Here is a 72,089-nt window from a genome sequence, read left to right as displayed (position 1 = left end):
TAATCAAAGTCTTTAAGGCCCTAAGAAAGTAGACTCAGAACAATTGGTAGATGCTAAAATGAGATGGATTTCAGCTTAATAAGTAAAGGAAGTTCTACAAGTCAGAAATGTAGAGATACTGTCTTACAGTTCTAACTTTGAACTCGCTACTTGCTCTTCCTAAACAGCTCCTACCTGTTTAGCTACTACTTAGTCTTTAAGATTTTTATTGATGGTCTTTTCCTCCAGAAAGCTGTTACTTATCCCCTCCTTTTCCAGTTAGGTACTATTTTTTGTTCTTCCATAACATAGCAATTTTACTTCTATTAAGGCACTTTTCACATTTTATTATATTGTCTATTTTACTTTAATTCAACCCCTTGTGATTGATTGTAATAAGTATACAATTGGGCTCTTAAAAAACTATTAGACAGTCTATCTGGACAAAATAATCTGTTTTCCAAAGGTAGGGATAAAGAAGGGGAGACATAGATACAAGCTAGGGAACAGTATAAACTAGAGTGAACCCGAATGTGTTCTATTGGGAAAGGGATCTGAATTTACACTGGCCATACATAAACATTTAAAAAGAACATTGGATTACTAGCAATAGTGATTGCTAGCAATTCCAGTGATTACTAGCAATAGTGTTCCTTCAAAATTCAACATTAGTGCCTAAAAATTCTGTTCAGTGTATCAACAGAGACATTTATTCAATTGAGAATTAATTGTGTAATGTATTTTAATTTATATGTGCCTTTAAATGCTTGTGAAAGCATCGTAAAATCAATTCTTCATCTGACTTATTGCAGAGATTGTATAAGAAAATTTGATGAACAGTAACAAAGAAATTAAATATTCTTTAAAACAGTAGAAAAAGAGAAAGGAAATTTTACCTTAAATTATATTATCTCAGTCTTTGCTCTTCCTCTAAGAAAAGGCAGAAAACCTTTAGACAAGACAAGAACAATGAAAAGATCATGCAGCTCTAGAAAGAAATATGTACATTGGCAAGATGATATTTTTAGGTTTTAAAAGGTTAAGCGATTTAGTGTAATGTCATGGTCACATGTGCAAAGTAAGTGTTCCATAGAGTGACTGATAGGCTCACTTAAGCTGTTGTAACGATTGATGTAGATTGCCTCAAGATTGATTCAGTCCCAACAACAGGTATCAATAATGAAGATAGCCAAAAGAACTGATGTTTTTGCTGCAGTTTAGTTCACATGTAGATGTAACTTGAGTTCTTAATTCCGAAAATGACAGAAGTTAGATAGTGCTTCTGGCAGCATGTGTTTTTTAACTTTATTTTGTGAAAGACAATGATTTTGTTGGTACAAGTGCTGTAGAGTTAAATAAAACATGTGAGAGAAAACAAGAGATATCGTGTACTAATGTTTCTAGACCAAGCAAAACCCAAAACAGAAGGTAAGATGATTGGTCAGAGTAAATTCCACACATGCCACTTAATTCCAATTCTAGCGTATTCATCAAATATATTAGGGCTCTTAAATAAAACAAAACCTAGTGCTTCTAAGTGTGACTTGTGACTTGCTTTTGTCTATGCATGTTTTTCCTTATACATGTATGATTTCTATGGAATTAAATTTGTACTAATTAAGTATGCTAATACTTAGAATTCTACTAGTATACGAATTAAGCATACTGTCTTATTAATACACTTGTGTATTAATGTTTTTTCAACTGAACTTTATAAGTAATTTCTAATGTCATTCAATATTTTACAAATACTAAGAGCAACATAATATTTTATCATATAACATACATCACCTCATTTATTTTTAAATGTTAAGCATTTTTTCTATTTTCTACATTAGAACTGATGTTGTAATAAACATTTGTAGATAACATTTACAAAGAATTACCCTAGAATGTGAAATATCTGTAGCTTCATCCAAGATGCCTTACACAATGGAGCCACTGATTAGCTTTCCCCCAGCTCTCCTGGGCTCATGATGCCCCAGCCAATGTTTCTTAGTATCTTTGCTTCCAGGGAGTAAGCTCCATGTTCCCTAATGACATGTTAACAGTATTGGTCATTACTGTTCCACACAAAACAAAATGACCTCAACAACAAAATCCTTTGCTTGGCTATTGCTATAGTCTGGATGTTTGTGCCCCATCCCGCCCCCCCCCCCCAACTGATAGGTTGAAACCTAAGGCCCAGTGTGATGGTATTAGGATGTGGAGACTTGTTGGTGATGAGGTTATGAGAACAGAGCACTCATAACGGGATTAGTGCCCTAGACGGCTAGAGCACTAGACAGCTCTCTTGCTAGCTTGCTCTCTTGCCCCTGCCAGCTGTGAGGTTACAATAAGAAGATAGCAGTCCATAAAGAAGCCAGATCTCACCAGACACTAAATCTCTTAGAACCTTGATCTTTGAAATCCCAGACTCCAGTACTGTGAGAAATCAATTTATGATGTTTGTCATTAGGGAAAGCCTTTCTTTATCTCCATTTTTAAGTTTTTTTTTTTCCCCTAAGATTTATTTATTAGTGTGAGAGTGGAGAGTAGGGAGAGGGAGAGACAGAATCCCAAGTAGACTCTTGGCTGAGTGTGGAGCCTGACACGGGGTTTGACCTCATGACCCCGAGATCACGACCTGAGCTGAAACCGAGTCGGACCCTTAACCGACTGAGCCACCCAGGCACCCCTCCATTTTTAAGTTTTTATAACGACTTGTGCTTTTCACTTATAGAACTTAGTGGTGTCTCTCTAGTGCTTGTATAATTATATATTTCACATATTTATTTCATTAGAGTGTGCTTTATGGGAACAATGATTGTGTGTGTATGTCTCACTAACTGTTGCATCCCCATTATTTAGCAAATGGTTTGTTACATAGCAGACCACTCACCATTTTCAAAGAAATAACATTTTTGTATTTATAGAATATTTCCTTAAACGTATTACCATCATCATTTTTATAAATACAGATTATCTAAAAGAGTATCACCAAAAAAACAAAACAATAACAATAACTACAATTAAAGGTATAACATCCCTGTAAGTTCCATGAAAGATGTATAGTATGCGACGTAGTTTTATGGTAGGGAAAGGGAGACCCTATGGGAAATAAATTAACCAAAATGAAATTTTTTAGCAGGAAGAAATTGAAAATGATAAAGGACAATGAACATGGAGAAATGGATTTGGGACCACTGAGGATCTTCTTGGTAGAGCTGACACTGCAGTTTGGAAGGGTATGGAGAATGAAATATTGAAAGATCATGTTAGAGAAGGGTATAAAAATGCTAGATATTGTTCATTTATTTATCCAGTATGCACTTCTTAAGCATCTCTCATGTCAGGTATTATGAGAAAATCTAGGGTTACTATAAAATTTAAAGCACTTAAATTGTCATTAAAAATCTCATAGTTTACTATTTGGATTATGTTTCATAAATGAACATAGCTTGTTATCTCCCCAAAGGCCTAGATGGATAAAGAAGATGTGAATATTCTTTCATGTGAAAGAATATTCACATCTTCTTTATTTATTTATTTTTTAAAGATTTTATTTATTTATTTGACAGACAGAGACACAGTGACAGAGGGAACACCAGCAGGGGGAGTGGGAGAGAGAGAAGCAGGCTTCTCGCTGAGCAGGGAGCCCAATGCGGGGCTCGATCCCAGGACCCTGGGATCATGACCTGAGCCGAAGGCAGACGCTTAACGACTGAGCCACCCAGGTGCCCCTCTTCACATCTTCTTTAAATAAGAATATGGATAAAGAATATGTGAGTAAAGAAGAAAATATTCCACACACATAATGGAATATTACTCAGCCATCAGAAAGGATGAATACTTACCATTTACATCGACGTGGGTGGAACTGGAGGGTATTATGCTGAGTGAAATAAGTCAATCAGAAAGACAATTATCATGGTTTCACTCGTAAGTGGGATATAAGAAACAGCACAGAGGATCATAGGGGAAGGGAGGGAAACCTGAATGGGGAGTAATTAGAGAAGGAGACAAACCATGAGAGACTCTCAACTATAGGAAACAATCTGGGGGTTGCTGGAGGGGGTGTTGGTTGGGGAGATGGGTTAATTGGGTGATGGGCATTAAGGAGGGCACGGGATGTGATGAGCAAGCACTGGGTGTTGTATGCAACTGATGAATTATTGAACTCTACATCTGAAACAAATGATGCACTATATGTTGGCTAATTGAATTTAAATTAAAACAAACAAAAAAAGAAGAGCTGAGGGAGGCTTATACATACTTTGTAACAACACCACAGTCCTCCTGGCTCCTTCCTAACCAATACCTGTAGCACTTCATACAGGGAAACCTGACTTCCCAAACCATTTTCTCAACAGAACTAAAACAACTACAAACTGAATAAACGAAGGAGATGGATTGGCAGTGCTGAGACAGAGGACAATTATTTTGAAATTCAAACAAAGCTACCAGGGAAACCATCCATCACATTATCACTTATGCATAGGAGAGGGGATCTGAAAAGGCATTCAACAGTGAAAATTGTATCATAAAAAACCATGCCTGTGAAATGATACAAATATCCCATAGAGGTCAAAGAAATTCACCCGTCAACACATTAAAACTAGTCTAAGAAAGCTCTTGTAGCAAAGACCTTAGCGTGCCCCAATCACATGCCTTCACCTCTGATTGTAGCTACACCTGTAGGAGATTGTTCCCTAAAAGGTTAGATTCACCTTACAGCCAACATGTTTTCATGTGTGTGAAACACCTGAGTGTGTCATTCTACCCCAGGGCCTTCTCCAAGTCCACAGAAACTTGCTTTGCCCAATCCCTCCCCAGTTTCCAGATCTCAGTCAGTTCTTAAGCCTGGAACTCACTGATTAAAAGGGAGACTGTTTCCTTAGGGAAAGTCTATAAAATCACTGCAAGTACATGCTCCTCCATGCCTGCTCCTAGAAGGCTACAGAACTGTGGTCAGCTCATGTGCAGTTTACTCCCCAGTTGTGATCCCGGGCAGTCCCTTTCCTGCACATTCTTTGGTCCAGACCCCCATTCCCCTGTATTTGGGGCTTGGCACTGAAGCACCGTGACCCTGAGGGGGAGAGGGAGGGGCGAGGCGTTCATCAGCCTTGCGCTTTGAGTGACAGGTGGTATGAGCCAGACTCCTTAAGAGCGAGTCTGAGAGGAGGGACCTGTGATGCCTGAGGCATCCAGGTGTTTCTCATCCTAGGAAGTCCATGCTCAAGCCCATAAATTTCCAGAGATCCCGAGAAATCCAGCTTTCTCTGATAAAAAGAGAGTTTGGAGGACTCCGTTACAGGTTGGTGCGTTCCTCTGCTCCGGAGTTTGGTAAGTCCACACCCAACCACTTCCCTTATAGGTTCTCAAACTTCAGGGTCACTATCCATCTACCCTAATTTTTTTTTTAGATTTTATTTATTTTTTGACAGAGAAAACGAGAGAGGGATCACAAGCAGGGGGGAGTGGGAGAGGGAGAAGCAGGCTTCTTGTGGAGCAGGGAGCCCGATGTGGGGCTCGATCCCAGGACGCTGAGATGATGACCTGAGCAGAAGGGAGATGCTAAATGACTGAGCCAACCAGGCGCCCCTTCATCTACCCTAATTATTCTGGGGACAAGTAGGAGATGACTAGGGACAGGTCCATATGCCTCTGAGCCTGTATAATTATCCAAATTAGCCAAAACCTAGTTATCCCTACTCATTTGCTGTACATAAGCTGTCCCCTATATTTCCAGGTTGCTGTTACTCCCTCCAAGGGTGCAACCCGCCACGTGGCCCTGCCTGGTTTTCTTCTCTCCTTTACAGCTGTAAGTAACAAAACTCTATTTTTCATTTATCCAGAGTACTGTGTGAGTTCCATGATTAAAATAATCTTTCAATCTTATAAAACAATTGTCTCAGTGAGCAGGATGCCATAGCCATGATTGTTGTCTCTTGAGTAGCTTCTTGGAGTTCTGCTCTTGGCTTCCTAATTGGTTCCAGACCACTGTGGCTTATTGGGGACTTACGGTTTAGAATTTTTCTGTGCCTGTCTGATTGCCACATGTCTCCTTACCTGTATTTCCTCAATTGTGAAATCTTCAAGACGAACAGTGCTAATTAGATAAATACTAGCCCAGGTGGGAGCCCATTTACAGCACTCAGAGTGATAGGCTATTTAAGCCACACTTTCCAAGGTAGGTGTGTTTCCAGTCTAGCATGTGTTGGATAGAGGCATATTCCGGAAGCTGTCCTGTTGTTTTATTATCGTTTGGAGCAGAACCCTGGTTTTTCCATTTGTTTCTGACAACGAAGGAGGAAGATGTTTGGATTCTGCACAGCAGAGAAATGGCACCCTGGTCTCATTGTCCAAGTTGCTCAGGTTGGGGGAGCTGCCTAACCATACTGTATTACAGCAGTGAGTTATAAGAAGGCTAGAGGAAGATGTATGTGGCAGATATGGGGACTGGGCTTGTTAACTCCTAATGAGCCATTTTCGGAATGTGGGAGAGAATGGAGAGCCACATTTGCTATGTAAAAGAGTAGGTGGTTCTGATAACCACAATTTCACCTATATTTTATATGTTATAAAAATATATGTATTTTAAAAGATTTTATTTATCAGAGGACAAGCATAGGTGGGGGAATGGGGAGGGGCAGAGGAAGAGGGACAAGCAGACTCCCCACTGAGTAGGGAGCCCATCTCTGGGCTTGATCCCAGGACTCTGAGATTATGACCTTAGCAGAAGGCAGACGCTTACCAATTAACCGACTAAGCCACCCAGGTGCCCCTATTTAAAAATATCTTAATGATGAAACCATCGCACTGTATCATTCTTTCAGGGCCTACTGATATATTCTTTTATAAAAACTTTTGTGCTCTTCTTCAGAGCAATCATGTCAGAATTCTATTTAAGAGTAAATAAAACAACAGTGAATTCATATATTGAGAAAAAGACAATATAGATCTGTGGCATCTGTGGAATTGCCTTAAAATATTTCATAGAATGAAAAATACAGGAAAAATAAATGGAATCCCTATCTCATAAGTCACTTAAAGCTAACTCACAGACTCTATTTTCCAATATACTTGGGGAATAGGTCCGCGGTGAATTTGTCAATTTCATTTTGTGTGTATGTTGACTAATACATTCACAAAATCTGTTTGGGGTTGCTTTGCACCCAGACAATTTCTCTTGGAGCTCTTCATTCATATCATGTGGGAGTGAAATTTAACCTGCCAAAATATTATTGCAGCCCTGTGAATTACATTTGCACTTCTCAATTACTTTGTCTACTGAATTTTTTTGTGTGTGTGAATTAGGTCACTGTAAAAACAGCGAAAAAGTAATTTTAAACTAAACTAAAATATCCCTGTATAATTGTGTAAAAACAAAACAAACAAACAAACAAACAAACTGTAATCCCATTCAGACAACTAACTTTTAGCAGTCCCAGAAATTGGCCAGATGATTGGATCCTTTCTTTGTGATCTACCAACTATTCCATTTTCCCACTAGGATTTAGTCCTGCCATTTTCAGAGTAATTTCCACAACTGTTAAAAGCCCCATGCTTATTTTCATATGTGATTTCTTTTAGACATCTTTAATGTGTTCTGGGTTTTACTGGTTATTTTTTTGTTGCTTTCTTTAGTATATTTTCTGCTGACTTACTTTACTAGGGACATTTAAAAGTACTGCATATTCCTTGAAATTCCTTGTATTTTGCTGGGTATCAGAGCAATTATAATCTTAGCTTAATTGGAAATACTATGCAAAATTTCAGGACCTAATCACCATCATAATGGAAACTGAGGAAATCATACTTATTCAAAATTTGGTGGGTTCTATTCATTCTTAGCAAAATATCACAAGATGCAAATTACATATAATGACCTACCATAAAATTAAATTATTTTATGATATCATTTACTTTAAATAATATAAACTAATAGTGGGAAGAATAAAGTTGGACATTTAGATGGGATCTATATATCCTAATGCTGTGAATATTTGAATGTCTTCATCTCCTACTAACTGGAATTCAATTCCTATTGATATGTTTCCTTCTATATGATGTGGCTTCTTTACGTAAAATAAAATTTTCAAAGCAGATCGAGATCTTCCTAAAAATTTTTTCGTTAATATTTTGAGTGATTTTCCTTCATTAGGAAATGAATGATCCCTGCTTTATTTGGTACACTATTCTCAACATTTAACAAAATATGTCCATATCAGAACCACTTTAAATGTTCATTTAGTGAAATAATAATGAATGACAGAGCTTTATTTTTTTAGAGTCAGCTGGTCAGGTTATGATCATAGTCTTAGCCTAATTTCAATACATTTTGAGATGGTTTCAGAGACACATTCAAGTGGAAGATCTATGTATGTCATTTAAAAAATTACTTGAAAGAACTGTCTCTTCTAAGATGTCATCTTTGAAATGTCAGTAAACTCCTCTAAAAATATATATTTAAATTGTTTTCCTCAAAGCACAAGTCAAAAGTGTTTCAAGTCTTTATTAAAAAGTAATCATAATGCACAAAGCTGTACATTTCACTTCAGAGGTTCCAAACAACATAAATTATACACAGCAAATGTAGCACTGCAACTTGTTTCAGCTCAAACTCAGAACTTATATACAGTAGGATAGTTGAATTGAGTATCTCAAATGACAGTAAATCAAAATCCATTAAACTTTCTTGGGGGAAAAAATGCAGCAATCTGCTAATTATAATAGAAAGAACTGCAATAAACTTTTTACTTACATACCTGTTGCAGTGATAAATATACTGACATAGAACATTTAATAAGAATTATGAAACACTATGATAAAAGATGAAAATGTAATTTTATAAGCAGAGGGAAGCAAAAATATTGTAATAACATAGAAACTAGTGTTTTCCCCTCATTTATTAATGCTTAACTGAATATGGGTTTACTAATAACATTCTATTCCTTTAGTCACTATTTTTTAATATGGGATTACTTGCACACAAATCAATGCATATTGTATCGCTGTTTTTTTTCTTGATTTTTTTTTTCCTATATAAATCTAATGCATATGCTAAAACATAATTCTGAGTCCATACCTCTCAATCCCTGATCCAGGGTTAATGTTTTGAGATTTAGACCTCTTGAATTTTCCCTTTCTTCACTCTCTAGACCAGTTAGTATCATATGTACTGGAAAACATGGTGGTGAATAACTTAGAAGTTAGTTTGTAAGTATTATTAAATTCAATATAAATTTTGACTGCTTTTTCTAAAACATAAGTACAAAAGTACTAGTTTTATAAAGCCTACTTTGAGCCACAAGTGCTTTAGGATGATTTGGTTGATTAGAAGGGACATTTTCAAAGGGGTGGTATGGTCTTGAGAGAAAAAATTAAAATTTACACATCCTTATTGAGTAGATAATAGGTTGTTCTGCCTTTAAATCTGGTAAATTGGTGGAACCTTGAATGACCCAACCACAAGTTCTCTTCCCCACTCTGCTCCCATGGATAATGTCCCCTGGTTCTCCTTATCACATGGACAGGGTGCAGTTCCTACTATTCCTGAGAGCAGGCTTCAGTTTTCTGCCAGCCTACAGAATTATTCAAACAAGCCAATCACATTCTCTCTTGGAAATAAAGAGGCACTTCCACCTCTTGATACTACGAAGCCTGACTCACATAGTCCCTGGTTGTGTTCCCTCTGTTCCCGAGGGCAACCCAGTGTGATTGCGTGATCTGCAATGTCCTCTGCCCCTGAGCTGTGAGCACCTCTGACTGATAAACTTCTGTTGCCTTCATCTGTCCAGTATTGGATACTGTGTGTTCAGAAGTCCACATAACCCTCTGACGGGAATCTCTCCCTCACCAGTGAGGTCAAGAGGAGGTGATTAAAACCTATACCAGAGAAAGCACTTAAGTTTTCATTATAGAGCAGCTATAAATAAGGGGAAGAGGATAAAAAGGAATTTTAGACTCATGGTGAGCTCCAGAGGAGTATGGAGATTTTTGTTAGAATACTTAATAAGAAAATGTAGAGAAAAGAAAACATGACACATTCTAGAAACTAAAATAAGTTTATATTGGGGCGCCTGGGTGGCTCAGTTGTTAAGCATCTACCTTCGGCTCAGGTCATGATCCTAGGGTCCTGGGATTGAGCTCCGCTTCCGGCTTCCTGCTCCGCAGGAAGTCTGCTTCTCCCTCTCCGACTCCCCCTGCTTGTGTTCCCTCTCTTGCTGTCTCTCTCTCTGTCAAATAAATAAAATCTTTAAAAAAATAAGTTTATGTTGATTGTAAGATAAAGAAATATAGAAAATTGATCTGAAGCAGTCCAGAAGTATTCTAGGTTCTGAAATAAGCTATATTAAGGAATTGAACATAATTCTAAATGCACCAAAACCACTAACGGAATGTGATATTGTCAAATTATAACCATGTTCAAGGACATTTGATGAATTGAAGGAAGGAAGAGAATTGAAGGATATTCATATGACCCTCATTGGTGACAATCACTTTGACCATATGGTCTAGAAGGATATTTACATTGAGGCAATCCATTAATGTTATTTACATCTTTTCACTTTACTTATTCTTATGTGCTTTTGCACACGTGTGTGTGTTTGTGTGTATTAACTTCCATACACCTCTATTAATCTGGTAGATTTCTGTAACTACCACGACAATCAAGATACGGCACAGTTCAGCAACACAAAGATTCCTCATGTTATGCTTATAAAACCACACCTGTATGTCTCCCACCCCCTTGTCACCTTTTCACTTATACAACTTTTTAAAATGGTATATTGCAGAGTTAAAAAATAACCTAAAATTTTTTCAAAGATATATACTCTAAATTCATAAATTTTATATATACTATTTCCTTTAAGCTTCCCATATTCCTCCAAGTGTCAGCAGACCTGTAACATTCTTTATATATGTGGGAATGCACACCCCCTTCCACTCATATATCAACATGAAAAGAATCTGATTCAGCAGATAGTTCGTCATTCCTTGGTTAAGCAAGGAAAAAAAATAGCCTCATAGATAAAACCAAACAGAACAAGAAAGAGTAGAGAAAAAAGAGTGAAAGACCTAAAAAAAATCAAGTAACATTGTGTGTTGAAAAGATAAAACAACGGCTTTGAAATCCGGGAATCAATACTCCAACTTCAGAGAATACTAATTTTAGCTAGGAAAGCTATCACAGCAATCAGAATGAGGGGGGGTGGTGGGACCCAAAAATCAAAAACTTCTCTTTGGACATGAAGTACATGTGTATGTACTGAATGATCCAGAATCAAATATTAGCCCCCAAACCTTACATTTAATTCAACATATTTTATTACTCTGTTATAATCAGTTGATGATACTCGAACACTTTAAAACTACAGGAAAATAATTTTCAAGTGTTGAACTGATAATTTTGTAGCATGAAAAAGTTGCAAGGTTTTCATCTTGATTACATAGGCACACCTAATCTTTTCTGAAGTCTCTAGTTTCTTTTTAACTAATAGAGAACAGTTATGTTTTCAAACGTTTATTTTATACAAGTAAAGGCAAAAGATGAATGCCTATTTAAAGAACATGCAGGGGCGCCTGGGTGGCTCAGTTGGTTAAGCGACTGCCTTCGGCTCAGGTCACGATCCTGGAGTCCTGGGATCGAGTCCTGCATTGGGCTCCCTGCTCGGCAGGGAGTCTGCTTCTCCCTCTGACCCTCCTCCCTCTCATGCTCTCTGTCTCTCATTCCCTCTGTCTCAAATAAATAAATAAAAATTAAAAAAAAAATAAAGAACATGCAGGTTGAGATGCAATGTCATTATAAAAACGGGCTTCAATATACAAGCCTTTTTAGGACTACATGCCAGTTTGTTCACTAGAGTAGTTGGAACGGTTCCCAACATCATTTATAATGGAAGTAAAGTAGCACACATTTTACCTTAGGAGGCTTTGTTGAATCTTACAATTTCTGTTCCATTTTAATATCATTTATAATAAATTATATAAAATATAGATTGTTGATATAAATTTGGGGAAATTATCCTTACTGTTAATATTTTACATTTAATTACTCTAAAAGTTACACCAATATTTGCATATAAATTATTGAATTCTTGAAAGGAAAACTTTCAAAAAAAAAGTTTTGTTTTTTTTTTTTTTAAATGGGATAAGTACCATAGGCACTAGGTTGTGAACCATGACTAACCAAATTTCATGAGCATCACCTCATTGTTCATTATAGGCAACCAAGAAGCCTTCCACATTAGAGATACTTATAAACGTATTCATTAAAGTGGGTACAATATCAGACTTATAAATTCTTGTTGAATAAATTATAAAATAATTAACATCACCTCACATAATTACTTTTTTGTGTGCATATGGTGAGAATATTTAAGTTCTCTGTTAGCAACTTGCAAGTATGTAGTGCAGTGTTTATTTCCAGTCCTTGTCATTTATTTGTTTCTGTTTTATAGTATTAGAAATATAGATTGTTTACATTCTAAGTTCTAAGACTTGATATCCTGGGCCATAATGTTCCTTGATCTGTAATCTCTTCCTCTCTTATCTTTACTAAGTTGTCCCTTTGCCTGCAGCTCATACATTGCAGTCCCCAATGTCTTTGGTGTCTAATGTCTAAAGTATGTGTTCTGTCATATGTGAATATAGGTATCTGACACTTCCCTTTATCATTCCAAGCATAATGTTAATTAAGAGATTAGGCTCTGGAGTTTTGAACTTTTCACCTGGAGTTCAAAGCCTCATTCTAATGTGTTCTTTCTGTGTGAGTTGGACAAGTTATTTAATCTGTCTGTCTTAGTTTCTATCTATAAAATGATAATAATGAGTGCCCATCTTCTAAGTTTCTTTTGAAGCAAAATTGAGTATTCGTAACACATTTAGATTATCACTTTCAAAACACACAATAAGGTTTTAATCATTTTACTTAAATACACAGTAATTGTCAACTTACTTTTCACAAATATTTGACACAAGACTGAACTTTTCAAAGGTGAGATCTTTTATTTAGGTATCCACAATGCCAAAAAGAGCAAGGTACAGAAACAAATTTTTGAATGATTATCAGATTTTCTTAAAGTAATCTAAATTGGAGCACTTTACAAAGCATCTCCTAAGGGGTATTTTTTTTTATAAATTGAAAACTTCTATGCATGATATGAAATTATGGGACTTTGGAGGGAAGGATTTCAGGATTTAGCATTTCTTTAATACTTAAATATTTCAATATATATTGATCATTTTATGCAGAAAAATTATGCTGTCATCTTTTATATACCTAAAAAATAAGTATTCACGAAGTATTTGATAGATTAAGGAGTGTTTTTTTTTTTTTTAAAGATTTTATTTATTTGACAGAGAGAGAGACAGCTAGAGGGGGAACACAAGCAGGGGGAGTGGGAAAGGGAGAAGCAGGCTTCCCGCCGAGCAGGGAGCCCGATGTGGGCCTCGATCCCAGGACCCTGGGATCATGACCTGAGCCGAAGGCAGACGCTTAACAACTGAGCCACCCAGGCACCCCTAAGGAGTGTATTTTTTAATGGTTCTCATTTCATAGTACTTCATCGTACATGTTTTTTGTTCCTTGTTTAACCCAGACTTCTAGCTGCTTTGGGTGATAATCACTTTTGACCGGTAGCAAAAAGATCATAGTTTACAATGGCTTCATAAATATGGAATAATTTTGGCACCGGAACCCTTCCTCAAATGAATTATGTAGAATATATAAATATGTTTGTCATTTATGCATATATATTATGTTTTGTTCATATTTTAAGACACTTTAGTTTTAAACTTGAACTGAATTTTACAAAGTTATAAACATCAATACATTAATTCCCTTCTGACGTATGTATTAGTGTTCTTTCAAGATAAATAGACTGTGGAGGCAAGAATCTAAGTCCTTTCCAAGGTCCTAGGTAGTGAAGGAAAAAATAACCTATGAAAAGAAGGTTATCGGAGTCCTAGGCCCAAACTCTTACAGACTGAATCATACTGCATGAGATACTGAAAAACTTATGTGAACAAAATTTGGGCTCATGGTTATAATTAGGATATCTTCTTTAAATGAAGTCTCCACTTCTAAAATGGAATATATATTTTTTCTTTCCCCCTACTTCCATGTAGAAAGAAGAAAAATTGCATGACTATATATACCAGAATTTCAGACAGATTTAATAAAGACTAAAGATAAATTTTGGAAAAACTAGAGATAGAAATGTTTGTTCTATACAAGGATCATATTTCTAATTGTTAGAAATATTTCACTATTAGGAAAATTATTTTGTGATAGTTCCCTTGGCTAGAGCTGATAAGTCACCAAGTGAATATATGCCAGGAATTTTATGAATGGGCCATCTATACCAGAATGGGTTGTATTGTATGAATTCTAAGTTCCCTCTCATGCTAGGACTGTACAAACTTGGTTGCAAGATACATAGATGTTTTAACAAATTAGTGCCAGATATACCAGGTGGTCCTGGAAGCCGGTGGAGCAGGGGTTTATGGTACAATGGCCCAAAATTCTTCCATGTTAGAGTAAGCATACTAACTTCATGTTTGTTTAACACCAGCTCTTATCAGGTCTAATGGCTACATATCCACTGTAGAAGTTAAACTTAAATCAAATATTTTCTTTTCAAGGATAACTATTCAGTTTGAGAGGATAGAGGAAACTGGCCAGTAGAAAAGATACTATGCTAAACTCTTTAATTATCTTAACTGCAAATGGTACCAACTAGAAAGAGAAGAAAGATGTTAAGTACCACACTAGAGCAGTTGCCTAGATTTAGGATCATAAAATAATACTGTCAAGACCGTGATTACCATCTATGATGGTTTCTCTCCACCTGTCTCCTTTCTGATGTTCCACAACACTAACAGAACAAGAGTCAAACTGAAGTTAACTGCTAGGTAAGTCAAATGGTGAGTTAATGCTAATGGACCTCATCATTAGCATAATGAACCTGGATAATCAAAATACTAATGAAGAAGACCTCTTTTGCCTGGGTTTTGTTCACTTTCTGACTACTCAGTCCCTGAGCATTGGTTATGAAATCCCCAACACCACCAGCAAGTAGGAGTTACTTTCCGTGTGACACTGCCAGTGTGTCTGTCGACATTGGAGAGAAAAATGGGAGTGTTCACTCGTATAGTAATGTTGTCGACCACATTCAGTGCATACTGAATTACAAAATGAATGTTAAGTGTTGATCATTTCACAGAAGGGGAAAAGAAAATAGTCTCATAATTCCCGTTCTTGTTATTCCAAATCGTTATTGACGATGTTGGTAACATTTTTGAAAAGTAAATATATTGCACCCAACTGATACCTGAATGGGGTTACAACAATGTTGCTTAGCTGTAATTCCTTTAAAAATATTATGAACCACATGCTGCTGTCTCACCACAGAGATTTCCAGATTTTTGCTTTATTTATGCATTCTAGAGTTCCCGCACAGATTTCTCACTTAATGAAAAATTCTTGGACACCTTACCCAATGAAACATATAGATAGGCATGAAAATTAGAGTTCTCTCCAATGAAATGTAAATATAATCTGTATATCTTGTCATACATTTTAGCCTGTGTGTATTTCCAAAGGAAGAGGAAACTCCTAATCTAGTAACTAGAAAGTTTTTATAAACACAAAGGATTTAGAATCTGAAAATAGTGTGTAAGTACCTCCTCAGCACTTGCTAAATACACAGATTTGGGCAAGACTCTGCCTTAATGGAAAAAAATAATTCTTACAACACAGTTGTTAAAATTAAGTGGAAAAAAATGTATGTGAAAGGCCGAATGCCTGACACCAGGTAGGTCACCAAATTGATATATGTTTAAAACAAAAACAAAAAATTGACATTTTAATATTAGCTAGTATTTAGTGGCAAAGGTATGGGAAAATCCCATCTGAAAAATCCTATTTTATGACAGGAATAGGAACACTTCAGACTACTCCATTATCTCTCCATTTTCCCATACATCTATTTTTCAATCTGTTTGGTCTATTATCTTACACTATCTTTAACTTGTGATCTATATCACAGAAAATAAATCTTCACGTATTTTCCTTTCTCTTTGGCTTGCAAATGAATTCACAAATTTTTATTTTGATACTCATTTAATTTAGGTGGCCACTTCCTATCACAGGAATTGATGTAACAGTATGTTAACTGGCATCCATATCCTTAGTCCGATCTCTCCAAATTCCACTTATCTAAAACCCAACCTTTCAACTGTGACCAGGGTGGTATTTCACAATATAAACCTAATCCTATCATTCTTTTAAAAAAACTTTAATAGTTGTCCATTGCCATATAGATACAATCCATCCTATTTGCATAATATATAAAGACTTTTATGAATTGTACCTGACCCTTTCTTCATCTATCACCATCTTCCCTCGTGTTGGTAATATTCAACTAAATATGCACAGTTGCCAGAATATGTTACACTTTTTTGCTTCCTCATCCCAGTGTCTATTCATCCCTTTCACTCCTTTTCATCCACCTATCCTCTACTTCTTCTGGTCTCCATTTCTAAAACTGGATTCCCTCTCCTCCTTTTGTGTTCCCAAAGCCTCCTGCTGCTAGAGAATGTACAATGAATGGCTTAATTCATTTTCCCTGTCCTCTAATAAACAATAGACTCGGAAGGGAAAACATAGTTTTGATACACATTTGGAGCTCAATAAATATTTGCTGAATTTGTAATGAGTTTGGGTTATAGTTAACACTTTCTGACAGAAATTTGGTTTTGTTTTCCTGTGCTTTTAGTCCTTACGAAAAATCTAGTACAGAATCCTATTCTAAGTTTATAAGGTTTCTGTTCGCTTCTACACAAAAAGGAAAGCATGTATGACTTAATACTTAAAATTTTCAAGATCTGTTTCTTGTAGAAATATCAAATGCTTTACTGTTCATGTGACAACAACTCAATTTAGCACTCTCTGAATCACTGCTGAACGGAGTCAAATTTTAAAGCCAATTGAAGTATAAAAATGTTGACCTATCAACTCCTTATGAATTCATACCTGGGAGGAAAATGGACTGCTTGAAAAAATTACAAATGCCTGTGAGAGTCTAGTGGGTTCAGTTTTAATGAGTTAATGTCTATAAGCACACTACAAAAAAACCAGTTTTTGTAACTGCTTCACAGAATTGGGGGTGTGTTATAAAATCTCTAACTGGCAGTGGCAAAGCCACTGGCACGAGATTCTTGACCTCTTTTAAAATACAAATGATTTTGTTTTGTAATCTGATCAAAGTGTCTAAAATTTGTCTTTGACCTTTGTTTTTAGGTTTGTGAATAAAATTTCTGCATACTTCATTTTATGTATATGCAGGTATATGTATATAAACTGTATATGCACTATTGTATGTTATAAATATTTAAAAATTGATTTTAGTAGATCTGATAATTTAACAGTAAAAGAAGTATGCTGCAAAAGAAGCTGGCAAAGGAATAAAATGTAAATTGTCAAGAACAAATATTAAGCCATTCATCAAATTGAAAGATAATCAAAAAAGTACACAATTTAACACTGGTATCAATTGGGACACAATTTAGCAGTATGGGATAGAAAATATAACCAATAGTAACTTAAAAATATAGTTGCAATATCTCCCCTCCCACAAGAAATTCAAAAGAGGCTGAATGTTTAAATTAGTTCTATGTCAACTGAGTCCGAATCAGATTTCCTTTGCCTTTCCTTTGTAAATAACATGATCACTTCAAGCTGCAGGCAGCACATTCATCTTAAGGATCAGAATAAAGTGATAAGAATAGAGCCCTGGCATCTGGTTCTTTAACTGAAAAAGCGAAATCTTCCAGAGCGTCCTCAGATGTTCTGAAGAATCTCATTGACCATAATTGTTTCTCAGGCCACAGTTGGCTGCCAAGGAGATAGGAAAGAAAGTATTTGCATATCCAAGCCTATATAGAACAGGCAGGCAAGAGAGAGAGGGGAAGAAATGGATGATGTTTTATCCATTATTGGATGATTCATTGATTGCAAATCATGTGTCCTGTTTAACACCTCACTTCCAGAAAAGGCAAGTTATCTGGTTTGTATAAGCAGGGATGGGGACAAGAACATCATTTAATTATTTGATATTGTCTATTATGTACTTTTTTTTTAAATAGGAACATGTTTCATGTCCTTTTTCTAAAATCATATACATAAGTCCTTTGTAAGAATTGTAGGTTTCTACTAAAGTCATGTTTGATCATATCTGTGTGAAGGTGGTTTTCTTCCACTTAGCAAACATTCATTCTTTTTCAATAGTCTGTCTCTCACCCTTTAGCACAATTGCACTATTTCAGCTCTTTTGTATTATCACCTAGATTTTGCACGTTAGAACGTATGAAAATATCTTGGTAAATTAAAAAGGGACTGATGGAGACTATTGATCCTATGAGGAACATGGAGAGGCAGCATATATATAAGACTTGCTAGGAGACCACTCATTGGGGAAATAGAATGAGTAGCAGGTATATAATCCCCTCCCCCCACCATGGGCTATTGCACTCTGGGATGGTTCACAGAAATTTGGAAGGACTTGATATCAGACTCTAGGAACTGAGGAGGAGTTTTGTTTTGTTTTTTGTGAATGGCAAAGCTATTTTTATTTAATTTTTTTATTATGTTAATCACCATACATTACAACATTAGTTTTTGATGTAGTGTTCCATGATTCATTGTTTGCGTATAACACCCAGTGCCCCATGCAGAACGTGCCCTCCTTAATACCCATCACCGGGCTAACCCATCCCCCCACCCCCCTCCCCTCTAGAACCCTCAGTTTGTTTCTCAGAGTTCATCGTCTCTCATGGTTGGTCTACCTCTCCGATTTACCCCCGCTCATTTTTCCCTTCCTGCTATCCTCTTTTTTTTTTTTTTTTAAACATATAATGTATTATTTGTTTCAGAAGTACAGGTCTGTGATTGAACAGTCGTTGTGAATTGTGTAAGACTGTTTTGTTTTTTGAAGTATAATTACATACAGTGTTTCAGGTATACAACATAATGACTCAACAATTCCAAATATCCATTTTCACTACAAGTGTAGTCACCAGCTGTCACTGAACAACATTATTACAATATTTACTGTATTTTTAATGCTGTACTTTTCATCCCATCACTGACTAATTTTATAACGAAGTTTGAACCTCTTCATCTTTATTTCACCCATTCCACCTCCCCTCCTCCCACAACCACCAGTTTGGTCTCTGTATTAAGGGGGGTATTTTTTGTTTTCATTTGTTTTGTTTTTAAGATTCCATGTGTAAGAGAAATCATATGGTATTTGTCTTTTTGTGACTTCTTTCACTTAGCGTAATATTCTTTAGGTCCATTCACCTTGTCGCAAATGGCAAGATTTCATTTTTTTTTTACTACTGAATAATATATACCACATATTCTTTACCCATTCATCCATCAGTGGATACTTGGGTTGCTTCCAGATCTTGGCTATTGGAAATAATGCTGCAATAAACACGGGGGTGCATATATCTTTTCAAATTAGTGCTTTCATATTTTTGGAGTAGATAGTAGTGGAATTACTGAATCATATGGTGTTTCTATTTTTAATTTTTTGATGAACCTCCATTCTGTTTTTCACAATGACCGTGCCAGTTTATTTTCCCATTCATAATGCACAAGAGTTCCTTTTTCTTCACATCCTCACCAACATTTGGTATTTCTTTTCTTTTTGATCATACCCATTCTATGTGATGTGGTTTTATGAGGTGATATCTCATTGTGGTTTTGATTTGTGTTTCCTTGATGATTAGTGATGTTGAGCATCTTTTCATGTATATGTTGGCCGTCTGGATGTCGTCTTTTAAAAAATGAGCAGAGAAGGTCCTCTGCTCATTTTTTAAATTTTTTTTGTTGGTGTTTGAGTTTTATAATTTCTTTATATTTTTCAGATATTAACCCCTTATTGGGTATATCATTTGCAAATATCTTTTACAATTCACTAGGTTGCCTTTTGGTTTTCTGATGGTTTCCTTTGCTGTGCAAAAGCTTTTAATTTTAGTTGAGTCCCAAAAGTTTATTTTTGCTTTTCCCTTGACTTAGGAGTCATATCTAGAAAAATGTCGCTAAAGCCAATGTCCAAGAAATTATTGCCTGTGTTTTCTTCTAGAAGTTTTATAGTCTCAGGTCTTAAATTTAGATCTTTAATCATTCTGAGTTCATTTTTGTGTATGGAAGAATGTGATCCAATTTCATTGTTTTGCATGTAGCTGTCAACTTTTCCCAGCACCATTTACTGAAAAGACTGTTTGTCCCCCATTGTATATTCTTGCCTCCTTTGTCCTAGATTAATTGACCACATAAGCATGGGTTTATTTATGACATCTCCATTCTCTCTAGTCCTTTTTTGTGCTAGTATCATACTGTTTTGATTCCTAGAGCTTTTTAGTATATTTTGAAATCTGGAATTGTGAAACCTCCAGCTTTGTTCTGCTTTCACAAGATCGCTTTGGATATCTGGGGTCTTTTGTGGTTCCACACAAAGTTTAGGATTATTTGTTCCAGTTTTGTGAAAACTACTATTGGTATTTTGATAGGGATTGCATTGATCCTGTAGACTGCTTTGGTTTCAACAATATTCATGAACACGGAATATTTTTCCATTTGTGTCATCTTCAACTTCTTTCATCAGTGTTCTATGGTATTCAGAGTACAGATCTTTCACCTCCCTGGTTAAGTTTATTCTTAGGTAATTTCTTTGTGGTGCAATTACAAGTGGGATTGTCTTCTTAACTTCTTTTTTTGCTACTTCATTATTAGTGTAGGTAAATGCAACAGATTTCTGTATTTAAATTTTAAGTCCTTTGACATCACTGAATTCATTTATCAGTTCTAGTAGACTTTTGGTGGAATTTCTAGAGTTTTCTATATTATAGTATGATCTGCAGATAATGTAGTTTTATTTCTTATCCATTTGGATGACTTTGTTTTTTCCTTTTTTTTTTTTTTTGGTCTGATGCTGCAGTTAGGGCTTCCACTATTATGTTGATTAATAGTGGTGACAGTGGACATCCTTGCCTTATTCCTGAACATAGAGGAAAAGCTCTGTTTTCACTTTTGAGTGTGATATTAACTGTGGGTTTTTCATATATGGCCTTTATTATGTTGAAGAATGTTCACTTTAAACCTACTTTGTTGAGAGTTTTGATCATGAATGGATGTTGTACTTTGTCAAATGCTTTCTCTGCATCTATTGAGATGCTCATATGTTTATCCTTTCCCCTGTTAATGTGATATATCACATTTATTGATTTGAAAATATTGAACCATACTTGCATACCTGAAATAAATCCTACTTGATTGTGGTGAATGATTTTTTTAAGATTTTATTTATTTATTTGACAGAGAGAGATAGCAAGAGCAGGAACACAAGCAGGGGGATTGGGAGAGGGAGAAGCAGGCTTCCCGCCGAACAGGGAGCCCAATGTGGGACTCAATCCCAGGAGCCTGGGATCATGACCTGAGCCGAAGGCAGACGCTTAACGACTGAGCCACCCAGGCACCCGTGGTGAATGATTTTTTTTTTTTAAAGATTTTTTTTATTTATTTGACAGAGAGAGATACAGCGAGAGACGGAACACAAGCAGGGGGAGTGGGAGAGGGAGAAGCAGGCTTCCTGCGGAGAGGGGAGCCGGATGCGGGGCTGGATCCCAGGACCCTGGGACCATGACCTGAGCCGAAGGCAGACGCTTAACGACTGAGCCACCCAGGCGCCCCGGTGAATGATTTTTTTAATGTATTATTGAATTCAGTTTATAAATACTTTGAAGTTTTTTGCATCTGTATTCATCAGAATTATTGGCCTGGGTTTTTTTTGTTTTTGGTTTTTTAAATTTCTTTGCTTTTGTGGTGTCTTTGTCTGTTTTAGGTATCAGGGTGATGATGGCCTTGCAGAATTAATTTGGAAGTTTTCCTTCCTCTTCAATTTTTTTGGAATAGTTTAAGAAGAATAAATATATGCTCTTATTTAAATGTTTGGTAGAATTCACCTATGAAGCATTCTGGTCTTGGACTTATGTTTGTTAGGAGTTTATTATTAATTCAATTTCATTACTAGCAATCAGTCTGTTCAAATTTTCTGTTTGTTCCTGATTCAGTATTGAAGGTTGTATGTTTCTAGGAATTTATCCATTTCTTCTAGGTTGTCCAGTTCATTGGCATATAATGTTTTATAACATTCTGTTATAACTTTATCTTTCTGTGGTGTCAGTTATTTCTTCATTTCTGATTTTATTCATCTGAGTCCTCCCTCTTATTTTTTTTAAAGGTATATTATTTTAGAGAGAGTGAGCAGAGGGGGAGGGAGAGAGAGAATTTCAAGCTGACTCCCCACTGAGTGTGGAGCCCAATGGGACAATGGGATCATGACCTAAGCTGAAATCAAGAGTTGGATGCTTAATGGACTGACCCAACCCAAATGCCCCTCCCCTCTTCTTTGCTTGATGAGTCTGGCTATAGGTTGATCAATTTTGTTGATCTTTTCAGACAACCAGTTATCACTTTCATTGATTTTTTTTTCTATTGTTTTTTGGTCTCTATTTCATTAGTTTTCTCTAATCTTTATTACTTCCTTCTGCTATCTTTGGGCTTTGTTTGTTTTTCTTTAGCTCCTTTAGGTATAAGGTTAGATTGTTTATTTGAGATTTTCCTTGTTTCTTGAGGTAGGCCTGTATTGCTATAAACTTCCCTCTTAGGACAGCTTTTGCTGCATCCCAAAGATTTTGGACCATGGTATTTTCATTTTCATTTGTCTCTATGTATTTTTTTATTTCCTCTGATTTCTTGGTTGACCCATTCATTGTTCAGTAGCATGTTGTTTAGCTTCATGTATTTGTGTTCTCTCCATATTATTTCTTATAACTAATTTCTAGTTTCATAATGTTCTGGTCAGAAAAGTTGCTTGATATGATTTTAGTCTTTAATTTATTGAGACTTGTCTTGTGGCCTAACATGTGATATGTCCTAGAGAATATTCCATGTGCACTTGAAAAGAATGTATTCTGCTCTTTTTGAATGAAATGTTCTGTATATATCAGGTTCATCTGGTCTAAAGTGTCATTCAAAGCCACTGTTTCCTGGTTGATTTTCTGTCTGGATGATCTATCCATTGACATGTATGGTAAGGTCCCCTACTGTTACTGTATTACTGTCAATTTCCCCCTTTATATATGTTAATATTTGCTTTATTTAGGTGCTCCTGTGTTGGGTACATAGATATTTACAATTGCTATATCTTCTTTTTTTTTTTTTTTATTTGAGAGAGAGAGAATGAGAGACAGAGAGCATGAGAGGGAGGAGGGTCAGAGGGAGAAGCAGACTCCCTGCCGAGCAGGGAGCCCGATGCGGGACTCGATCCTGGGACTCCAGGATCATGACCTGAGCCGAAGGCAGCCGCTTAACCAACTGAGCCACCCAGGCGCCCCTACAATTGCTATATCTTCTTGATGGATTGTCCCCTTTAGGATTATGTAGTGTCCTTCATTTCTTGTTATAGTCTTTGTTTTAAGGTCTATTTTGTCTGATAAAAATATTGGTACCCTGGCTTTTCTTTTCACTTCCATCTCTATGGTATATATTTTCCATGCCTTCATTTTCAGTGCGTATGTTTTTTTTACACCGGAAGTTTTTTGTAGACAGCATATAGATGGGTTTCATTTTTTTTTTAATCCACTCACACTTTGTCTTTTAACACTTTTTATATACCATGGTTTTATTCTAAATGTTTTTACACGTATCAACTCCTCTAATTCTTATAAGAACACAATGACTACATACTATTGTGTGTGTTCCAATAAACCTTTACTCATCCAACAGGCAGAGGGCTAGATTTGTCCCTTGGGCCATAATTTGACAGCTGCTAGTTACTATGAGCCATTTTCAGTAGTTGAAGATGAAGTATTTTTTTCATATTTGCTCAAGCTATAAATGCTAAGTCCCCTCTAAAAAATGTGTTATTGAAAAATTTCTTGAATAATAATCTGTTTATAGAAAGGATATATTGTTAAATGTGGTACTTTATCTCAGAGATCAGACATTTGGATATGCAGAAACAGCTATAGGTCATATTTAAGTCTGAGGGTATGGTGGATTAATAATAAATTCAATTCTGATTTTCAGTTTTTCAAAGATTGTTGAGGTCTCATGCAGCTACTGACAAAAATACATTCTGATTGAAGTACTATTTATAAAATAGAAAATCAGTTTTAAAACCACTGTTTTGTTTTTACTATATTTCGTATGCTCTGCATTTTATTCCCATGAGTTATTCATTATGTAACTGGAGGCCTGTATCTCTCCCCATCACCCATTTTGCCCAAAACCCCCTTCCTTTGGCAACCATCAGTTTTCTGTATTTATAGTTCTGAATCTGCTTTTTGTTTATTAATTTATTTTACATTCCATTTATAAGTGTAATCATATGGTATTTGTCTTTCTTAGTCTGACTTATTTCACTAAGCATGATAACCACTAGATTCATCCATGTTGTCTCAAATGGCATTAACTCACCTTTTTATGACAGTGTAATATTCCATTATATATATCACATCTTCATTTTTCTATGAATGGACACTTATGTTGCTTCCATGTCTTTGCTATCATAAATAATGCTGTAATAAATATGGGGTGCATATATTTTCTTGAGTTAGTGTTTTCATTTTTCTTGGGTAACCCAATATGGAATTATTGGATCATATGGTATTTCTATTTTTAGCTTTTTGAAGAACCACATACTGTTTTCCACAGTGGCTTTACCAATTCACATTTCTACCAAGAGTGCGCGAGGGTTCCTTTTTCTCCATATCCTTGTCAACACATTGTTTCTCATCCTTTTGATTACAACCATTCTGACAGGTTTGAGATCTATCTCATTGTGGTTTTGATTAGAATTTCCCTAATTCGTGATGTTGAGCATTTTTTTCATGTGTCTTGACCATCTGTATGTCTTCTTTGGAAAAAATGTCTATTCAGGTCCTCTTCCCATTTCTGCACATTTTTTAATCAAATTTTTTTGTTGGTGGTGGTAAGTTTTATAAGTTTTTGTGTATAGAGTAAGAATATAGTTCAGTTTCATTGTTTTGCATGCAGCAGTCCAGTTTTCCCAGAACCATTTATTGAAAAGACTCTTTTCCCCATTATTTTTTGTCTCCTTTGTCACAGATTAATTAACCATATAAATGTGGGTTTATTTCTGGGGTCTCTATCCTGTTCCATTGATCTATGTGTCTATATTTGTACGAGTACCTTACAGTTTTGCTTCTTATTGCTTTTTAGTGTATCTTGAAATCTGAAATTTTGATACCTCCAGCTTTGTTCTTCTTTCTCAGGATTTCTTTGGCTATTTAGGGTCTTTTGTGGTTCCTTACAAATTTTAGTATTAAAGTTTTGTAAATAACACTTTTGGCATTTTGACAGGGATTGCATTGAATCTGTAGATTGCTTTGTATAGAATGGACATTTTAATGATATTAATTCTTCCAATCCATGAGGATGGAATATCTTTCCATTTGTTTCATTTTCAATTTCTTTTATCAGTGTTTAAGTTTATTCCTAGGTATTCTTTTTTTTTTTTTTTTTTTTTAAGATTTTTATTTATTTGAGGGACGCCTGGGTGGCTCAGTTGGTTAAGTGTCTGCCTTCGGCTCAGGTCATGATCCGAGGGTCCTGGGATCGAGTCCCGCATCGGGCTCCCTGCTCCACGGGGAGCCTGCTTCTCCCTCTGCCTCTGTCTCTCTCTCTGTCTCTCATGAATAAATAAATAAAATTTTTTATTTGAGAGAAAGAGGGCATGAGAATGGGGAGAGGCAGAGGGAGAAGCAGACTCCCCACTGAGCAGGGAGCCTGACATGGGACTCAATCCCAGGACCCTGAGATCATGACCTGAGCTGAAGGCAGACATTTAACCGACGGAGCCACCCAGGTGCTCCTATTCCTAAATACTCTTTTTGGTGCAATTGTAAATGGTATGGTATTTCTAATTTCTCTTTCTGCAACTCAATTTCTGAGTATCCATTTTGTATCCTGAATTTGTTTATTATTTCTAAAAGTTTTTTGGTGGAATCTTTAGGAGTTTATATATGCTATCGTGTTGTCTGGAAACAGTGACAGTTTGACTTCTTTCCCAATATGGATGCCTCATTTCTTGTCTGATTGCTGTGGCTAGGACTTCCAGTACTATGTTGAATAAAAGTGGTGAGAGTGGACATCCTTGTTCTGTTCCTGACCTCAGAAGGAAAGCTCTCAGTTGTTCACCACTGAGTATGATGTTAGTAGTGGGTTTTTCATATGTGGCCTTCGTTTTGTTGAGGTATGTTCCCTCTAACACCATTTTGTTGAGAGTTTTTACCATGAATGGATGTTGAATCTTCTCAAGCACTTTTGTGAATCTATTGAGATAATATTTTTATCCTTTGTTTTGTTGATGTGGTATATGACCTTGATTGAATGCCAGTATTGAACCATCCTTGCCTCCCAGGAATAAATCCAACCTGAATGTGGTGAATGATCTTTTTAATGTACTGTTGTATGTGGTTTGCTAATATTTTATGGAGGATTTTTGTATCTATGTTCATCAGGGATATTGGCCTTTAGTTTGTGTGTGTAAGGGGTGTTCTTTGTCTGGTTTTGGTATCAGGATAATGCTTGTTGTAGATGTATTTAGAAGCTTTCCTTTCTCCTAGTTTTTGGAATAGTTTGAGGAGATTAGGTATTAACTCTTCTTTAAATATGGTAGAATTCACCTCTGAATCTACCTGGTCCTTTATCTGGGCTTTGTTTTTGGTAGGTTTTTTTGTTGTTGTTGTTTATTTGTTAAATTCAATTTCATTACTTGTAATTGATCTATTCAGATTTTCTATTTCTTCCTGATTCAGTTTTGGAAGATTGTATATTTCTAGGAATTTATCCATTTCTTCTGGGTTGTACAATTTGTTGGCATATAATTTTTCATAGTATTCTTTTACAATCCTTTGTATTTATGAGGTTTCAGTTGTTCTCCTTATTTCTGGCTCTATTTGGGTCCTTTCTCTTTATTTCTTGATGAGTCTGGCTAGGAGTTTGTCGATTTTTGTTTATCTTCTCAAAGAACCAGCTCTTGGTTTCATTGATTTTTGGTGGTGGTGGTGGTTTTTAGTTTCTGTCATTTATTTCTGCTCTGATCTTTATTTCCTTTCTTCTACTCACCTTGGGCTTTGTTCTTTTGCTAGTTCCTTCAGGTATAAGGTTAGATTGTTTATTTGATTTGTTTGATTTGTTTCTTGAGGTAGGACTGTATTGTTATATATTTCCCTCTTAGGACTGTAGTGAAAGCAGTTCTATCTTACAACTGCTTTCAATTCAGTAGGACTATAGTGAACTCAGTTCTAAGAGGGAAATATATAACAATACAGTCCTACTTCAAGAAACAAATCACAAAGATTCTGGATCATTTGTTTTCGATTTCATTTGTCTCCATGTATTTTTTAATTTCTTCTTTGATTGCCTTATTAACCCATTTTTTGTTGTGTTTAGTGTTCATGTGTTTGTTTTTTCCAGTTTTCTTGTGACTTAGTTCCAGTTTCATACCACTGTATTTGGAAAAGATGCAGGGTCTGATTTCAGTCTTCTTAGATTATTAAAGCTTGTTTTATGGCCTAATATGTGCTGTATTCTGGGGAATGGTCCATGTGCACTTGAAAAGAATGTGTATTCTATTTTTGGGGGATGGAATGTTCTGTATATGTCTATTATGTCCATCTGGTCCAATGTGTCAAAGACCTTTTTACCCTATTTTATGTCTGGATGATGTATCAATTGATATAAGTGCAGTGTTAAAAATCCCCTACTGTTACTGCATTAACATCAATTTCTCTATAACTGTTAATATTTGCTTTATGTATTTAGGTGCTCCATTGTTTGGTAGATAATTACAATATTGTTATATCTCTTGTTGGATGGGTTCCTTTATCATTATATAATGCTTTTCCTTTTTTTTTTTTTTTTTTAAGATTTTTTATTTATTTATTTGACAGAGAAACACAGTGAGAGAGGGAACACAAGCAGGGGGAGTGGGAGAGGGTGAAGCAGGCTTCCCACAGAGCAGGGAGCCCAATGAGGGGCTCAATCCCAGGACCCTGGGATAATGACCTGAGCCAAAGGCAGACACTTAACGACTGAGCCACCCAGGCACCCCATAATGCTTTTCTATATCTCTTGGTACAGTCTTTGCTTTGAAGTCTATTTTGTCTTAAGTATAGCTACCCCAGCTTTTTACCCCCCCTTTTTTTGTTTCTTTTTGCATGGTGAGTGTTTTTCCATTCCTTCACTTCCATTTTATGTGTCTTTAGATCTGAGGTTAGTTTCTTGTAGGCAGCATATAGACAGGTCTTTTTTTATACATTTCATCATCCCGTGTCTTTTGATTGGAGCTAGTTTACATTTAGCCCATTTACATTCAAAGTAATTATTGATAGGTAAGTACTTATGGTCACTTCTAAAATTTGTTTTCTGGTTGTTGTAGTTTTGTTCCTTTTTCTCTTGCTCTCTTTATGATCAATGAATATCTATAGTGTTTGGCTTTCTTTTTATTGTTTATCTATCATAGGTTTTGTTTTTGGTTACATGAAGTTCATATATAACATCCTAAGTAAATAACAGTCCATATTAATTGGATGACCATTTAAGTTAAAATATTCTTAAAAAAAAATCTTTCCTCTTCTCTTCCTTTTTTACTCCATTTTCTACATTTTATGTATTTGTTGTCATACTTTACATCTTTTTATTCATAATTTTCTTATGTCTAATTATGATCATTTCTCTTCCACTTAAAGTCCCTTTAACATTTCTTTTAAGGCTAGTTTAGTGGTGATAAACTCTATGTTCTGTTTGGGAAACTCTTTAGGTCTGATTCAAATCTGAGTGAAAACCTTGAAGGTAGAGTTTTCTTGGTTTAGGTCTTTTCCTTTTAGTACGTGGAATATATCATGCCACTTCCAGCCTGCAGAGTTTCTGAATTCTGAAAAATTAGCTGAGAACCTTATAGGTTTTCCCTTGTATGTAACTTTTTGTTTCTCTTGCTGCCTTAATATCCTCTCTTTATCTTTAACTTTTGACATTTAATTATTATGTGCTATGATGTGGACCTCCTTGGTTTCAACTTCTTTGGAACTCTCTGTGCTTCTTGGACTTGGATGTCTATTTCCCTCACCAGGTTAAGGAAGTTTTCATTTATTCTTAAAGTAAATTTTCTACACCTTTTTCTCTCTTCTTCTGGGGCCCCTGTAATGTGAAAGTTTCTTTGCTTGTTATTGTCCAAGTGATATCTTTATCTACTTTTTAAAAAATTCTTTTTTCTTTTTGTTGTTCAGCTTGTGTGTTTTCCATAACCCTGTCTTCCAGATCTGTAATACAGTCTTCTTTACCTCTAATCTCCTGTTGATTCTCTCTAGTGTGATTTTATTTCAATTATTATATTCTCAATTCTGATTGATCTATTTTTTAATAAATACAAATAAATATTTTTAAATATTTTTTAATAATTTCAAAAAAATAAAAACATGCACAAAACCATGGTTTGTTTTTTGTGCCCCAGTGCCACAGGGCAGCTGGTGTGGGCTTGTGGACACTAGGCTCACTGAGGTCCCAAGTTTACTGTAAGCCTATAAGCCAGACCCTGCTCAGTCTGTGCTTTTAAGGTAGAGGAGGAAAGAGTTTTCCCATAGCTCCTGAGCACTTTTAAGCCCTGGCTTCTTCTTTTGTGCCCCAGTGTGACTAGGGCTTGTGTACCTTCAGCTCACTTAAATTGCAAGTCCACCGAGATGACTGGACTTGCCCATTAGGGTGTCCAGATCGTGCTCTGGTGTTCTCCATTCCCTCTGACCTGGAGAGCTTTCCTGCAGCTCCTCAGCCACTTGGCAGAGTCCTAGTGCTGTCTGTTTTATATGCTAGTTGCTCTTTTAAACTATGGCCTTTTTTCTGTGCCCAAGGACAGAGGGATCTTTCCTGATCTCTCAGTACTATCCCTCCTCACTGTCTTTCATAATAACTGGGGTTGGGGTTCCCTTTGTTACCATTTCTCTATGTCTTGCTGTTCTTTTGTCATTCTTTGTTTGTTCAGTAGCTGTTCAGTCATCCCTCCATTCTTCTTCAGGAGGAATTGTTCTATTAATAGGTATAATTTGGTGTGCTCTGTGGAGGAGGTAAGTTCATAGTCTTCCTGTCTTGACATCTTGAGCTGGAACTCCTTGTCTTTTGATTGGAGCACTTAGTCCATTTTCATTTAAAATAATTGTTGACAGGTATGTTCTTATTTCCACTTAGTTACTTGTGTTCTGGTTCTTTCTGTAGTACTTATTCGTTTCATCTCTTGGTCTCTTTCCTTGTGGTTTGATGGCTTTCCATAATGTTGTTCTTGAATCCCTTTCTCTCTATTTTTTGTGCATCTGTTATAGATTTTTTATTTATGGTTACTGTCAGGTTCATATATAACATCTTACATGTAGAGCAGTCTATATTAGGTCAATGGTTGCTTAAGTTTGAACACCTTCTAAAGCACTAAATTTTAATCCCTCCTTTATATTTTATGTATGTCATATTTTATACCCTTTTATTTTCCGTATCCCTTAATTGATTTATGTAGATATATTTAATTTTAGTACTTTTGTATTTTAACCCTCATAGTGGTTTTATAAGTGATTAAACTATTATATGTTTGCATTTACCTGTGAAATTTTTCCCACTCATAATTTTTTTTTACCTCTAGATATGGCCTTTTCTTTCTACTTGAAGAATTCCTTCAGGGGCACCTGGGTGGCTCAGTCAGTTAAGCATCCAACTCTTGATTTCAGCTCAGGTCATGATCTCAGGGTCATGAGATCAAGCACCACATCAGGCTCCACGCTCAGTGGGGAGTCCCTTGAGATTCTCTCCCTCTCCTTAAATAAATCTCACCCCCCACCCCCCCCAAGTAAATCTTTTTTAAAAAATAAAATAATTTCTTCAGTGTTTCATGTGAGGCTGGTTTAGTGGTGATGAACTCCTTTCACTTTGGTTTGGGAAACTCTCTTCTGTTCTCAATGATAACCTTGCCAGGTAGAGTGTTCTTGGTTATAGGTTTTTGTTTGTTTGTTTGTTTTTAGCATTTTAAATATATCATACCACACCACTCCCATCTAGCCTGCAAAATTTCTGTTGAAAAATCAGCTGATAGCTTTATGGGGTTTCCCTTGTTATGTAACTGTTCTCTGTTCTCCTACTGCTTTTAAAATTCCCTCTTTATCAATCCTTTCTGCCATTTTAATGATTGTCTTGGTGTGGACCTCTTTTAGTTAATCTTGTTAAGAGCCTGTGCATTCTGGATCTGAATGTCTGTTTCCTTCCCCAGACTAGGGAAATTTTCAGATACTATTTCTTCAAATAAGTTTCCTGTCACCTTCTCTCTTTCTTCCCTTTCTGGGATCCCTATAATGTGAATGTTATTACACTTGATAATGTTGTCAAGTTTCTTTAACTTATTCTCATTTTTCATTCTTTTTTCTTTTTGCTGTTCAGCTTGGTTGCTTTCTATCCATTCACCTGAATCCTCTAATCTGCTGTGGATTCCCTCTGTGTATTTTTTATTTGTTATTGAGTTCTTCATCTCTGACTGGTTCCCTTTATATTTTCTACCTCTTTGTTGAAGGTCTCACTGAGAACCTCCACTCTTTTCTCAAGTTCAGTGAGTATCTATATGATCATTACTTTGAATTATTTTTCAGGTATATTGCTTATCTCCATTTCATTTGCTCTTTTGGTGTTATTTTGTCCTGTTCTTTCATTTGGGATATATTTGTTCATTTTGTCTACCTCTCTGTGTTTGTTTCTAGTATTAGGAAGGTCATCTATGTCTCGTGGTCTTGAAAGTAGTAGCCTTGTGTAGAAGAAGTTGAGGAGACTGACTGACTGATTTGTAGAGAGAGCACAGGAACAAGGGTGGGGAGGGTCAGACACCCTGCTGAGCAGGGAGCCTGACTTGGGGCTTGATTCCAGGATCCTGAGATCATGACCTGAGCCAAAGGCAGATGTTTAACCAACTGAGCCACCCAGGTGCCCAGAGGATCTTTTAAGCTACATGTTTAGGGGAGCACTTGTCCCTACCTTGGTATGATCATGAATTGGTATGCTACAACATAATTCTTTGGCAGCCTAGTTATTTTGGTAGGTGGTAGCACTCAGCCTTCCTTTAGCATGATGGAGGGCCTGAAATACACTTCTGGACAGCTATAAGATACAGTAAGCCAGTGGAAGATTCACCACATCAGCAATCATTACTGGGGAAGTATCAGCCCCTCCATGATGTGATTGAAGACCTGGGATTCAAGTTTTGCAGTTGACTAGGATCAATTGTCTAAGTATTGGCCGACAACTTGTTTCAGTGGAATATTAGAGGAGGCCAATCTGTGAGAGGATAGACTTCAGGGGATCAGCTAATTCTAGAGGAAACAGTTAAACTGTAAATGTAATTTAAACGTTACTTTAAAAACCTTTAACTGGGGGTACTGGGTGGCTCAGTTGTTAAACGTTTGCCTGCAGCTCAGGCCATGATCCCGGGTTTCTGGTATCGAGCCCCACATCGGGCTCCCTGCTTCTCCCTCTCCCACTCCCCCTGCTTGCATTCCCTCTCTCGCTGTGTTTCTCTCTGTCAAATAAAATCTTAAAAAAAATAAAAACATTTAACTGATCTTAAATATACATCCTAATCACAAATCCTGGTAAGAATTAAAGTCTTTGTTTTAGGATTGCTCGAAATTTTATACTCCAACAAAGTTTTTTAAATGTATTGAAAAAAATGCATAAAAGTTGTATTTATGGCTCCTATAAAAATTGGCAGTTTGTATAAGGATGCTTGTATAAAGGAGAAATGAAATAACTCCTATATGATACTGACAAAGCTTAAAAGAGAAAATGACATTTTCTGATATAACAATTTACAATCAAAGCCTTTTCACTTTAGAAACAAATAGATTTTGAATTTTATTATGAATTTTATATCACTATTAATGATCGATATTATAACCATCCACAATTACTAAACGTTGATTTTGAAAATGTTAAAACAATTGCTATGCTGTAATTTAAATAGTTCTTAATAATGTTTGTGTCATTCTTAATTCTAATCTCCAATTACACCTTGAACTTTTAACAAAAAATATATAAAACCTATTTTTACATATACATTTCAAGCAGCACTATATTTCAGTGACATTCCCTGAAGGAACATAATTTTTAGTACCTTAGCATAAATCAAACCTGCCATAGAGGCAGCACTGGTCATTACCTCAGATATTTAATAACTCCGGGAAGAAAGAAAAGATGTGACTAAAATGTTTAGTTCAGAGGGGAATGGCCATTTTTACAAATACATACTTTCTGGTTGAAATATAGAGTATCTTACTGTAGCATCTTATTAACTCTTAATGTCCTTAATGAAATGCTAGACATAATTAGGAATTGGAGAGAGTTAATATTTGTGGGAATGAAAACATTTATATCTACAGAAAATATCCAAATAAGTCCTAAAACAGCAGTTTCTTTGTGTAGCAACCCTCAGTCCAAGTGAGCAGAGATCTCACAGGCTAGACTCCTGTCACCCCAGGACGAGTGAGCCAGGACCTCAAGACATTAGGCTCAGTGCCCACTGTCATGAAAGGACTGTAGCCACGAATCCACCAGGCTCCCCTCTGCAGCTATGGAAGAAGAAATCGATCCTATTTCTTTCAAAAGTCGTGCCCTCCATTTGCTCTTTGGATTCTATTGTTTACCGTCTTCCTGGAAAATTTGTCTTAACAATCATATTTGTCTGTCTTATGCATTCCGTCAGTCTCTCCACACTGTCCCATTGACCTTCAGATATGCTCACGTCTCTTCAGTTTTATGAGAAAAAGAAAACTACACCCTCAAACACATGATTGCAAGTTCTGCTCTAGAGTCCTCTCATTTCTCATTTTAGCTTAATAACCATACTTTTTGAAAGTTGTGTAGAAGTTCATTCTCCATTTCCTCTGCTGCCAGGATGCAGACTTTTTTTTTTTTTAAAGATTTTATTTATTTGAGACAAAGAATGAGAGCGAGAGAGAGCACATGAGAGGGGGGAGGGTCAGAGGCAGAAGCAGACTCCCCGCCAAGCAGGGAGCCCGATGCAGGACTCGATCCAGGGACTCCAGGATCATGACCTGAGCCGAAGGCAGTCGCCCAACCAACTGAGCCACCCAGGCGCCCAGGATGCAGACTTCTTTAAGCAGCTCAAGTGTACCATGCTTCCTCACATCACAGGATTTTCGTCCTAATTCTTCCCTCTGTGATGCTTCCCATTGCACATTTCCCACTGACACTTCACCTAGTTAAATGCCATTTGTTCTTTAGATATCAGCTCAAGCATCACTTCCTCAGAAGCTTTTTAAAAGTTTTGTAATACATCCTCATCTATTTTTGCTTTTTCTCACTATTGTTCTCAGTGTGCAATCACCATTTCATTAGTGTGGTATTTTGATCACTCACTCTCTTTTCTAAGAGCAGCAAGCTCCATCAGAACAAAAGGTTGTTTGTGTTTCTCCATATCTGGAATCTCTGATGTTAAACGTAAATGGCACATAGTAGGCACTCAAATATTACTGAAGAGTTTCATGTCCGATTCAGTGAGTCAGAAATGATTAATTTGGTTCATTTATGCAGAACTAGCATTCTTCCAGGGATATATCAACAAAATATGAATATTGCACACTAGGAAGTTTTAAAGCAGTCTTGAAAATGCAAGAGATATTATTAATCTCAAACCAAACATCTTCACTGCACTTTTGGGAATGATAAAACACACCAAAAGAGAAAAACCTCTTAAAATTTCAGTGGAATAGCATGTATTTTTAATGCATAGGTTTTGTTCATCCTTGAAAGTAGAAATACACTATGTATTAGATTTTTGGAAACTTAATTTGCACACTACTATAATATGCAGGATTTTATGTAAAGTAACCTGGAAGAGGTAATGGAATATAAATTCTAAATAGTATACTATGAGTCACTGAAATTACATATAACTTTTCAATGAAAAGAGTCTTTTTATAAAATCTATGGCAGTGTCATAATTGATATTGAAATTTTTATATTTTTCCTAATATTGCACAGAAATCTGTAATCTGAAACATTCTAAAAATGACTCAGTTGTAGTCCTGCATGCAGAGTTTTACATAAAAAGCATGTTTTACAATGAATATATTTTTGTTCTGAAAAAGACCTGATCTCCAAATTTAACGGGAAAACTTTAGTCACTATTGTTTACTCTACATTAAATGGTAAATAAAAATGTGTGTATATATATATAAATATATATGTATTAAACTAAATGGTACATTTTTCTGTGCCTCTGTATTTTAAAAAATAGTGATATATCCAAAAGATAGTTTTAGATTCCCAAAAGCCTTGAGACTGGACACTGGATCCATAAATACAACATACTCAGTGCTTTGATGACCAGTGCTTAACAGACTCTGAAATGTCACTGAATTAATAGGTTTTGTGTTTCCATTCTGTATTTGAGCAATTTCTCCCAACTTCATTTGCCATCCTGCTTCCTTTTGTTGATAATCATGATATCTTTCAGTTAAACATACCTTCTTTGGGGACTAATCAAAACCCTGATGGAGTCAGGGTGCCAGAGACTGAAAATGGTGTGATGCTTCGTTCTCATTGCTAACCCTGCAGAAATAGACTATAGAAGAGGCAAATGAGAGTGATGGTACTGAACCTTAAATGAGCTATATCAAGTGATTGTTTTCCAACAGACTCTTCAGAGCACATCTTGTTATAATATTCCTGATGAGATATTCCAGCTTATTAGACAGCCAACTGTTGTAGCGGTAATGTGGCCTCATTTAACAATATTAAACCCAAATGGCTATCAGTGTTCAGAGCTCCTCTTTGTCACACTAATAACCTTTATTTCACATTTTAATATTTTCTCAATGGCAATGGCCTAAAGAATTAATTTGGAGTTTCTCTGATAACATACAAAGTTGAATATCTTACTTGTTCCCACTGAGCTATAGAGAAGTGTGGTATTGTTAGAGAATGAGTCAAATCTCACATTTGATTCAAAGCTGAAGTATTCACTATCAAATAATTATTTCTAATTTTGGAATATTGTAAATAGATCCCCCATTCTGACCTTAATTATGAATTAAAATACATCATTTTTTTAGAAATATAAAAAAATTTTATTTCAACTAGAACTACTTAACAAATACTTGGAGTTGGGGCGCCTGGGTGGCTCGATGGTTAAGCGTCTGCCTTCGGCTCAGGTCATGATCTCAGGGTCCTGGGATCGAGTCCCACATCGGGCTCCCTGCTCGGCGGGGAGCCTGCTTCTCCCTCTGCCTCTCTCTCTGTCTCTCATGAATAAATAAATAAAATCTTTAAAAACAAAAACAAAAATACTTGGAGCACATTGAGTTATAATATAAAATAGGTAATTAAAAATAAAACAAAAAATAAAAATAATATAAAAATGTAGTAATCAAGTGTCCAAATATACAGCAATCTTTTTTTTTTTTTTTGTGAAGGAAAAACCATAAATTCTAAATATATCTGTATTAAATACATTATAATTCAAGAAACATTTTTTTTTAAAGCATAGCTTCTTTGTGCATGATGAGAAGTGCAATGTCAAATTTTTGCCACCGGTATTAGATCATTAAATATTCATTAACCAAAAATATTACTGTTTGGCATTATTTGATAAATGTATGGAAACATAATTCTAATTTCTCCTCACTGATGACATAGCAATAGTCACAAAATGTTGAAGCATATGCTACCCTAAAGCTGACACTGATGAGGTACAGCAAACAAGCACATAATACCAGGAACATTCATGCTGAGCTACAATATGCATTTCCTCTTGGAATAGGTTTTGTCTCTGTTACAACACAACAGATTGCCTATATGACATGATAATGACGGTTAAATGCCAGGGCCTCCCATTCTGGACAATATTTGTATGTTTTCACATGTAAGCCTCACTTAATTTTCTTAAGGAAATTAAGATCCACATTACAGTTTTCCTCAGTTAACAAAAGCAGATTGCTTGATTCTAACCTCCACCAATTGATTTCAAGAGGTTTGCCCTATTATAATATGCAGCCAAAACAACTGTGACAGTAACTCTTATTTCCCTCTAATCCCTATATGTACACTTATCTCAAATTGTTTTATTAATCGGTAATTTATGAATTTGCTTTAAGTCACAAAGATGTTGACATCTGGACAGTATATTGGCCTATTCAACTAAGTCCAGCAGATAGCCCATTCCTTAGCAGCTTTTTTTTTCATTCAGATAAAAAACACAGAGCCCAAGTAGGCCCATGGTGTGTATGTAAAAGTAGGTGTATAAAGAAGTAATACGTTTATTTTTATAATTTAGTAAACAAAGATTCTTGGCATTGAAATATTTCCACAGGTAGTACAATCTCACAGCATTCATTTTTTTTTTTTTTTTTTATTCTTTGACTTTACTGTTTACTTCACTGAAACCTGGAAGCCGGGGAATGGTATGTGAGTGTCTGGTATAAGACACCGAGGAGTGGGGCGCCTGGGTGGCTCAGTCGGTTAAGCGACTGCCTTCGGCTCAGGTCATGATCCTGGACTCCCTGGATCGAGTCCCGCATCGGGCTCCCTGCTCAGCAGGGAGTCTGCTTCTCCCTCTGACCCTCCTGCCTTTCATGCTCTCTGTCTCTCATTCTCTCTCTCTCAAATAAATAAATAAAATCTTTAAAAAAAAGAGAGAGAGGGCGCCGGGGTGGCTCAGTCGGTTAAGCGACTGCCTTCGGCTCAGGTCATGATCCTGGAGTCCCTGGATCGAGTCCCGCATCGGGCTCCCCGCTCAGCAGGGAGTCTGCTTCTCCCTCTGGCCCTCCCCCCTCTCATGTGCTCTCTCTCATTCTCTCTCTCTCTCGGATAAATAAATAAAATCTTAAAAAAAAAAAAAAAAAAAAAGACACCGAGGAGTGCATGTTGACAGCAGGACCACAGAGAGCCAGGGTGCTGAGGGCCAGCAGGCCTGTCATCACAGCTCTGGACAGCAGTGCTGTCCTGCTGCCCAGGGAACAGATGTGGATGAAGGTCTTCATGACAAAAGCCTTGTAGATGCTAAGGAACGTCAGGAGTACTGCTGGCTGAAAACTGTGGCCTAGGTCATAACATGTTATCATCCAGACGTGGGCAGATGCAACGATGTAATGGACCAGACTGATGTTGGAATCGTTGCTCATCTGGATATACGTCAGTCAAACTCAAAGCCCGAGGCTCCAACGCAGAGGGAATTTCAGCGGGACACAATGAGCTCAGGGGTGGTCCAGCTCAGGGCAACAACCATGATCTTGTGCTACCCAATGCCTGCATTCCAGGACATGACAAGGTTTAGGTCTATCAGTCTGTCACATCCACTCTGGCTTCATGAACTCCCCAATGAAGTCATAGATGCCACCTTCCCGGGTGGGAAAAAAAGTGTCCAGGAACAGCATCTTGCACAGTTGCACGAAGATGCGGGTGATTCCAGAAGGTGTTGTACTCAGACGGGCTGCTGCACTTGTAGGTGATGAAGTAGGGCAAGAAGGCCAGGGTGAAGCCGTTCCCAATGTGGAACAGGGTCCTAGCACCAGGTGCCCGCACCCCTCCCCGCCCCCGGCCCACTGGAGGGCTGGTCTCCAGCTTGGTTGGCCTGGTGCCCGAGCCTGGGCCAAGAGCCCACCTGTCTCCCCTGTGACCCACATGGTTTTCCTCACAGGAGTCCTTTAATGTATACTGTTCCAGAAGGCATTCTTATTCCTACTTACATGAGAGCCCAGACACTTTCTAGGAATATTTAATCAAATCATTGCTAATTTTGGAAAAAATCTGTTATAATCACAAGTTGCTTTAAGATAAGTTGAACAATAACCATGTATACAAAAGCAAACATGGACAAATTTAACAAAACATTTTAAAGTTATATAGCATTTTAATTTGAAAGAAGTTATGAAATAGTACAATAATTTTTAAATCTAATTTGGAATCAAAACACTTAAGAATCATTAAAATTTGTAGAATCCCTGATCTACCTCAGTATACTAAATCACAGGTGCAGTCCAGGAATTACATTTTTTTTTTTTAAGATTTTTTTTATTTGAGAGTATGAGAGGAGGAGAGACAGAGGGAGAAGCAGACTCCCTGCCAAGCAAGGAGCCCAGTGAGGGGTTTGATCCCAGGAACCCGGGATCATGAGCTGAAGGCAGATGCTTAACTGACTGAGCCACCCAGTCACCCCCAGGAATTACATTTTTTTAAAACTGCCCTGATTATTCTGATATAGCTGGTCCCCTTGATTAGCATTTAGAAAACCACTGAAGTTTCAATTTCTAAGTTTATATGTAGGAAAATAATTTTATATTCTTATGTATAAAGTGTCCAATATTTTTCACTATATTAAAATTTGTTTTTAAAATTATACAAAATTTGTCTGGATTTTAACGTGGATTATATAGAATCCCTTTAATCTGTTCTTTTTTTTTCTAGTTATCTAACAATTTTTAAAAAATTTTTTTAATTTAATTTCAGGTTAGTTAACATATAGTATATTATTAGTTTCAGTGGTAAAATTTAGTGATTCATCAGTTGCATATAACACCCAGTGTTCATTACATCAAGTTGCCCTCCTTAATGTCCATCACCCAATTATTCCTTCCCCCCCACCTCCCTTCTAGCAACCCATCTGTTATCTTTTATTGAATTTGTCCCCTCTATTGCAATATCTATCGCAGTCTTCCTAAGTAAATCTTGAAAAGTAAAATCCATGAATTAAATTGTTTGAAAAAAATCTAACGCTATAATTACAAGTTTCTGGAAAGATGGAGAAGCAAATAAATTTGTGTGAAAGATATATTTAACTTAGATTTTTCATCTGTGTTTGTTAGATACTAAAATAATTTTTTAAATGAAAAACGCTGATATATTCATGCATCTAAAAGTTTATAGTGCATATGAGTTTCATTAACCCATGAGTAAAACAATGAGTGGGTAAAGTATAAAAAATCATGGATTACCGGTCATCAAGGAAAATGATAGAGGTGATGTATGGTTTGTTTTTTAAAAGCATTCTAGAAATGGCAATTAGAAGATTTAGTAATGAGTTTTTTTGCCAAATGCACATATTTTGTGTTACTCTTAGTTTGGAAGTGAACAGTTATGAATGATAAGAAATCTTATCCAAATGACAGATTATCCCATGTGCAATAAGTGAGCATCTTTTTAGCATTTTAATGTTCTCATGGTGGCCTCTGATAACTAATTTCTTTAAAAGAAACCATTAAAGGGGCGCCTGGGTGGCTCAGTTGGTTAAGCGACTGCCTTCGGCTCAGGTCATGATCCTGGAGTCCCGGGATCCAGTCCCACATCGGGCTTCCTGCTCAGCAGGGAGTCTGCTTCTCCCTCTGACCCGCCTCCCTCTCATGCTCTCTGTCTCTCATTCTCTCTCTCAAATAAATAAATAAAATCTTAAAAAAAAAAAAAAAAAAACATTAAAAATTCAGTTTTCTTCCATCTTTCATTATATATTGCCTGTTTTATCAGATATTAATATTGTGACCTATACAGTCATTTTAAAAAGCAGATCTTTGAATTTTTGTTTAACTTCCTATTGTCTAATATCCTAGTTAATTAAACAAATAGACAATAAGCATATGTTATATGCTTTTTGCTGTGATAGTGGAGAAACTATGGAATATAAGGCAATTCTTTTAGAGACTCACAAGTGTTCATAATACATTAAACAGAACCCAAAGTTAAGAATTATTTTTTTTAGTAAAAGTACTGGTTTTCACCAGCCAGCACTTAGTTTACTGCCAAGAATTGTAAAGAATTATACTAAACTCTCTTCTAAGCTAAAACAGTGCTATTAATCCCTAGAATAGTGACAATGTGTTAATATGATTAACTGTATAATTATTAGTTTAGGAACTAGCCACTTTAACCTTGGCAGTGTTTTTTCTCTAGTACTCTTTCCAGTTTCCCCTGGTATGGGCATCACAGAAAACATTGCTTGTCTTTAATAAAGTTACTGTGAAAGAAACATTTGAACCAGAAGGCTTTCTATTGACCCAGACATATAAAATTAATCCTCTACAGAATAATGTACTTAGAACTGAGCAGAATGTAATGGCGTCAAAAAAGAGATACAATACAAACTTTTATTTTCCTTCAGCTTATGGATTCATATATATGAAAAACAGACCATTTTTTCATGGAATATGTTCAAGTTTTTGTTATATACCATATAAAATATTAAAAACAGTACTGTTTTACAGTGTCCCTGGATAATTATGGGTCTCCTAAAAGACTATTATTTTATTACAGAATTTAAAATGAACACATTTGTTTGATAATTTACAAATACTTGTACAAGATAAAAAATAAAAAGAAATCTTTGGTCAGTGTCCAGCTTTAAAAAGATAAGATATTTTTTGTTTCCTCTATGTAATTCTTTCAGCACTGAATAAGGTTATAGAAAATACTCCTTCCTTATTCATTAAGTAAGAGATATGCATTATTGCCCCAATAACTCAGAATTGAGACCCAAGTAGCAATTTTTGACTCTGAAGGAATTTGAAAGCCCATATGATTCCCTTTATTCCCATATAAAGCAGTTTATAACACCTCACTGATAGATTTAATTGTTCATGCTCATTAATTTTTTTGATTCAGTGTCCTTTCATTTTTGTACCTGAAGGACTTCCTGTTCTAAAAGAAAGTTGGAAAGTGAAAACATACAACAAAAGTTGTCATTCTCTACAAGTATTAAAGGAAGCTTTTCCTCTCTGAATGCTACAATGTAGCAACAGGTCTTCATACAGCTACCCAACTGAAGGGTGGTATGGCCAGTTCATTCTTTTCACCTGTCTTCACGATGGATCCATAGGCTTTGTTGTTTCTCAGCTGGAATTTTTTACCTACTAAAGTTGGACAATTTGGGCAATTCCTATAAAATCTCCCTGTTTACTGACCTGGTTAAATGACATGCTTACCTTTGTAGAAACAAACGATAATCCCTCTTCCACACACTGCAACACACACCTTAACAAATCTTTCAATCACTAAAGCTGCAGGATTCTATATTCTTTTATACTTAACTAGAAAAAGCAGTAACACAAAGGAACATTTTTTTTTTTTTCAGACATCGGACATTTTGTCAACTCAAATACTGTCAAGAATTAAGATAAATCACCTGATTTAAAAGTACAAAAACAAAAGTTAAAAATTTAAGAGCCCAAAGAGATGTAACTGGTAAATGTATGTGGACAGTCTGAGGGGTAGTTTTGTATGCCTTGTAAGCAAATGTTTTGTTCGATATTTGTTAAGTGGAAGTTTACCATCGACACCTAAATTCTACAACTTCATCGTCTTTTTAAAAGCTAACAGCACTGTTCTCACTGTGATGCTGAACACTTAGAAAGGCCAGGCCTCATCAGTTCTAACGAGTGCTCTGTACACTGAACACAAAACATCACCACACAGTGGTGCAGTGTTCCCTTACATTTCTTCCAAATGATCTGCTGCTTTCCATTTATTCATGAACGAAAAATTGCATTCTTTGTTTTCCTACAATCATTTTATTGTCACAAAATAGTTCAGATTTTTTTCCCATTTTCTCTTTGTCTCCTACACTTTAGATGTCTTCTATGGATTTAAAACATTCAAAACTATCATTACAGGGGCGCCTGGGTGGCTCAGTCGTTAAGCGTCTGCCTTCAGCTCAGGTCATGATCCCAGGGTCCTGAGATCGAGTCCCACATCGGGCTCCCTGCTCCACGGGAAGCCTGCTTCTCCCTCTCCCACTCCCCCTGCTTGTGTTCCTGCTCTCACTATGTCTCTCTCTGTCAAATAAATAAATAAAATCTTAAAAAAAAAAAAAAAACTATCATTACATAGTTCTAGGAACTAATGTTTTTGTTTTGATAAAAAAAAACAGTATGGACAATGCTGTAGCTAAGGTTTACAGTGACTCTTCACTTCCATGTGAGTAAATATTATAAAATGTATTAAATGTTTATTAAATAAGTGGATGTTCTCTTTTCATCTGACTTTAAATTCCAGCATCACTTTATATTAACTAGTAAGCCAGGATTTCTAATGATGAGTTCCTGCAATCTAAGTCCACGTGGACAGTAGCAGTGATGGGTATTTGGGGTCGTTTAACACAACAAAATGTACCTGATCTAGAAATGGCAGAGAAGACTGGCTTGGGGGTATTTCAGTTGCTACCAAACATTCAGAAGTATACGACCCAGATGATGAATTTTCTGAGGATATTTTACCTGCCTTGTGAATGTTTTATTATATTTCTTTTTTTTTTTTTTAAAGATTTTATTTATTTATTTTGACAGAGAGAGACAGCGAGAGAGGGAACACAAGCAGGGGGAATGGGAGAGGGAGAAGCAGGCTTCCCGTGGAGCAGGGAGCCTGATGCGGGGCTCGATCCCAGGAGCCTGGGATCATGACCTGAGCCGAATGCAGATGCTTAATGACTGAGCCACCCAGGTGCCCCTGTTTTATTATATTTCACTTGTAGTTATTTGCTGTTTTAGTCATCACAGGAGATCACCAGGTCCTTGATGATAGTCTTGTATTCTAATTGTGTATTTTCTCTGCTGTCAGTATTTTAGTAAGTGCCTATTGGTTCCACATTTAAGAGGATTATAGATATGCACCCAACGTGAAAATTCCAGAAACTTTGCCAAGAAGCATGTTAGAATAGTTGAAACTTGTTTGTTGATCATATATATCCATCCCCATTTCCTTTCAACTGTTTCCAAAAGAGAACATACCATACAGACTAGCAATCTTAGAGTTTGGAATATTAAAATTTACATTTAGAATATTAAAATTCAGGGGTGCCTGGATGGCTCAGTCTGTTGAACATCCAACTCCTGATTTCAGCTCAGGTCATGATCTCAGAGTCCTGGGATTGAGCCCCACGTCAGGCTCTGTGCTCAGGGTGAAGTCAGCTTGAGATTCTCTCTGGCCCTTTACCTCTGCCCCTCCCCACCGTTCATGTGTGCGTGCATGCACTCTTGTCTTCCTCTCTCAAGTAAAATCTTAAAAAAAAAAAAAAAATTAAAATTCATAGAAAGCCTAAGTCATTTGTATGTAGATATAGATTTATATGGTTTGATAATTCAAATTGGACCTATTTGTTTTGAACTAAATTTGCTCTTCTGCTAACAATGCAAATTTCTACATAGGACATTTCACACATATTCCATAAAGTACAGTAACACTGAATAATTGAGCTCTTTTTTAAATGGACCGTTCTCTCTCTAAAAAATGTCTATAGTATTGTCAACTTGGAAAAACAATTTAAAGCTGTGCAAATTAAAAGATACTAAAATATGGTGCATGTTTTATTTATATCATCAATATTCTATATAGTGGGACACCATACAATTGTCTTTGATGAGTTATTTTGTTTTCTCACAAAATATTTTGTCAAAAGTAAATATATGGTAATTTAGATTTTTAAGAGTCAGATGTGTTGGAAAATTTCAGTGTAGCTCTGTTCTTTCTCACAAGCCAGCAGTTTTAAGATATTTTCAGTTTGAGATGTCAAAACTTGACATGCACCTATATAGAATTTCATTCAACCAAATGCCTCTTCTCTCACATGGACTTTTCAAATCAAAGTAAAATAAAATAAATAGACACTGAATATTTAAGTCTTAAAGTTACTGTTTAATTTTTCTGTGGAAATATTATAGCAGATATGGTAACGTTTAGCCATTCTGATTTCTCTTTTAACCTTATGGGTCTAACTTTAATAGTCATACATATTAAAATTTAGAGTCAATCATACAACATTTTCATTCTGTATTCCACTGAAATACAAAAGGTGGCATAATAACTTCAAATTGTAATTTATCTGCCATTATGCATTCATATATAAAGAATGTGACTGCTTAAATAAGTCTAATAACTGTCACCATACATAGTGATAATTTTTTATTGTGATGTGAAATTTTAAGATCTAATCATTTAGAAACTTTAAAATATGCAATAGAATATTATTAACTATAGTCACCATGCTATATATTACAGTCCTGTGTCTTATTTATTCTAAAACTGAGTTTGTACCTTTTGATCGCCTTCATCCATTTGGCCCCCCAACCCCGGCTCCTGGCAACCACCAATCTGTTCTTTTATGAGTGAAGTTTTTGTTTTATTTCTGTTGCTTTTAGATTCCACATATAAGTGATACCAAATGGTATTTGTCTTTTATTTCACTCAGCATAATGCACTCAAGGTTTTGATTTGCATTTTCCTGAGGATTAGTAATATGGAAGATCTTTTCATGTGTCTATTGCCCATCCTCTTTAGATGCCAGGTCCTCTAGCCACTTATTAATCTCATATTTTTGTTGGTGGTGTTGCATTGTATAAGTTCTTTATATATTTTGGATATTAACCCCTTATCAGATATATCATTTTCAAATATCTTCTCCCATTCACTGGGTCGCCTTTCTGCTTTGTTGGTTTTCTTTGTTGTGCAAACCTTTTTATTTCAGTATAGTCCCAAAGGTTTATTTGGCTTTTGTTTCCCTTGCCTTTGAGACATATCCGTAGTATGTGGCTAAGGCCAATGTCCAAGAGATTACTGCCTATGTTTTCTTCTAGGCGTTTTATGGTTCCAGGTCTTATTTGGACCTTTAATCCATTTTAAGTTCCTTTTTGTATATGGTGGAAGGAAGTGATCCATTTTCATTCTTTTGCACATAGCTGTCCAGTTTTCCCAGCACCATTTATTGAGGAGACTATCTTTTCCCCCCTCATATATTCTTGCCTCCTTTGTCATAGATTAATTGACCAAATAAGCATGAGTTTAGTTCTGGGCTCACTATCTTGTTCTATTGATCTATGTGGCCATTTTTGTGCCAGTACCATACTGTTTAGATTTTTATAGCTTTATAGTACATCGTGAAATCTGAGATTATTATTCTTTCTCAAGATTGCTTTGGCTATTCAGGGTCTTTTGTGGTTCCATACAAATATTAGGATTATTTGTTATACTTCTGTGAAAACTGCTGTTGGTATTTTGATAGGGATTGCATTGAATCTATAGATTGTTTTGAATAGTATGGACATTTTAACAACATTAATTCTTCCAATCCATGCAATTTCTTTCATCGGTGTTTTATAGGTTTCAGAGTACAGATCTTTAACCTACTTGGTTAAGTTTATTCTTAAACATTTTCTTCTTTTTGGTGCGGTTGTAAATGGGATTGTTTTCTTAATTTTTCTGCTCCTTTGGGAATGCAACAGATTTCTGTATGTTAATTTTGTATCCTACAATATTATGGAATTAATTTATCAGTTCTAACAATTTCTTGGTGGAGTCTTTAGGGTTTTCTATACATAGTATCCTGTCATCTGCAAATAGTGACAGATTTGGTTCTCCTTGAGTAATTTGGATGCCTTTTCTGTTTTCCTTTTTGTCTGATGCTACAGCTAAGAATTCCAGTATTATGCTCAACAATAGAGTGAACATTCTTGTTTTGTTCCTGATCTTAAAGAGGTTTCCATCTTTTACCATTGAGTAAGATGTTAGCTGTGGGTTTCTGATTATATATATGTATGTATATGTGTGTATATATATATATATATATATATGTATGTATATGTGTGTATATATATATGTATATATAGCCTTTATTATGTTGCAGTATGTTTTCTCTAAACCTATTTTGTTGAGAGTCTTGATCATGAATGGATGTTGTACTTTGTCAAATGCTTTCTCTGCATGTATTGAGATGATCATATGTTTTTTATCCTTTCTCTGGTTAATGTATATCACATTATTTTGTGACTATTGAACTATACTTGCATACCTAAAATAAATCCTATTTGATAACGGTGAATTATTTTTTAAAGTATTGTCGAATTCAGTTTGCTAATATTTTGTTGTGGATTTTTTGCATCTATATTTATCATATATACAAGCCTATAGGGGTTTTGTTTTGTTTTGGGTTGTTGTTGTTGTTGTTTTAGTGTCTTTGTTTTTAGTATTAGGATAATGTTGGCCTTTTTTTTTTATATATATATTTTGGAACAGTTTGAGAAGAATAGATATATACACTCTTTTTTAAATGGTAAAATTCATCTGTGAAACCATCTGGTCCTGGACTTTTGTTTGTTGGGAGTTTTTTTTTTTTTTTTATTCAATTTCATTACTAGTAATTGGTCTATTCAAATTTTCTGCTATTCCTTCCTGATTTGGCATATAATGCATTGTAATATTCCCTTATAGTCCTTTCTCTTTCTGTGGTGTTGGTTGATATTTACCCTTCATTTCTGATTTTATTCATTTGAGTCCACTTTCTCTCTTGATGTGTCTGGCTAAAAGTTTATCCACATCATTTATCTTTTCAAAAAACCAACCCTCCGTTTCACTGATCTTTTCTATTTTGAAAATCTTCAATTATTTCTGCTCAAATCCTTTATTATTTCCTTCTACTAGCTTTGGGCTTTATTTGTTCTTCTTTCTTTAGCTCCTTTAAGTGTAAGGTTAGGTTGTTCATGATTTTTCCTGTTTCTTGAGGTAGGGTTGTATCATTGTCAAGTTCCCTCTTAGAACTGTTTTTGCTGCATCCCAAAGATCTCAGACTGTTGTTTTCATTTTCATTTGTCTCCTAGTATTATTTGATTTCCTTTTTTATTTCTTATTGACTAATTCATTGTTTAGTAGCATGTTAGCCTCAATGTATTTGTGTTCTTTCCATATTTTTTCTTGTGATTGATTTCTAGTTTCATAGCATTGTGGTCAGAAAAGATGCTTCATAACTATTTCAGTCTTCTTAATTTATTAAGACTTGTTTTGTGGCCTATCTATCCTGAAGAATGTTCCATGTGTACTTGAAAAGAATGTGTATTCTGCTTTTTTTGAAATGAATGCTCTGTATATATCTGTTAGGTTCATCTGGTCTAATGCATCATTTAAAAAAAAAAATTATTACCATATAATGTTTTATTTGTTTCAGGGGTACAGGTCTGTCATTCATCAGTCTTACACAATTCACAGCGCTCACCATAGTACATACCCTCCGCCATGTCCATCACCCAACAACCTCATCCCTCCCACCGCCCTCCATTCCAGCAAACCGCAGTTTGTTTCCTGAGATTAAGAGTCTCTTATGGTTTGTCTCCCTGTCTGGATTTATCTAGTTTCATTTTACCCTCCCTTCCCCTATGATCCTCTGTCTTGTTTCTCAAATTCCACATAACAGTGAGATCATATGATACTTGTCTTTCTCTGATTTATTTCACTTAGCATAATACCCTCTAGTTCCATCCACGTCATTGCGAATGGCAAGATTTCATTTTTTGATGGCTGAGTAGTATTCCATTGTGTATATATATATACACCACATATTCTTTATCCATTCATTTGTTAATGGACATCTGGGCTCCTTCCATAGTTTGGCTATTGTGGACATTGCTGCTATAAACACTGGGGTGCATGTACCCCTTCAGATCACTACATTTGTATCTTTCGGGTAAATACCCAGTAGTGCAATTGCTGGGTCATAGGGTTGATCTATTTTCAACTTTTTGAGGAACCTCCATACTGTTTTCCAGAGTCGCTGCACCAGCTTGCATTCCCACCAACAGTGTAGGAGGGTTCCCCTTTTTCTGCATCCCCGCCAACATCTGTCGTTTCTTGACATGTTAATTTTAGCCATTCTGACTGGTGTGAGGTGGTATATCATTGAGGTTTTGACTTGAATTTTCTTTTTTTTTTTTTTTAAGATTTTATTTATTTATTTGAGAGAATGAGAGACAGAGAGCATGAGAGGGAGGCGGGTCAGAGGGAGAAGCAGACTCCCCGCTGAGCAGGGAGCCCGATGCGGGACTCGATCCCAGGACTCCAGGATCATGACCTAAGCCGAAGGCAGTCGCTTAACCAACTGAGCCACCCAGGCGCCCCTTGAATTTTCCTGATGGCTAATTATGATGAACACTCTTTCATGTGTCTGTTGGTCATTTGGATGTTGTCTTTGCAGAAATGTCTGTTCATGTCTTCTGCCCATTTCTTGATTGGCTCATTTGTTCTTTGGGTGTTGAGTTTAAGAAGTTCTTTATAGATTTTGGATACTAGCCCTTTATTTGATATGCTATTTGCAAATATCTTCTCCCATTCTGTCGGTTGTCTTTTGGTTTTGTTGACTGTTTCTTTCACTGTGCAAAAGCTTTTTATCTTGATGAAGTTCTAATAGTTCATTTTTGCCCTTGCTTCCCTTGCCTTTGGTGATGTTTCTAGGAAGAAGTTGCTGCAGCTGAGGTTGAAGAGGTTGCTGCCTGTGTTCTCCTCTAGGATTTTGATGGACTCCTGTCTCACATTGAGGTCTTTCAACCATTTGGAGTCTATTGTTGTGTGTGGTGTAAGGAAATGATCCAGTTTCATTCTTTTGCATATGGCTGTCCAATTTTCCCAACACCATTTGTTGAAGAGACTTTTTTACATTGGACATTCTTTCCTGCCTTGTTGAAGATGACTTGACCATAGGGTTGATGGTCCATTTCTGGGTTCTCTATTCTGTTCCATTGATCTATGTGTCTGTTTTTGTGCCAGTACCATGCTGTCTTGATGATGACAGCTTTGTAATAGAGCTGGGAGTCCGGAATTGTGATGCCACCAGCTTTGCTTTTCTTTTTCAACATTCCTCTGGCTATTTGGGGTCTTTTCTGGTTCCATACAAATTTTAGGATTATTTCCATTTTTTTGAAAAAAGTGGATGGTATTTTGATAGGGATTGCATTAAATGTGTAGATTGCTCTAGGTAGCATTGACATTTTCACAATATTTGTTCTTCCAATCCATGAGCATGGAACGTTTTTCCATTTCTTTGTGTCTTCCTCAATTTCTTTTATGAGTATTCTATAGTTTTCTGCATACAGATCATTTGCCTCTTTAGTTAGATTTAGTCCCAGGTATCTTATGGTTTTGGGTACAATTGTAAATGGGATCGACTCCTTAATTTCTCTTTCTTCTGTCTTGTTGTTGGTGTATAGGAATGCCACTGACTTCTGTGCATTGATTTTATATCCTGCCACTTTACTGAATTCCTGTATGAGTTCTACCAGTTTTGGGGTGGAATCTTTTCAGTTTTCCACATGAAGTATCATATCATCTGCAAAGGCTGAGAGTTTGACTACTTCTTTGCCGATTCAGATGCCTTTTATTTCTTTTTGTTTTCTGATTGCTGTGGCTAGGACTTCTAGTACTATGTTGAATAGCAGTGGTGATAGTGGACATCCCTGTGTGTTCCTGACCTTAGGGGAAAAGCTCTCAATTTTTCCCCATTGAGAATGATATTCGCTGTGTGCTTTTCATAGATGACTTTTATGATACTGATGTATGTACCCTCTATCCCTACACTCTGAAGAGTTTTGATCAAGAAAGGATGCTGTACTTTGTCAAATGCTTTTTCTGCATCGATTGAGAGGATCATATGGTTCTTGTTCTTTCTTTTATTAATGTATTGTATCACATTGATTGATTTGCTGATGTTGAACCAAACTTGCAGCCCAGGGATAAATCCCACTTGGTCATGGTGAATAATTCTTTAAATGTACTGTTGGATCCTATTGGCTAGTATTTTGGTGAGAATTTTTGCATCCATGTTCATCAGGGTTATTGGTCTGTAGTTCTCCTTTTTGATGGGGTCTTTGTCTGGTTTTGGGATCAAGGTAATGCTGGCTTCAAAATGAGTTTAGAAGTTTTCCTTCCATTTCTATTTTTGGAACAGTTTCAGAAGAATAGGTATTAATTCTTCTTTAAATGTTTGGTAGAATTCCCCTAGGAAGCCATCTGGCCCTGGGCTCTTGTTTGTTGGGAGATTTTTGATGACTGCTTCAATTTCCTTAGTGGTTATAGGTCTGTTCTGGTTTTCTATTTCTTCTTGGTTCAGTTTTGGTAGTTGATACATCTCTAGGAATGCCTCCATTTCTTCCAGATTATCTAATTTGCTGGGATATAGTTGCTCAGAATATGTTCTTATAATTGTTTGTATTTCTTTGGTGTTGGTTGTGATCTCTCCTCTTTCATTCATGATTTTATTTATTTGGGTCCTTTCTCTTTTATTTTTGATAAGTCTGGCCAGGGGTTTATCAATCTTATTCATTCTTTCAGGAAACCAGCTCCTAGTTTCATTGATCTGTTCTACTGTCATTTTGGTTTCTATTTCATTGATTTCTGCTCTGATCTTTATTATTTCTCTTCTCCTGCTGGGTTTAGGCTTGATTTGCTGTTCTTTCTCCAGCTCTTTTAGGTGTAGGGTTAGGGTTGTGTATTTGAGACCTTTCTTGTTTCTTGAGAAAAGCTTGTATTGCTATATACTTTCCTCTTAGGACCACCTTTGCTGCATCCCCATGATTTTGAACAGTTGTGTTTTCATTTTCATTGGTTTCCATGATTTTTTTTAATTCTTCTTTAATTTCCTGGTTGACCCATTCATTCTTTAGTAGGATGCTCTTTAGCCTCCATGTATTTGAGTTCTTTCTGACTTTCCTCTTGTGATTGAGTTCTAGTTTCAAAGCATTGTGATCTGAAAATAGGCAGGGAATGATCCCAATCTTTTGGTACCGGTTGAGACCTGATATATGACCTAGGATGTGATCTATTCTGGAGAATGTTCCATGGGCACTGGAGAAGAATGTGTATTCTGTTGCTTTGGGATGGAAAGTTCTGAATATATTTGTGAAGTCCATCTGTTCCAGTGTGTCATTTAAAGCCTTTATTTCCTTGTTGATCTTTTGCTTAGAAGATCTGTCCATTTCAGTGTGTGTGTGTGGGGAGGTTAAAGTCCCCTACTATTATTGTATTGTTGTTAATGTGTTTCTTTGAGTTTGTCATTAATTGCCTTATATAATTGTCTGCTCCCGTGTTTTGGGCATAGATATTACAGTTGTTAGATCTTCATGTTGGATGGACCCTTTAAGTAGGATACAGTGTCCTTCCTCATCTCTTATTATAGTCTTCGGTTAAAATCTAATTTGTCTGATATAAGGATTGCCACCCCAGCTTTCTTTTGATGTCCATTAGCATGGTAAATGTTTTTCCATCCCCTAACTTTCAATCTGGTGGTGTCTTTGGATCTAAAATGAGTCTCTTGCAGGCAGCATATCAGTGGGTCTTGTTTTTTTTTTTTATCCAATCTGATAGCCTGTGTCTTTTGATTGGGGCATTTAGCCCATTTACATTCAGGGTAACTATTGAAAGATAGGAATTTAGTGCCATTGTATTGCCTGTAAGGTGACTGTTACTGTATATTGTCTGTGCTCCTTTCTGGTCTATGTTGCTTTTAGGCTCTGTTTGCTTGGAGGACCCCTTTCAATATTTCTTGTAGGGCTGTTTTGGTGTTTGCAAATTCTTTTAGTTTTTGTTTGTCCTGGAAGCTTTTTATCTCTCCTTCTATTTTCAATGACAGCCTAGCTGGATACAGTGTCTTGGCTGCATATTTTTATCATTTAGTGCTCTGAATATATCCCACCAGTCCTTTCTGTCTTGCCAGGTCTCTCTGGATAGGTCTGTTGCCAATCTAATGTTTCTACCATTGTAAGTTACATATCTCTTCTCCCGAGCTGCTTTCAGGATTTTCTCTTTGTCTCTGAGACTGGTGAGTTTTACTATTAGATGTCAGGGTGTTGACCTATTTTTATTGATTTTTGTGGAGCGTTCTCTGTGCCTCCTGGATTTTGATGCCTGTTTCCTTCCCCAAATTAGGGAAGTAGTCTGCTATAATGTGCTTCAATATACCTTTTGCCCCTCCTTCTCTTTCTTCTTCTCCGGGGATCCCAATTATTCTAATGTTGTTTCGTCTTATGGTATCACTTATTTCTCGAATCTCCCTTCGTGATCCAGTAGTTGTTTCTCTTTTTCTCAGCTTTTTAAATTCTCCATCATTTGGTCTTCTATATCACTAATTCACTCTTCTGCCTCATTTATCCTAGCAGTTAGAGCCTCCATTTTTGATTGCACCTCATTAATAGCCTTTTTGATTTCCACTTGGTTAGATTTTCTTTTATTTCTCCAGAAAGGGATTCTCTAGTATCTTCTATGCTTTTTTCAAGCCCAGCTAGTATCTTCATAATCATCATTCTGAACTCTAGTTCTGACATCTTACTAATGTCTGTATTGATTAGGTCTCTGGCAATTGGGACTGCCTCTTGTTCTTTTTTTTTTGAGGTGGATTTTTCCTTCTTGTCATTTTGTCCAGAGGAGAATAGATGAATGAAAGAACAAAATGCTAAAAGGGTAACAATGACCCCAGAAAAATATACACTAAACAAGTCAGAAGATACCCAAAACTGGGGGGAAAAGAAAGGGGGGAAAAAAAGGATATGATCAGGCTGGTGAATCGAACAGAGCCACACACTAGATTTTGGGTGTATTTTGGTCTGTTAGAAGAAATTACCTCCCAAAATTTTAAAGAAAGAAAAACTTTATATATATACATACACACATACACACACACACACAAATAAGGGTAAATACAATAAAGAGATGGAATATGACTGTAAAGATGAAAATTAAAGATTTTAAAAAAGGAATTGATAAGTTGGTTGAAAAAAAGAATGAAAAAAATTTTAAAAAAAGAATAGGACAACATCATAGACTAGATTTAGGGTATATTTTGGTCTGTTAGAAGAAACTGTATCCCAAAATTTTAAAGAAAGAAAAACATATATACACACACACCAAAAAAATAGGTTAAATACAATGAAAGGATAGAATATGACTGTAAAAATGAAAATTAAAAAAGATTTTAAAAAAGGAATTAAGATATTGGTTGGGAAAGGAAAGAAGAAAAATTCAACTAAAATATAGAAAAAGACAAAATAAAGAAAATTTTAAAAATTAACTTTGAAAGACTAAAGAATCCTCAGGGAAAAGCCATGAATTCTATGTGCTGTATTCTCCTAGCACTGGGGTTTTATAGTTCTCATTGATCGCTGAACTTGGTCTTGGCTGCATGTTCTTTCTGATCTTGGGGAAGGGCCTATTGCAGTGATTCTCAAATGTCTTTGCCTGAGGCGGAATTGTACCGCCTTTGCCAGGGGTCAGGCTAGGTAATCTGCTCAGGTTTGCTCTTGGTAGCTTTTGTTCCCTGAAAGCCTTCCATATAGCTTTGGAGGACGAGAGTGCAAATGGCAGCCTCCCAGTCTCTGGTCCCAGAGGAGCCAAGAGCTTAGGGCCCCACTCCTCAGTGAGCCCTCAGAGAAAAGCAGTCAATCACTCCTGTTTCCCTGGTCTCCGGCTGCACTCTGTGCTCACCCGGCCTGTGACCAAGCATTTCTATCTCTGGCACATGACCCTGTTTAGAGTCTCCAAACCCAGCAGATTCCTGCAGCAGGCTCCCATCCTGCTCCTCCCAGGGGAGAAAGAAGGAATCTCCTTGGATCTGCAACTTGTTGGGTCCCTGCTCAAAGGCCAGTGGCCCGATGTGCCACAGATCATGGCTTATGGCAACCCCGAGCTGAGAGCCCACTCCTCGGCTCCATCTTTGCAGCTGGCTTCCCTGCTCCAATACCTGGGAGCTCTGCCACACTCAGACACCCCTGGTCTTTCTGTGACCCCAACGGTCTTGAGAACCCACTGTCCCAGCGAGGGTTCCACCCCCTGCTTAGCCACTGGAGTGACATCCCTCAGTGGAGCAGACTTCTAAAAGTTCCAATTTTGTGCTCCACTGCTCTATTACTTGCCAATAGCATGCTGACTGATGCTCCCTCCTCCCCCCGTGGTCTATCTTCCCAAATATCGCCTCAGATTCACTTCTCCACACATCCTACCTTCCAGAAAGTGGTCGCTTTTCTGTTCAGAGAGTTGTTGCTATTCTTTTCTTCAATCTCCTGGAGAGTTTGTATGTGTTCTGAATGGTTTGATAACTATAGCTGAATTCCTGGGACCATACAAAATTTAGGTCTCCTACTCCTCCATCATCTTGCTCTCTCCCCCCTTCCCCCAATGCATCATTTAAAGCCACTATTTTCTGGTTAATTTTTCTGTCTGGATGACCTACCCATTGCTATAAGTGAGGTGTTAAAATCTCCTACTATTATTGTATTACAGGGAATTTCCCCCTTGTTATCTGTTAATATTTGCTTTGTGTATTTAGGTGGTTCTATGTTTGGGTGTATGGATGTTTATAATTTTTATATCCTCTTGTTGGATGATTCCCTTTATCATTATTTAGTGCCCTTCTTTGTCTCTTGATACATACAATCTGTTTCAAAATCTCTTTTGTTGCATATAAGTATTGCTACCCTGTTTTTTTTTCTTCTATTTGCATGGTATATGTTTTTCCATCTCTTTATTTTCAGTCTGTCTTTAGTTCTGAATGAGTCTTTTATAGGCAGCATATTGATAGGCCTTGTTTTTTTTTTGTTGTTTTACTTTTTCTGTTCAATCACCCCATGTTTTTTTATTGGAGCCTTTAGTCCATTTACATTTATAGTAATTATTAGTAGGTATATATGTAGTGCCATTTTGTTCATTGTTTTCTGGTTGTTTTTGAAGTATTTGTCTTTTCCTTTTTTCTCCTGCTCTCTTCCCTTGTGGTTTGATGGCTTTACCCTGGTGTTATGCTTGGATTCCTTTCTCTGTTTTTTTGTATATTTATTATAGGTTTTTGATTTGTGGTTACTATCTGGTTTATAGATAACATCTTAGGCATATAGCAGTGAATATTAATTTCATGGTAGCTAAATGTCGAATACATCCAAAGAACAATAACTTTTTACCCCCCCCACTTTTGTAGATATGTCATATTTTACATCTTTTTTTGTATATCCCTTGACTAATTTTTGTAGACATTACTGATTTTAATACTTCTTTGTTTTAACCTTCATATTGTATTTATAAGTGATTAATCTACTACCTTTACTGGATGTTTGCTTTTACCTGTGAAAATTTTACCTTTCATAATTTTCTTCTAGTTGTGATCTTTTCATTTCACTTAAAGAATTCTCTACCATTTCTTGTAAGGCTGGTTTAGTGGTGAGTAATTCCTTTCACTTTAGTTTGGGAAACTATTTCTTTGATTCTGAATGATAATCTTGTGGGGAAGAGTATTGTTAGTTGCAGGTTTTTTCTTTTCAATACTTTGAATATATCCTACCATTTCCTACCATTCCTTTTTTTAAGATTTTATTTATTTTATTAGAGAGAGAGAGAGAGAGGGAGAGAGCATGAGCCAGGGAGAGGGGAGCAGGGAGGAGCAGATACCCTACTGAGTAGCGAGCCCAATGCAGGGCTTGATCCGAGGACCCTGAGCTCATGACCTGAGCTGAAGGCAGATGCTTAACCAACTGAGTTACCCAGGCACCTCATGCCCTTCCCTTTTGATCTGCAAACTTTCTGCTGAAAAATAAGCTGATAGCCTTATGGGGTTTCCCCTGTTTATAACTGTTTTCTTTTCCTGCTTTTTATGTTCTTTCTTCATCACTACTTTTTGCCATTTTAATTATGTGTCTTGGTATGGACCTCCTTGGGTCAATAATGCTAGAGGCGCTTTGTACATCCTGGATCTGGATAACTGGTTAATTCCCCAGATTAGAGAAGTTTTCTGCCCCCACCATCTCTCTTCCCCTTCTGGGATCTCTACAATATCAATGTTACTATGCTTGATGTGGCTGAGTTCTCTCAAATTTGTTCTCATTTTTTATTTTTTCTTTTTGCTGTTCACCTTGGTTCGTTTCCATTACTCTGTCTTCCAGATCCTGCTGATCTATTCTTCCACATACTCTAATATGCTCTTGATTGTCTCTAGGCATTTTTTTCTTTCAGTTATTGAATGCTTCATCTGTTTTTTGTTTGTTTTTGAGAGAGAGAGCAGGGGGTGGGGGGCATAATGGGAGAGGGAGAGAGAGAATCTTTGTTTTTAAAGATTTTATTTATTTATTTGAGAGAGAGAGAATGAGAGAGAGCACATGAGAGGGGGGAGGGTCAAAGGGAGAAGCAGACTCCCTGCTGAACAGGAAGCCCGATGCGGGACTTGATCCAGGGACTCCAGGATCATGACCTGAGCCGAAGGCAGTCGCTTAACCAACTGAGCCACCCAGGCACCCAGGAGAGAGAGAATCTTAAGCAGTCTCCACACCCAGCATGGAGCCCCATGCAGGGTTTGATCTCACAACTTTGAGATCATGATCTGAGCTGAAATCAAGAGTGAGACACTTAACCAACTGAGCTACCTAGGCACCCTTGAGTGGTTCTTTTTTAAAATATTTTCTCTTTGTTGAAGTTCACTGACTTTATCCACTCTTTTCTCAAGTTCAGTGAGCACCTTTATGAAAATTACTTTGAATTTTTTATCAGGCTTATTGCTTATCTCCATTTCATTTAGCTATTTTGGTGTTATTTTGTCTTGTTCTTTCATTTGGAACATATTTCTCTGTCTCCTCATTTTGTCTAACTTCCTTTGTATTAGGGAGACCAGCTACATTTTGTCCTTGGGTATAAGAAGTCCTGTGCTGTCCTGTGGCACAGTCCTCCGTGGTCATCAGAACCAGGCACTCCAGAGGTATCTCTTGTGGGGGCTGTGTATGCCCTAATGTTGTAGCTGAGCCATATTTGCTTTCAGCTTAGCCACCTGCAATGGCCTACTTTACCTGCTGTTGGCATACTGCAGGGGTTGGTCCCTACACTGTTGAGGGGCCTAAGGCTATGGTCGGCTTATTGGTGGGCTTAGCCAGCATTCAGACTGGCTGTCTGTAATTGGCCTCTCTGCCATAACTGCAGGTACACCAAAGGGCACAGGGCATGTTCTCTGGACAGCCAGCTAAAAGACTGAGCTTTTAGAAGTGTAGATGTGATGGTGTCTGTGGTTATCTCTTTCTCCAGGGCAGGAGTCACTTCGGAGTATTAGCAGTCCTTCCAGTCCCTGTTGGGGCAGTGTAGTGGGGAGGTTTGATGGGGTGAGTCTGCAGGGGAACATGGAGGTGAGACATGAGTTTCTAGTAAGGTAGATGGAGAGTGTTAGTGTTGTCTCCTGCAAATGTCAAGCTATCCAGGCTAGGGGTGGGAAAGAGAAATGGTGCTCACCAGCATTTTGGTTCCTGAAGAAATGTCCTGAAGATTTCTACTCCTTTAGCACATGTTATGAGATTAGTAAATAAATTTCCTTCACGTGTATCCCAGGCACTTTTCAAACTGCTGCTTCTGTGCTATCTCAGGTAGAGTTATTTATTATGCTGGCTCTTAAAGAGTGGATGCCCCCTGGCTCTCTTGGAGTTAAGCCCACTGATTTTAAAGGCTCCTGACGTTAAGTGCCACTGGTTTTCAAAGCCAGATGTCATTGGGCTTGTCTTCCAAGTGTTCCACCAGCCTGGGGCTTCCTGGTGTGGGGTGATCCTCTTCTCTGTGCTTGTGATGTCCCTCTCATTTGTGGCTAGTCTTGCCAGGAGTTTGATTCCAACTGCATCTCCACCTCTCCTACCCTTTGCAGTGTATCCTCTTCTCTATGATTAACTGTGGAAGGTCTGTTCTGCCAGTCTTCAGGTCATTTTCAGAGTTAGTTGCATATATATAGCTGTTATCTTAGTGTATCCATGGGACAGGGTGAACTCAGGGTCCTCCTACTCTGCCATCTTCTCTGAACCTATAGGATGTCTTTATTTCTTTTTCTTGCCTGATTGCTCTGGTTAGGACTTCCCCTACTATGTTGAATGAAAGTGGCGGGCGCCTGGGTGGCTCAGTCGTTAAGCGGCTGCCTTCGGCTCAGGTCATGATCCCAGAGTCCTGGGGTCGAGCCCCACATCGGGCTCCCCGCTCGGCGGGAGGCCTGCTTCTCCCTCTCCCACTCCCCCTGCTTGTGTTCCTGCTCTCACTGTCTCTGTCTCTGTCAAATAAATAAATAAAATCTTAAAAAAAAAAAAGTGGCAAGAGTGAGCATCCTTGTCGTGTTCTTGATCTTAGAGGAAAACTTCAGCATTTCATGATTTAGTACAATGTTTGCACTGGGCCTGTCATACATGGCTTTTATATCTTGGGGTATAGTATATTCTCTCTACTTTGTTGAGAGTTCTTAACATAAATGGGTGTTGATTTTTGCCAAATGATTTTTTTGCACTTATTTCAATAATAAAATTTTTATCTTTAATTTTGTTATGTGTATCACATTGATTGATTCGTGGATTTTGAACCCTTGCATCCCTAGAATAAATCTCATTTGATCATGGTGTATGGTACTTTTCATGTCTTTTTGAATGCGATTTGCTAATATTTTGTTGCAGATTTTGCATCTATGTTCATTGGGGATATTGGTATGTAATTCTCTTTTCTTGTGGCATTTTGTCTATTTTTGTTATCAGAGTAATGCTGACCTCATAAGACTTGGAAGAGTTCCCTCCTCTTCTAGTTTTTTGGAAGTTTTTGAAGGATTGTTCTTAATTTTGCTTTAAATATTTAGTAGAATTCTCCAGTGTAGCTGTTTGGTCTTAGTCCTTTGTTTGTAGGCAGGGGGTCTTTTTGTTGTTTTTTCTTTTTGTTTTTTACTAATTTAATCTCCTTATTAGTGATTGGTCTGTTCAGATTTTCTATTTCTTCATGATTCAGACTTGGCAGGTTGTGTGTTTAGGAATTTATCTGTCTCTTCCAGGTTGTTCAATTTACTCTTGTATAATTGTTCATAGTAGTCTGTTTCAATCATTGGTATAAGCATTTATTGCTATGAACTTCTGTCATAGAACTGCCATTGCTATATCCCATAAGTTTTGGTATGTTGTATTTCTGTTTTCATTTGTTTTAAGGTGTTTTTTTTTTTAATTTCTTTTGATTTCTTCATTGATCTATTGGTTGTTCAGTAGCATGTTGTTAAATCTCCATATATTTGTAATTGATTTCTAGTTTCATGCCATTGGGTGTTTAAGATTTCAATCTTTTTAAATTTAATTAAGACTTGTTTTGTGGCCGCCTATATGACCTATTTTGGAGAATGTTCCATGTCCTCTTGAGACAATGTGTATTTTGTTGCATTTGGATGGAATGTTCTCTATATATCTGTTAGGTCCATCTGGTGTAATGTTTCCTTGATGAGAAAGGCCAATAATTCCTTAATGAGATTTTATCTGGATGATCTTTCAGTTGATGAAGTGGGGTATTAAGGTCCCATGCTATTATTGCTACCTGTATCTTCCTTTATGTCTGTTAAATATTTGCTTATATATTTAGGTGTTCCTAAAATTTGCATATTTATAAATCATCTAGTTGGATTGACCCCTCAATCATTATGTAATGACATTCTTTGTCTCCTATTACAATCTTTATTTTAAAGTCTATTTTGTCTAATATAAGTATAGCAATACCAACTTTATTTAGGTTTCTATTTGCATGTAGTATCTTTTTTCCATTCCTTTATGTTTAGTCTGTGTCTGAAGGGAAGACACTTGAAGAGTTTCCTGTAAGTGCCATATAGTTGGGTCTTGTTTTCTCATCCATTTAGCCACTCTGTCTTTTGATTGGAGAATTTAGTCCATTTACACTTAACAAAATGACAGTAAGTTACATATTAATAATTGTTTTCTGGCTGCTTTGTAGTTCCTCTCTCTTCCCTTCCTCCCCTCTGCTCTCTTCCTTGTGATTTGATGACTTCTTTTAGTAGTATGCTTAGTTCTTTGTCTTTATCTTTTGTATATATTCTGTAGATTTTTCTTTGTGGTTATAATGAGGTTTACATACAACAGCTTATATTGTTCACAATATTCTAAGGTGATAACTTAAGTTTGAAGGCATTCTAAAGCTCTCCATTTTCACTTCCCCTCATTGTGTTTTGTTTTTGATGTCACATCTTACATCTTTTTTTATCTTGTGTATCCCTTAACTAATCAGTAGAGGTATTTTTACCACTTTTGTCTTTAACTTTCATATTCACTTTGAGTGATTAATTTACAAACATTACATATAAGATTATTTTGAATTTTACTGTATACTTTTAGCAATTAGATCAATACTTTAATATGTTTTCCTGTTAATAATTAGCACCTTCTCTTTTAAGCTTAAATAAGTCCCTTTAACATATCTTGTAAGGCCAGTCTAGTCATGAACTACTTTAGCTTTTGCTTATCTGGAAAACTCTTTATCTCTCCTCCAGTTCTGAAAGACAAATTTACCATGTATCCTTGGTTGGAATTTTTTTTTTTTTTACTTTTAGCACTCTAAATATATCATATCATTCTCTTTTATCCTGAAAAGTTGCAGAAAAGCCTAAGTCTTATGGGGCTTCCCTTGTACATACAAATTGTTTTGCTCTTGCTGTTTTTCAGATTTAATCTTTAACTTTTGACTTTTTTATTTTGTGCCTTGGTGTGGGTCTCCTTGTGTTCCTTTTATTGGAACTCTCTGGTTTTCCAGGAGCTAGAAGTCTGTTTCTTTCACCAGATAGGGAAGTTTTTAGCCATTACCAGTTTTCTGCCCCTTTCTGTTTCTCTTCTGGGACACCTATACTTTAGAATGTTGGTTCACTTCACTCTTGTCCCAAGAGTCCCTTAATGAGCTATCTTTTTTTTTTTTTTCTTTGTGCTGTTTGTGTGAGTTCTATTGCCCTGCCTTCAAGTTTACTGATCATTTCTTCTGCTTCATCTAGTTTGCTATTGAACCTCTCTAGGGTACTTTTTTCAGTCCAGTTATTATACTCTTCAGTTCTGGAACTTCTATTTGGTAAATTCTTATATTTTCTGTGTCTTTGCTGAAGTTCTTGGTGTTCATCCATTCTTCCCGAGATTGGTGAACATCTTTGACTGATATTTTGAATACTTTATCAGGTAAATCACTTATCTCCATTTCGTAAAGGGCTTTTCCTGAGCATTTAACTTTTTCTTTCATTTGGAACACATTCCTCGGTTTCTTCATTTTCCTGGTCACTCTGTATTGGCTCTATGCAGTAGATATAAAACCACCACATCCTGTCTTGAGGGATGGCCCCTTGTAGGAGATGAACCTCACCCATTAACCCTGCCCCCATCTTGCTTGTCTCTCAAACCTTTGTGATTGTCTGAGCAGCCTATTTTATTTTTAGTGGCTCCCATTAGTTGAAAGTATGCCAAGACCTGTCAGTGCCCAAATGAGGAGAATCTCAGTGAGCGCCTAGATACAGGCTGATTGGAAGCCAGACCCTCAGGCAACAGCCTTTAAAATATGGTAATATATACAGTTCTGTGGGACCATAAGCATAAGTTCCACTTGCTACAGAGCCAGGACATTAGCAGTGGCCCCTGGGCAGTAGTCACAAAAATTAGGGTATCAGTCAAGTGTACTAGCTCCTTTCTGGGAGATATTGGTGACTTGCAGTGAGGTAGTGGTGGAGCAAAAAGATGGCATCCACCAGCCTCCATCCCTGGAGTATATATCAGTAGACCCCTAGATATGTGCCAAAACAGGATCCTGTCCCTCAGTCTGAAGCTCCAGGATAGCAACCCTGGTTTTGATTTGCCAAGTCAGAGGTGGAATTTATGGTAAGAATGTGTCCTAGCCTCTCCTACCTCCTTTGATGCAGGTTTTTCTCATTTGCTTAATGTGTAGTAGTTGCTCAGCTAGATTATAGGTTTTTTAGCAAGTGTTCAAAACCTTTCTTTCACAGAATGACAGGGAGTGTGTGTTTCAATCTACCAGTGCAGTGCCTTTAGGGTGGTAGCTGGCCAAAAATTGTTACAGTCCCATGGGACCCAGGTCTGGAAGCCCTGGGGGCACTAGAGCTAGGCAGTCAAGGGGCAGCCCTTGGGTGGCAGCCACAAAAACTGAGACACCATATATAAAAAGTAGGTCACCAGACACACATACATGCAGAGGGAGAGAACAAAGATAGAGCCTACCCTCTGAGATCCTCTAGAAAGGAAAATAGCCCTTAGATGGAGTTTAATTAGAAGCTTGCCCCTAAGGCTGTAGCTGTGAAGATAAGCTAATAGGCATCTTTCATAGAGAGACTGTGCTGCTGGGCCTGTTGCCTCTTGCTGTGCAGGGGCTGGGGGAGATGTGGGGGGAGTCGTGATTTAAAAACACTTTTTCTGTTGGTTGCAGTCCTGTGTGCCCTTCAAGCGTAAACCCAACTGCCCACAAGACCCAGGTGATCTAGAGGTGTTCCCTGGGTGAAAGTTGCAAATTTTGGAGTACCAGAGGAGGGAACAAGTTCCCTTCCAGAAAATACCAGCTAGCTGGAGCAAGGCACAGGGAGAGAGTGAAGATGGTACTCAACAACCTGCATCCCTGGAGAGGACCCCAGTAAGCCCCTTAATGTGGGTTAAATTAAATGCCTGCCCTTCAGGCCAGTGCTTTAAGATGAGCTAATCAGCCTCTGTCACAGAAAGTTTGGATGCCTTTCAATCACCTGCTTCTGATCTGGGCCCTGGGGAGAGTAAGACCATGTGCTCAAACCTTTTAGGGGAAATTGTCAGTTTATTACACCTTGGGGATCTTGTGGACATGAATCCAGTTGTTTTTCAACTGTATTTTGGGGGATCATCTCTCAAGTGTAGGTCTTTTTTTTTTTAAGATTTTATTTATTTATTTGACAGAGAGAGACACAGTGATAGAGGGAACACAAGCAGGGGGTGAGGGAGAGGGAGAAGCAGGCCTCCCACTGAGCAGGGAGCCTGATGTGGGACTAAATCCCAGGACCCTGGAATTATGACCTGAGCGGAAGGCAGATACGTAATGACTGAGCCACCCAGGTGCCCTCTCAAGTGTAGGTCTTAAAAGTTCAGGTCCCTAATGTAGGATTTTAAAACCTTCACTCCTCAGGGAGAAGCTCCAGGTTTTGAGTTCCCTCCCAATTTGGGATTCCCTCCTGATTTTGAGTTGCCATGCCAGAGTGGCGTTGATGGTGAGAATATGTCTTATCCTCTCCTACCTGCTTTGATGTGTTTTTTTGTTTGTTTTGCTCAGTGTGTAGGAGTTGCTCAACTAATTTTTAAGTCTTTTTCCAGGGGAAATTTTTCCAAAAGTAGCTATAGATTCAGTGCGTCCATGGCAGATAAGTTCAGCATTTTCCTATGTTGCCATCTTGAACCAGAACCTCTTCTTGTTCACTGGAAAAAATCTCACTAAAAAAGTGTTAGAGGATTAATTTTCCATACACTCCTTTGCTATTGTTCATTTCCACATCTTTTTATCAAATTATTTGTCAAAGGTAAACACTTGTGATGAAATTTAGCAGACATTTCTCTGGCTAAATCCATGAACTCCTTTGTAGCAAATATTAATTCCATCTACTTCCTCTTGAAATGTTCTCTACTGCTTTTATAAGCCATTGTGCTCCTGTTCCATTTATAGCATTCTTTATTTCCTTTTTTTCCCCCCACTCTTATTGGAGGCTGAATAGTATAAGGGTTAAGAACAAATATTCTAGAATAAAACTCTTTGGCTCTATCTACCATGATTTCCATTTACTCATTTCTTCATCTGTTAAAATGCTGATTTTATTTATTTTTTACTTTCAATTTTTTTTAGATTTTACTTATTTGAGAGTGAGAGCACACAGGTATGAGTGGGGGGAGGAGCAGAGAGAGAGGGAGAGAATCTTAAGCAGACTCCCCACTGATCATGGAGCCCTACTGGGGGCTCAATCTCACGACCTTGAGATCATGATCTGAGCCGAAATCAAGAGTTGGATGTTTAACCAGCTGAGCCACCTAGGCGCCCCTTAAAATGCTGATTCTAATGTGCTTACATAATGAGTCTGTTGTAGGAATAGAAAAATTAGTAGTTGGAACAATATTTGGCATTTAGTTACTACTTGTAATTTTAGCTCCACACTCATAAGATTTATTATCAAATCTATATCCACATCCTGATTTCTGAATTCCAGGTTTGCATTTGAATATGGCATTCCAAGTTTCTTATTGGAATTCCATATTCTTCTATCACAAACTACCACCTTTCCTTAATCTATCCTCTCCTCCTTCCAGTTTATACCTGTTTATGAGGTCACGATGCTAACCAAACCAGAAATGTTATTCTTGCTCCCCACATATTAACTCCCATCTATTCAGTGAGGCTGCATTATTCTTTCCTTTCTCACAACCAAAACCCAATTCTGGTCTTTATTATTTCATGACCCTAAAAAGCCCTACCAGATTAATCTCACAATACAACTGTAATTTGATACTTTAAAGTCTACCTATTTTTTTTTCCCTAAAATTCCTTGTCCTGATTTTTTAGACTTTCTGTGACCTGACCCAGATGAACCTATCCATTTTTATATCCTACAACTCCCTTCATTGTTACTGGCCAAACCTATAATTCTTCCTTGGAAACATCTTGAGTTTCCCAATTTTTGCCACTTTCTTTCATAAATTTTCCCTTGGAATATTTTCCCATGGATTTGCTATTCCCTCCCAACAAAAATGCCATATGCCCTGCAAGTTTATTCTTCAATTTCTGAATACATGAAAATCTAATTACTCTAAAATGATTTATTGTTTAAATCCCCAAACATTTAATTTCTAATCAAATTTATTTTGAGTTATTTTTGTACCTATTTCACTCTATTCGAGAAACCATGTATTATTTTCAACAAGACAGAATTGTACTACTTTGGAAAGAGTAGTAAAGGAAGCTGTAGCAAGCAGAGAGAACACTTGATTTTGAACCCCTGATTCAGTCACTTACTAGCAATTTGGTCTAGGGCAAGTCACTAAGTCTTTCTGAATCTGATTCTTCACACAAATGGGAATAAGACATTTTAAGCTTTGCTATAGTAAAAATAAATATGATATTCATTACTTAGCACAAGTAAGGATTAAAGAGATGTCTATAAAATAAACACAGAAACTTAGTTAATGAATTTAGGTTAAGTAGGAGGAAATTTTATATCATTTTCTAGATGCTCTGTCACTGAGACTAAGCATCTAGAAAACCAAAGTGGGGTTAGATACCCATTCAAGGGCACACAATAAACTGAATTAAAAAAAAACAAAAACAAGAAATTAGAGGGAAACCAATGGATCTATGTCAGTATTATAAGGTATGAGAAGAAAAAGGGAGCCGAATTCTCTATGAGATAAGGACTCTATGCACTCTTTCATTTCTGGTGTCTGATTTAGTCTTACAGTATGGTCATGCCTCAGCCAACAGTGGAAACAATTAAAAAGTGATAAGGAGAGTACACAACCCAGGTAGTTTCTGGTGACCTACAGTGGTACTATTACCAGGTCAGCATACAATTTATTTTTACTTACATTTACCTGAATATATTTAATGATAGCCACCTTCCCTATTCTTATTTTTATCAATCCACATTATAATGGTGTGAGCAAAGCACATTTGGCACTTCATCAGGTATTGTCCATCTAGTAATTCAGTTGGCCCACCATCATACCTGTGAGCAACAATTTCTAGATCTGCCAGTTGGGATGGTAGCAGCCTATATGCCAAGGCACAAAGAACATGCCTATTTATTTAACTATTGTAGCACTAAAAAAGAGTATATAAATGAAGCCATTTTTCCAAATACACTTAGAGTTTAGAAATCTCATTAACTAGACTGGCAAGCCCTAGTAATAGAGTTCTTCCCAATGTGATATTCTTTGTGAGGAGGAGGAAGATCAGCTGAAAGAAATTGAAGATGCATTTCCTCATCCAAATAAATTGTTGGTAAAGCCCCAGCACTAATCCTCTGACTGCTTGACTGAAGTTTCAACTTTATCATTACACACTATGCCTCATATCCCACTGGTATACTTGCCTCTAGTCCTTCCACTACAAAGTCTGTTTCTCCCATTCTGACACAGGGAAACCTCTAATAGCCTGACTACTGTCTTGTATCATTCTCTATCACTCCTTTGTCCTAACTCAGTGTTTCTTGAACTCCTGATAGAAATCACCAGTGGTAACTGGCAACAGAACAGACTCTGAAGTGCTACCTACATATTCAGTACCTCCAGAAATAGTTTTCAGAAACAGTATATTTTAACAACTATACCAATGATTATTTTTAGTATATCCTGAATTTGATTATTTTCCTTATTCATTGCTGGCCTTATTATCTGCTTCACAATATTCCTGTGTGTTCCATACTTCAAATTGATCTCGGTGAGTGCAACATACATGGAGATGACCCTGAGTTTCTTTGTTCTTTGCCCACCAATGAACTTTTCTTTTCCTTCACTTATGGGAAAATGCCTTGGAAACAGCCATTGCCAGAAACTGCAGAGCATCTAAAACCACAAATTCATATATCCTATCAAACCGCTATTATCCATCTATCCATGTCCCCTCCTAAAGCCTTCTCAATATAAAAACTTTTCACTCTCATGAAAAGACACAAAATCCGTTTATTCCAACTGTGTATTGTTTGTTGACCTGGAAAGAACCAGCTTTGCTTTATTCTTTACCTAGTGTAGATTCTATAGTTCATCATTACAATCACTCCCTTAAAAATAGCCTTTCATCTCCAGATCTTTTTATCTGGTACGCCAGCTATGGATGAACTCAGGTATTGGCTCTATGTTTTATTAATGGAGTGGGTGGTTTATTCCTAGAGAAAATTGCACATCCTGAAATCTGTGTGCTGCTATAGATTCATGAATGCTAACCTCATTTGGACATTTAAGAAAGATCACTCACTCTCTACAATTATTATAGTCTACCTTTTCCTTTTTTCTCAAACCTACCATTGCTTTTCTCTCTATTGATTTTATTTATATCATTACAAAAATAAGTCATGAGGCGTAAATCCCCTCATCTTCCTTTAAGTAAAATGTTTAATATATTTGTTTCTGAATCTATCTTCTGGTTTTCTTCAGTGAAAATAGAAAAGCTTCACATTTAATCAAAGGACAATCTCCCCCACAAAGGCTATGGATCACAGTTACATGACTTGTATTGCACGTATTTCTCCTACATTTTCTATATCTCCTTCTCAATAGACTCATTCCCATTAGGAATTAATGATCCTTTAAAAAATTATCCATCTTAAAGGAAAACCTTGATTCTTCAACCCACTGAAGTTATGCTCTTTTCTTCACACAAAACATTTTGAAAATATGATCTGCTTGTTCTGCTTCTACTTCCTCACAATACCATTCTTATACCAGTCTCATGTTCTTTTCCTCCTGACCTTCGTATTTGCAAACCCAGTGGACACATCTATCCTCATCTTACTTTTTCTAAGTGTCATATGATTGACATCTTCCTCCTAGAAAAATTCTCAGTCTCTATTGCAACTAGTCCATGCTCTCCTTTTCCCTTCTGACTCTGAAATTTTTTTTTTCTTAATTTCGTTTGTTTCGAAATTTCCTAAAAAGCTTCTTAAAGTTGCGGGGATCTTTTCAGTCATCAATCCTTAGGTTTGTTTTTTTTTCCCCCCACTGTTCTCTCCTTACGTGATTCCATTCACACTAATCACCTAAATGCCATCTTTGTGACAACCACTTCCAACATTACATGTGTAATAGAAAATACTTCTCTATTTAAATTATGTATTCAACTATCTACTTTGTTTCTGTCCCTGAATGTTTAGTGGCATCTGAAAGATAACATACCCAAAACTTAACTTTTGTTTTTTCCCTAGAACATATTACTTCACTAACTTTACCTTTCAAATAAATATAAGGCCAAATATTGTCCTGGATTTTCAAACCAAAAACTGTGAGACTATTCTAAGTAATTTATCTCCATTATCTTCCCTATGCATTGATTAGGTTTATAGATCCAACCTTTAGATGATATCACAAATTAATCTATGTTTCTCTATCTGCACTTACAGCATTTAAGCCAGGCTATCCTATCATGTCTAGACATCTTGAGATGTCTTTCAATCTGTTTCCTGTCAAGTCCATTCTTTAACTACAAAAATGCTCTTTTGAAAACCTAAAGTGGTCCATGCTACTCATTCTTGGTATCCAACAATGGACTTCAACTGAACTCAATACAAAAAGGACCATCTTTTCTTGGCCTAGAAGCCTGTATACAACCTAGCTCTTGCCTATCTCTAGAAACATCATTTTATCTATTTTTTAAAGATTTTATCCATTTATTTGAGAAAAGGAGAGTGAGAGAGCATGAGCTGGGGGACAGAGGAAGAGGGAGAAGCAGGCTCCCCACTGAGCAGGGAGCCTGACACAGGACTCAATCCCAGGACCCTGGGATCATGACCTGAGCTGAAGGTAGACGCTTAACTGACTGAGCCACCCAGGTGCCCCTAGGAACATCATTTTAAATGACTCTTTCCTTCAGTCATTATGCTTTAGTTCAAAGACTGAAAATTAGAGGACTATGGATGTTGAGAGACAATTCTTGCATGTGGAGACATGGTCTATTGTTGCAGGAAAATTTTATAAGCATGTTCATATAATGAACAGCCTTGGAATATAGAAATAGCTTCCCTCCAGAGCAAAGGGTTTGCTTGAAGGCTTGAAGATAAAGATATGTTCCTTAAGAGCAAAATGGCAGACCTGCTTTCTGCCCCTTATAAAATAATTGGATTTTTCTAAAATGAGGATTCCTCTCCTGTAATGCAATCCACTGTACATGCTGGTGTTGGTTGGTCCTGTTGCACTGATCAGTGGGAAATTGAGGCTGGGGAAACCCAAACAAATGGTGATAATCTGACTAGTGTTATAATGTGAGCAATAAACTGTCCTTTGTCCCTGACCTAGGAGTGTTACATCTTGTGGCACTGATGAAATCTGAAGGCTAATATGTTAGGGTAAAATCCCAGGCTCTCTTCAGGTCTTGTTTAGTTGTTTAGATTTGGTAGTAATTACTGTGCTGTTTGGTTTTTTTACAATTTAAATTATTTGCCAATATTGCAAAATATGGAGATTACATGAAAAAAATCTAGATCTAAACTCCTCTTTAAAAATTATAAGCTCTAGCTAAATCCGGACCCTCCTTCATTCATGGCAAAATCGGTCAGGTTGTATAGTGACTCTGATCTTTATAAGAAGCATGCACTCTCAATTTACCAGAGAACCCCTCCCCTCACCTTATTGTTATATTGATATTAAGATCTACTCTCATTTGTTATTTATCACTGAGATTGCACTGTTTTCAGTATTGCAAAGTTGAGGGAGAAAACAAAAGATGGATCCAGAAGACTAGTGTATCATAAAATTACGACAGAGCATATTTCTTTGTGTTAGTGAAAAATATTCCTGTGTGTTTAATATGTAATCAGAGTGTCCCTTTGGGAAGAACACAATTAAGATTACATTAATATCCAAACAAAGTGTATCTGGGTAAAGAGAATGCAACTAAAGACACCCTTCTAATTGACTTATTTACCTGACTGGCCCCAGTAGGCATTTGAGTCACAACCTCTGGTCTAGCCAAAATGCCCTGCTTTCAATTCATAAAACAAGCCCAGAACTGTCCTACTTAGTGCCCTTTCATGCTGTTTTATCTGCCAGGAGTGCATTTCTTGTGGCTCTTCACACAGCCTGCTTTTTTTCATTCTCCAAATCTCACTCTAAATATCATCATCTCAAAGAGGTCTTCTCCAAACATCCTTTCTAATTAGATCTGTCCCTGTCATTTTCTACTGTGGCACATTTTCATGATCTTAACAGGACTTTTCTACATTTGTAGTTTTATATTGATTTGTTGATAGAATGTCTGTTTTACCACTAGACTCTAAGCTCTTCAAGGAAAGAGACCCTTCTAGGTTTATATATCTAGGTCAAAGCAAAGCATCTGACCTTACCTGATTCAATATTTGATGAATAAATGAGCAAATTGTCCTAAAACGTATTCTGATAGGGTTAGTTTGACATACTGACTCTCTACGGGTTGCACTTGGCATTGAAAAATTTTATTGCTGAGGTGCAATTTGTTGGAATGTTGATCTCTTAAAAGTTTTTCTCTTTTGTAAAGCTTGTTCTAACAAAAAAAGAACTTCCTGGAGTAAAAAAACATAAATCTCTAGCCACTTCCATCAGGTCAACTGCCCGTCATTCGATTTTTATGAAATAAACACTTTACCTTTTAGTTTAGTACATTTTATCTTTACAAATACATGTTTTTAAATTCTTCAACTCCCTATTCTCCAAATAGTGATGTGCTGGAGGAGCCCCGATTTGTAGCTTTTTCCAAATCTCTTTATCATTTAAAGTATTGTGGCTGATTCCAGGCTGTTGACATGAAGTTACTAAAAACATTTGGAAAGAGAGGCACATAGTCTACTCTCACGAGACAGTTCAAGTTGGCTGGATTATACCACTTCGCAAAATGTCCCCCAGTTACATGCTTATACATATCAAATTTAAAAATTAGGCTGATTATGTATTTAATAAATAAGTTGATGTTTCATGCCTCAATTTGTAAAGCTGCCTTGCTCCATTTCCTTTCAAAGCTTATTTAATACCTAAAGTCATACCTGATTGTTAGGAACTGATTTGTGTAACCCGAAAATTCATATGTTGAAGCCTGAACTCCCACTGTGACTATACTTAGAGATAGAGTTATAAGGAGGTGATTAAGGTTAAATGAGGTAATAAGGGTAGGGTCCTAATTCTAGAGGACTGATGTCATTACAAGAACAAGAAGAGATACCAGAGACCTCGCTCCAGCTCATATGAGGATATAGTGAAAAGATGGCTATCTGCCAGTCTGGAGCAGAGGTCTCACCAGAAATCAAGGCTACTGGCATCTTGATGTTAGATTCAAGCCTCTAGAACTGTAAGAAAACAAATTTCTGTTGTTTAAACCATGCAGTTTATGTTGTTACAGCCCTAGCAGACTAATGTGCTGTTAAATTTTAGATGCATATATCCTTAGATTTCTTCCTTTTTTCTTAAAGATAGACAAATAATGCTATAAAGAAATGAAAAACAGATGTATCAAACTACATATTACATATACTTAGACCTTTTAAGGAATTATGCAATATATACAATATACATTTTCTCACTGTATTTACTTTAGTTTCACATGTTAGGAATGTGATTAAGCTATTTTAAGAAAAAGCAAGAATTTGATTATTAGTATGCATATATAGTCATACAGTAGTCATATATGAATTTTATAAAAATGCATATATTTAATATAAAAATTAACTTTTATAAAC

The sequence above is a fragment of the Mirounga leonina genome, unplaced genomic scaffold (genome assembly GCF_011800145.1).
Source record: "Mirounga leonina isolate KUSES-001 unplaced genomic scaffold, KU_Mleo_1.0 Mir_127, whole genome shotgun sequence".
NCBI lineage: Eukaryota > Metazoa > Chordata > Mammalia > Carnivora > Phocidae > Mirounga > Mirounga leonina.
This window is presented reverse-complemented; position numbering follows the sequence as displayed.